The sequence below is a fragment of the Brachypodium distachyon genome, chromosome 1 (genome assembly GCF_000005505.3).
Source record: "Brachypodium distachyon strain Bd21 chromosome 1, Brachypodium_distachyon_v3.0, whole genome shotgun sequence".
Classification (NCBI taxonomy): Eukaryota; Viridiplantae; Streptophyta; class Magnoliopsida; order Poales; family Poaceae; genus Brachypodium; species Brachypodium distachyon.
Window position 1 is genome coordinate 21,943,310 of NC_016131.3, and position 70,034 is coordinate 22,013,343.

Sequence of the window (70,034 nt, forward strand, 5' to 3'; positions counted from 1 at the left end):
TGTCTGCCGCTGATAAAAACAACTCCGCTATCAACCGCCGCCTGCGGCGCTCCTTCCGCGATGCTGTAAACTTCTGTGAGCTCATGGATATTCCTCTTATGGATCGTAAATACACTTGGTCGAATGAACAGTCGCCTCCCACCTTGGTGCGCCTGGATCGTGCCTTGTGTAATCTGGGGTGGAATCTTTGCTTCGCGAGCTACCAGCTTATTCCCTTGGCCTCTTCCATGTCTGATCACTGCCCTCTGCTCCTTTGCCCGTCTGATGCCCCTAAACGCTCTCGCCTTTTTCGCTTTGAACAGCACTGGACTCTGCTCGAGGGCTTCCAGGAACAAGTGCTCGCTTCCTGGAACAGGCCGGTGCGGTCTAACCACCCGGCTATTGCTCTTAATTTCAAGTTGCGCCGTCTTGCCCGTGACCTCCGTGCCTGGTGCGTTCGCAATCTCGGTGATGTTGCCTTGCAGATGGAATTGGCGCTGAATTTCATCGCTAACCTGGACCTTGCCATGGACCACCGGGGCCTCTCTCCTGCCGAGTCTGCCTTGCGCAAGGATCTCAAACTGCGTGTTCTTGGTCTGGGTGCGATTGACCGTGTTCGTTGGCGGCAACGCTCAAGAATTTGCTGGCTGAAAGCAGGCGATGTCAACACTCGTTATTTCCACCGGCGCAAGAATTTCATCAGAATCCTTCACACCCCACGTGGTCTGTGCACTTCTCCGGAGGACAAAGCCGCTGCCCTGCGTGACCACTTTGTGTCTGTCCTGGGCACCCCTTCCGCCTTCACTGTCTCCCTGGACTGGGACCGCTTGGCGCTGCCGTGCTTGGATCTGCCTGTGACGCTGGAGGAGGTGCAGCGCGCTGTGAACGCCTTGCCGACTGACAAGGCTCCGGGGCCGGATGGACATCGTCAAAGTTTCAATCCTCGCGGCCATCCAAAGCTTCTTTCGTGCTGGGGCCTCCTGTTTCGATTGTCTCAACACGGCTTCCATCATTCTGCTGCCCAAAAAAGACTCAGCGTGCACAATCAGCGATTTTCGCCCCATTAGCCTCATTCACGGTATTGCTAAGATTGTGGCCAAGATCTTGTCCCTGCGGCTTGCTCCAAAAATGAATGAGCTCATCTCTAACTGCCAGAGCGCGTTTATCAAAACTAGGTTCTTACAAGATAACTTCATTCTTGTTCAGAACATGGTCAGGCGGTTTCACAAGACCAAAACTCCCATGCTGTTCATCAAAATTGATTTCGCCAAGGCTTTTGACTCTGTTTCATGGCCATACCTCATCCGAAACCTTCAAGCTAGAGGGTTTGGGCCTAGGTTTATTAGCTGGGTCTCTTCCCTTTTCCGTTCTGCTAGCCCGTGTGCTCTGTAATGGGGTTGCCGGTGCTAGCTTTCAGCACAGGCGCGGTCTTCGTCAAGGCGACTCGTTATCGCCATACCTTTTCAACATCGCCATTGAGCCGCTTGTGCGGATGCTGGAGCTGGCCACGGAGCAGGGGCTGATGCTCGGACTCCCCGGCGCTGTGCATCGGACCCGCGTGTCTCTCTACGCCGACAATGTCGCTGTCTTTGTTCACCCGCGGCAGGAAGACCTCCGTTGTCTTGTCGCCATTCTTGAGGTCTTCGGCAGAATCTCCTGTCTTTGCATTAATCCGGCCAAAAGCTCGATCTTCCTGATCCGTTGCAATGGGCTTGATCTTACATCTATCACCAACTGCTTCCGGGCGCCGGTCGACACTTTTCCGACTCGCTACCTGGGCCTGCCCCTCTCTCTTACTAATCCTCGGAAGCTTCTCTTCCAGCCTTTGTTGGAGAAGATTGAACACCGGCTGGCCAGCTACAAAACCAAGTTGCTTAGCAAGGGTGGTAGAATTGTTATCTTGAAGTCGGTGCTGTCCGCTTTGTCCACCTTTCATCTCACTGTTTTCGAGTTCCCCGTGTGGCTGCGCGAGCGTATCGAGAGATATCTCAGAGGGTGGCTCTGGCGTGGGGATCTCTGCTGCGGTGGCGGTAGCTGCCTGGTTCGGTGGACCACTATTTGCTCTCCGAAGGAATTTGGCGGCCTTGGGGTCCTCGATCTGGACAAATTTGGCCGAGCTCTCCGCTTGCGCTGGGAATGGCTACGCTGGGCTAGGCCGGACAAGCCTTGGGCGGCCGTCTCCTCCCCCCTTAATGACTACGACCTTTGCCTTTTTGCTGCTGTGACCACGATCACCGTCCGCGACGGCCGCTTCACCAATTTCTGGAACGACGCTTGGCTGTTCCGACAGCGGCCAAAGGACATCGCGCCTGATTTGTTCCGTGCCGCGCGCCGTAAGAATCGCAGCGTTCATGATGCTCGCTGGCAGTTCAAATGGGTCGCCGACATTGCTCATGGGGTGAACGCCGCCAACATCAATCAGTTCTTGCTCTTATTCTCCCTTGTGGCTGAGGCGCCGGCGCTTTCCGATGGGGAGGACTGCATCGTCTGGAACCTCACTGCAACTGGCTGCTACTCCTCGCATAGCGCCTACCTGGCCCAATTTCAAGGTATTATCAGAACATCTCTTGGTGGCTTGATTTGGAAAGTTTGCCCCCCTGAGAAGTGCAGATTTTTTGGTTGGTTACTCGCGCATAACAAAATCCCTATTGCCGACCTCCTTACTCGCAGAAACATCCCTAATGACAAATGGTGCCCCTTTTGCTACTACGTTGAGGAAACGGCGGTGCATCTTCTTGTGGATTGTCAGTTTGCAAGGTCCCTCTGGGCCTTGATCGCCGGCTGGATCTGACTCCGTTCGCTCCACCCGGATGTCTGGAATGGTACTTCTTCGGTTTGGTCCTGGTGGACTGAGCGTGCCGCTTCGGCTTCCCCTCTGGGCAAGCAGCCGGCGAAGGCAGTCGCCTCCTTGCTGCTGCTCACCATGTGGGAAACCTGAAAAGAGAGGAATCGTCGTATCTTTCAGCACAAGTTGTCGCCGGCGTCTACGGTGTTCATCATGATCAAGGAGGAAGCCGCCCTCTGGGACATTGCGAGCGCAAAGATTGGGGCCTTGTCCTCCGACGACGGCTGTTTCGTCAAAAAAAAATAAAATTGCTGCACACTGTGGTGTAAAGAAAACGACTTAGTGAGGTTCGACCCGAAGGAAAACGACTTAGTGAGGTTCCTAACGGTAGCAAGGAAAAGATGTCGGAAATAACAGAGGGAAGTAAGGTTGACGCATATGCTGCCTAGTGATGTCTTCGGCTTGAGACAAGCACATATCAGGTTTTTTGAAAGTATCATAGGTAATAGGTTTCTAAATAGAATATGCGACATCCTCACCAGTAAAGTTCACTCGTATATGGGAAAAAGGGCATCCACCAGAAACAAGATCAGCATTTTGATTAGATCAAGGTTTCCCTCTCGGTCGATACACATGACAGTTGCAAAAGAACATATTTACATTTTCTGGAAAAAAGGCTAGCTCGTATATTTTTAGTGGTTAAGAAAATGAAAGAAGCCTCATAAAAAATCAGGCTTCGCAAACTCCACATCTAAAGCTGGGAGTGTCAGCTCTTTCTTCCTTCCTAAATCCTAAAGCTCAAAAATTTGGGTGAGCCCGAACAACATCATCGATAGGAGATTGACAGATAGGGCAACTCCTGCTGCTCGATTTTAGCTGATCAGCGCAGTTGAAACATGTGCACATGTGACCACACCTGAATGAATGATGGGACGCAACTCAATAAGCAAGACTCCGCGGAGTAATTCTGGATCAAAGCGAGTCAAAACAAATAATTTGTCTCTGCAAATCGTTACCTGTAAAGTAGAGAGTCAACTTGCATCTCACGGCAGATGCAGCAGCTGCCCCTGTTTGCTGTTATGTCAGGTTGGCTTGGCATCAGCCCTATTCGCAAAATTGCATTAGGTTTAGAAGGAAAAAGATGTTGAAGTATTATGAAAGCACTCATCAGTCAGTAAAATGAAAATGACAATAAGGTACAGTGGGGCACTACCGCACTAGTAAAATCAAAGTTCACATGGTATTCAATAGGATGCATTACAAAATCAAAGATGCCATGATTTAAGCACCAAAGGTACCATGAAAAGAGAGTTGGTCCAGGCCAAGAAGCCAAGGATACATAGTTTTGCTTAGAAGACCAGACCAGAGTGGCTCTTTCCAAATAGTGCCAGTTTAGCTTAGAGGACCAGATCAGAGTGGCGGCCCTTCCTAATTAATGACGCTCGAAAGTAGCTCTCATCTTTTGTTTTAAGATTTCATCTAACAAGCTTCAATCCAACCTATCTCACATGACATCACAGCTCACATTGCCTTAAATTCAATTATTTTAATTTCAAAGCAGAGGACTTCAAGTCCATTCGATTTTATGCTGAACAGTCAACACGACCAAAATTTTCGTTCAAGTGACAGCAGGACTAGAATCTGTGTCGTAGTTTATACACTATAACATGAAAGTTTGGCCACTTACAGTATCAGGCATATTCATGATCAACTTTTTGTTAGTTCTAGAAATAGAGGAACCAGGCCTAGAAAACTTGTATCACAACTCACCTGCTTCACGAAGTGCACTGCACACCTCTTCTTTAATGGAGTGCTGAATCTTTACTTGGGATGCAATACAACTTTCTGCCAACTTTCGTAGTTCATATATTTCATGATGAATCTGGGCTATTTCACTTCTTACCCTGACCTCCATTTCCTGCAACAGATAATATAATAAGAATATGACTTTTCCACAGTTGACATTGAACAGTAGCTGACTTACAAGCAAATTTTGGTTTTCGTGATGTTGATGTTCAAATGAAGAGTGCTGCCAGTTCTCTTCGGGGTGGGCTGCGCATTGGGAGACAGGTGCCAGTGAACACGGTGCGGATGCCACCTGATCTTCATTCTGGCGTCCATCATTCCTTTGCCAGTATAAATGTTCCTGGTAGTATCCCCCAAAATCGTCAATCATGTGTTGTTGCCTTTGTTTCTGCAAGATTGCTAACAGGAGATGGTTCATTTTACTGCTAAAATCGCTCTCAAGGGACTTCGAGACCTTTTTGCTGCAGGGAAGAAAGAGATATCATGCCTTGGTGCGGTTGAATCAGTACTTACAATGTAAGACGAATCGCTAACAAAATAAAATAGGGCAATCTCATTATGGATTGGAATTGGCACATGCAAAGGAGGTATACGTGATAACCTTGCTCATCAAAATGAAAAAATCATAGTTGCAGCCAATGTTAAGATTTAGTGGATAGTTATCAGATACTAGCATAGTAATAAATGTTACCATGAAAATGATTGGTGGATTACTAGCCAAGCTTGATGGAACACTTGCATCTCAGTATTATCTACACGATAAGAAGTTATTCTGGGAGCGATCCGTGATTTAAGTGCATCTACTTGTGCAGGTGCAAATGTACAGAAACATCTACAAAGGAATTTAACTAATTACCTCTCAAGAAGATTACAAATATCAGCATTGCCAGACAAATCTCGGCAGTCTGCTTGTGTGGCAATATGCAATGATCTCCAAGAGTTAGGGGACTCTATCCAAGGACGATCAACAAATTCAATCTGATTGTGATTCTCAATATCCCCAATTGTATCCTGATGCCAGCTGTCCGGACTCATGGTATCTACTGGAGCTGGCCAACCAAGACCGCTCATCCATAATGCTCTCTCATCCCAAGAACCATTCAGGCTTTGGTTGTCCTCTTCTCGTAGAGTGTCACCTCTGGATGATGGGGTATCTTGAATTTCACCTCTTGATGATGGAGTATCTTGGAGTTCACGCAATGTGCTTGTGGTACTTGGAGAGATATCATCCACATATTGATTGTCATAGACAGAGCTTCGGTCATCATACCTCACAAAGTTTGATGTTTTTGGATATTCCTGATTGTGAACACATGAGTTTACCGAGCTTGCACATTCTTCTTGGCATTGATTTCCGTTGGCATTTATCTTCTCATCATACTGTTGATTTTCTGAACCGTCAGAATTAATAAGGTTCTCAATTGATAGCCCAGTAGACTTACCAACAACTGGATTTCTATCATCATTATGTTGTTCGTCAACCCTGCAATTCGTAAAAAAGTGACTCTTTAGGCATAGGCTGGGTAGAGGAAAAAACAGTAGTACATAATTAGGACTTACGAGAAAAGTGAAACCCTTTCTCAGCATAAGCTTTTAATACAGTACTTTACCTATTATTTTGTACACTGCATTCATTTGCTTCTTGTAAGTCAGTCTTCCTGGTATCGTCTCTGTCCATCAGAAAGTACGAAACTGGCACGTAAGTTCTCTTACTACCCATCGTATTACAAATTTAAGTACGGAGTAGCTAACTTTTATGATTCTCATCACAATCTATGAAAATACTAGGAAGGCCGACATTAAGATGGTAATGTGGTCAAAACAGAATTTTGTTTAGACATTATCTTTTGACCCACCAGAATTTTCTCAGGTAATGTTATAAAAAAAGGTGTTAATACCTCATGGCGGGGGCCTCAGGCCCACATTTTGGAGGGTATGGCCTAACCGGTCTTAGTAGATTCCACACTTCATCGTTTACTGTATCTCCCTGACGCAGCAGCCTCAGACGAAGCATGGACTGCAGCATATCAAAGAAAAATGCTATGAGCAGTGGTTATTGCGTAAACATGCTTAAATACAACTGGGGAAAAAGTAGAGTTAATGAAATAACAGAGAATAACAGATGCCATGCCCATAATCTTACAGGAACTAAGCAAATGCGTCCATGCTAGCTATAACACACTGGTGACTTGGAGCAAATGCTCTGGTGCTTACCACTCTTTGCAGCAAAGAATAATCTTGTCCTCAGAGGAAGGAATAATTAATTGTTAATGCCTAAAATATGCAGACCATTGTTAAGCAATCAAAATGCATGGTTAATATTGCCGCAAACAAGAACAGTTGCTTGCAAAAATGCCAATACTTCAGAAACACGCTGTCATTGTCCTGTCTGGTTAAAAGTGCATGTTCCCTAGGCACCACGTGCATCAATATTCACTGGAGTTAGAGTAAAGAAAAACCAAAAGTGTTTCAAGTAACTGCAGGTATGGTATCAGGAAAAAACAACCTAAAAGGCGTTGCCATTAACAACAATTGAAATTTGCATTGTACTTTTCATTAGTAAACTGCCAAGCCATTACTCATATTTATGTGCGAGGTACATGCTATAGCAAGTAAGCTGCGAAATCACGGTATGGTTTGCGTAGCTTCTTGGCCACAACTGTGTGGCATTTGCAAACCCTACAAGATCTTAGCTTCTGGACGTATCAGAAAATGAGACAAACGAGAGATGATATTCACTTGTGACATCTCATCCACTAAAGGTGCCAAGCCAGAGCCACACCCACAACAACAACCAATCTTTGAATGAAATACCCATCTGCTACTGTACTGAACGTTGCTCCAAGGTCACAAGCAACATTAGTTGCATATTACTGCCGCTAGAAAGTACTACGTCAATATTGCATCTTCTTATCTGCCCTGTCATTCATAATGACATACTAACAGATCTGCAAAAGGCGATGCATGGCTGTAGGGTGCTAGATTTTGCGCAAGATTTTTGATCTCTTGGTGGGCTTCACCACTGCTGTACTAAGCCTTGCACCAGAGTCCCAAACAAGATTAACAAATTAGCTAATTTCGTTATCACTTTACAACATGTAAATGCCAAGTGTGGAGCATTTCTACCTTATTTTGGTTTACACTGGCATATCATGCAAGAAGTGGAAACGAAGCATGATTACGGACTTTGCACATGCCATTGATCAGCAGCAATGCCAGTTGGGAAACCGATCTACCAAACAGTCATCCGGTCCCATCTATGCGGGTCTAAAAGAAATCAAACAACTCACACTTCTTGGCTCGTCTTGAATAGTTCTTTATAAACAATCAAGCAACAGAAGAATATCTCACTCACTGATTAATCGATATAAAACTAGCACCTCGATCCATAATTGATAGTGGTAACTTTATCTAATGCATTACTCAATGAGAAGATGAAGAAGAAAAAAAAACAAATAAATGAATTTACCTGGATCCTGCCTTTGTGGCCGAAGCGAGATACGGTGTGTCTTTCCGCGAGCGCGGCGAGCTCGCGCCTCCGGCGATGGGCCATCCGGGCGACGAGCTCCTCCATCGCGCGGCGCCCGCGCACGGTCCGGATTACCAGCTTCGGCGGCTTCGGGCCCATGTTACGAGCGGCGGACAACTCGGCTGCGTTGCGCACCATCGGCACGGGCGATGCGGGAGCGGACTGCGAGAGCGCGAATTCGCTGTTGGCCGCCTCCAGGTCCTCCTCGGGCAGCGATGCGGCCCCGCTGAGCTTCTTGACGATGCACCCGACGCGGCCGCGCGGCGAGCCGTCGGACTCGGAGGTGGCGTCCCCGGAGGCGCGGGGCGTGACGGGGCCCACCGCCTCGATCTCGCGCCAGCGCTGGATGAGCGAGGACGCGCGCGGGCCGGACGGCGGGAGCTCGGGCCCGCCCGCGGCGGACGAGGTTTCCGAGGGTGCGGGGGAGGGCTCCCGGAACACGGCGGCGCGGGCGGCCACGGGGCGCGTGGCGGACGTGAGCTCGGACAGCTCGCGCCGGCGCGCGTCGGCCGGTTCCGGAGGCGCGGCCGCCGTGGCTGCCGCGGCGGCGGCGGCCCAGCGCTCCAATATGATCCGGCGGCGCCTGGGCGTGGGCTCGGAGGGCGCGCAGGAGGAGGAGCCGCCGCCGGCGTCGGAGAAGGAAGGGCGCTGCGGCGGGATGAGGACGTTGAAGAAGCGGCCTCCTCGGGGCCTGGAGGGGTCCCTCCATTGGGCGGACTCGTGGGGCATAGCGGCCACCGAAGAGGCCATGCCCGTGGCAAATGAAGGGGGGAGGAAAGGGGTAGTAGCTTCGCAGCCCGGGCCAAAGCCAAGAATGGCCACTGGTCGCTGCAGGACGCGTGTGCGGTGGTAAATATAAGAGGCGCTCTCCGCCTCTCCGCCTCCACGGGAACGGAGGGGGAGTCTGCGCTGCGATCCTCCGTTTGCGCTGCTGCTGCTGCTATTTCCCGGCAGCAAGGAGGAAAGAGAGAGAGAGAGGGAGGAGGATCAAAAGGAAATGGAGGGAGGAGATGGCATTGAACCGTTGAGTGCCAATCTGGAGCTAAATTTAGGCGGAGGCGGGACGCAACGTAGCAGGTCTGCCGCTATACTTGTGCGGCGTTAGGGGACGCGCGCTGCGGGTGTTGGGATTTCGGCCCGATTTCACTCCCGCGTTTCGGTGCTCCATCGGCACGGCGAGCTCTTTCCCGTTTCCCGGCTTGGGGGCAACAACGAGATTACGGGTGGTTGGTTCTTCTGCCGCACCGGCGCGCCATGTGCCATGCGACGTGCAACGCGTTGGGGGCGCGCCCGGGTCGTCGTCTGCTCTGCCCTCCGGGCCGGGTGGAAAACGCGCCGTGGTGTCGTGTGGGTTCCTTTTATTTTTCGGTATTCCCAAGAGTATAAAGTCTGTCTTCCAACGGCGAGCTGCCTTCTGCGCTCGGTCTCACGCTTACCCATGCGTGTCAACCTGCGATGCCTTTACCGTACATGCGTGCCACGTTGGTACTTATCCACCCGTGCTTCTCACGAGTTCTTAACATACACACACTTGTCCTCTAGTATGTCCCTTGACGTGGTACTTTTAAACCGTCACGATGGCGTTTCTCCGTTTCCATCTCATAATAAACGCGAGATCCGGGTAACTATCGAAAGAGTTAACTCAGCCAGGTCAGGACCAAGAACTTGTCAAGCTCTCTCGAGTCAATCGCTGGCACGATTGATTGAATCAAGGAAACTGCCTGCGAGCGAATGGACTTCAAGGGAATGACACCCTAATTGCTGAAAATCTGGACCGGTTGACTAAACTGGAAGCTAAGGAACAAATGCATGCCCGGCTGCTCACGAGCCACGACGTCTTGAGCCCAACAACAACGACGATGTATATTCTAGTAACATGCTTTGATCACTTCTCTAGGAAAGGAACATTCGGTTAGATAGCTACTCTATTTAGTACACATCGGAAGAATTTATCTATTTATATCGGTTTTATAACTAGCTAGGACTTCCATAATACAAGCACACAAAAGCCTTCTACGAAAATAACACAAGTACTAAATACTTGTAGTACTAGTAAAAAATTTGGCGGCAACAATCAAAGCCTTCGGCTAACTCATCACCCGAAATTTTGAAATTGATTCCCACTTGTATGCACCAAAGATGGACACTACTCCATGCAACAACCAGCAGTACTTTCAATACTCCAAGTACACCATGCAACTACCAGCAGTACATTTCGTAGGAGCCAAAAAAATTTGAGACATGCACAGCTACTGGCTGCCCTTCAACTTCAACGACCAGGTGCGTACGATTTGATCCCCACAAGTGGTACCGGATAGGAATGGCTATTTGGAGCCAAGAAGATTTCGAAACTTGAAATTCTGGATGATGCTCCCGGCAAGGTTACGGAACGGGTAAATTTCGAGCAGCGATCGACGGAATCAAGGGGAGAGTTTATGCAGGCGCCATTTGTTTCGGTCGGCACCCACGCCTCTATTAATAACGTTGTCTTGCTCGGTTAGCTCGCACAATAAATTGCAGGTTGCCTTGTAATTACAGCTACCGGAGTACGTGTACGGGTTGTAGTACGATGATGTGCCTCTACGTACGTACATCCGCGTTCAACTTTGAACCCGTCTCGATCCTTTTGCCTTGCTAATGTGCCTGGATTACGAAATACTACTCCTACCACTACCACCAATCCGCCGTGTCACGGTCTACACGGAGGAGGAGCTGTGTTCTTTAGCGTCGAATAGGACCCAGGCAAAAAGTACAAGCATCCATATCTAAATAAAAAGGCTTTAGGGATAGTAGTTGTACTTAAAAAGCTGGACTAGGATCTACTAGCAGGTTTTGTGATTATTCTTTCCTCTGGAGTCTGGACAGGAACCCACGACACCACTCGAACCAATCGTGTTTCCGTAGGAGTCCACCGGCACTTTCTAGTCAAGATCGCGCGTCCAGGGGGCATTCCTCCGCTCGAGTCCTCAGATTAAATCGAGCTGCCCCAACTTTTGCGTGCAGCGTTGCGTTTGTCTGTTTCTTTTCATATACGAGATGGGCAAAGGCAAGCAAAGTTTGTATTCTAATGCAAAGCTATTTGCAGCTGATGTGATCATGAAGTTTATCGTTTCTTTGACATGATTTTCTTTGGGTTGTTTTCTAACGTGTCTGTCGTGTTCGTCCCCATTCAATTTCACCATAATATAAAAATAGAAAATAAACGCAAGCGATAGTTAATCTGTGCATTGAAGACTAAGTTTGTCTCACGGGAGACCAGTGATTTTTAATCCAAGATCAGTTTCACCATAAAAAGATCGGGGTTTTTGCTACGCGTAAGTTGTTGATTTTTAATCAGAGATAAGTAACGTGCTCCGCCCTCGCATCTTAATCTCACCGCAGCAGTGAGAGAGGAAAGGAGTAGGGAGGACACTCAAATTTTAATCCAACAGTTTTGATCAGTTGATTGAGATTTAAACATTGTACTTAAAAATCAGGTGTCACCTGGATAGGTCCGCTGTTGTTATTGGGTGCTCTACCAGCAATGTCTAATGGCGTGTTTAGTTTACCTCCGTGGAGGGCGTTGAGCAAGCATCTTAAGTTGCATATCTATGTTGGGGCTTGTGCGCTTTTTTGGTCTATATGGAATTTTGAACTTTTTGCAAGTTATTCGTCAGGCGTCGCATTGGTTCTGTACTTGGTACGTACTGCTTCCGACGGAGTAATAGGGGTTTATGAAATATGTGTGCAACCGTTTGAAGATTATAGCATGGTTTTTTTTCAGCCTGTTTGGATGGCGCATCGGTCTTCGACTTGAGGATCCGTGATGTTCTCTTGTTCGTCATTTTGTCATTTGTATCTTTGAGACTTTGAATGTATGATGATTTAATAATATGAGTGTTGTGTGCATCGATCGATGCACAACCGACTGTTTTTCCTCCTTTAAAAAAAAACTTATTCCGTAGAACAATTTTTTTCTTTGAGGAGAGTAAGTCTCGGCTTCTACATCAATCAATGCACAATTTTTTTTTCTTACAAAGACACGAATCAAATTAAAATTATAAAAGTTATGGTCCAAAACTCAACAAGCTGAAAAGATCAAACATAACTGGTTATGCATCTAGTGGTCTATTCTAGTGGTCTATTAATAGACCTCCAACTAGTCTGACAAAGGATAACCGACAGATCATCTCAAGACAACTGCATCCAGAAACCATGAGTTCCCACTTATCCACTGAGAGAGGAAAGACCACATGCTTATCCAGTAGGTAACCTTGTAAATGACTTAGAAAAAAAAGCAGTAAAAATATGTAATATCACTCCTACAATTTCGAATAGCTTAACAAAAAGCCGGAACTCCCACTTAATTATCAGTTTTAATCTTTTTATCAATTGCATTAAGCCAAATCTCAAACAAATTTGTGATATTGGCTAGATGAGACAGGTTTAAAGCAATGCTAATAATTCGCCAAGTAAGACAGGAAAAAGACATGAGAGAAAAAGATGTTTCATATTTTCATACAAGTTGCATAAAAACCATACCATTATTCCACACCAATTCCGCTTAGCCATATCAATAAAACTTTGCGATGAATACAACCATAATTAAAACTAGAAAGTCTATAGACCTCGGAAAACAGAGTGAAAGGGATGTTATAACAGCTATACCATACCCAAGCTTTACGGAGTAAAAGAAACATAGAAAGGAAAAATGGTTGGCTTTAGAAGCAACCAATACAGGAATGGACTATCCAGCTACATATCTCGATGTCATACGTTTTCGCGTGTCAAAGACTTGAGTAGCTGAACCCTGAACGTTAACGAACGTTGTAAATAAATTGGTAGGAGTACTACATCTGTACAAAGAAAATGTCCTCGATCACAACGGCCGGATGCTCGAAGAACCTGTTGCTTCCGTAGTAACGTAATTAAGACACGTGACTGTTTGGTGTCTTGTAATGATGCAGGCGCTCAGCTACCGACCTTCGAATACAAGAACGACGTGTGGCTCCCACGTGGCAGAGGCAGACACTTACAGCGAGGATCTGCCTGTACATGTCGTCGTTGCGTACGATGCCGTACGTACAGTGAATCGACATGCATGCCTCACACCAAGAGTATACCTGAATATAATACTCCCTCGTCATGAAGTAAATGACGTGTATTTTTATAAAATAAATATCACTTATTTCAGGATAAAGAGAGTATGTTTATTTAATATAAGTATAAACAACATGTAGGGAGAAGGTACTACAATTTTCTTGACAGACAATATTAATTTATGTGCAACAGGTTACGTAACTTGTGGTATTGTAGAAGCCATTTTTCAGTTTTTCACATACACGGCCTGCAAATTACCACAGTTTTTCTACGAATTCAAACAAATGGTACAAATGGTTTCCAACTATTCTCTACGAGTCTGCTTGAGTGCTTGCATTTTTGTAATTTTTAGAACTTTCAAGTCTGACTTATTTTTTAAAGTCTCCAAAATGTATTCTAAAAATTCACATACTAGTTGCCTGCCAGGACAATGCTTACATCTTTTGGGGTGTTTTGGGCACAATGCTGACCGTATCTATATCACCGTAATCGTACCGGCCGGCCCATCATGATTGGCACCGGCCCTCGTGAGGGTAAGACTTTCGCAAGAGTTGCCTAAAAAAACAGACTTCCGCAAGAGCGCTCATCCCTCCACCTGAGACCTGCAGCGGCAGCGGCGAGACTGTGCCAGGCCGGCCAGATCCGATGACACTACGCCGCGCCACCGCCTCACCACACCGCCCTGGACGCCTGCGAGATGCGGCCACTAAACACGCTCAAAAAGGGAACACGCTCAGCATTTAAAAAACTTGAACAATTATTAAACGCTAACTATGTATTCCCACCGATCCATAATAATTAAGTGTCGTGAATATATTATATATTATATACTAAAAGCAATATGAGGGGTACCGAGGGGAGCTTTCACGTTGATCCACATCATCCCAATTATTCTGGACATTGGATCTTGCATCTAACGGTCTATATTTAATGAGGGAGTATGTTTGATTGGCTATCTATAAGGTTTCAGGTCCAAGAAGGCCCAATTTGTAGAATTAGTGATAATTAGAGGTATATCTGATGGCATTAAAACAATTTTAGGCCTATTAGGCCCAATATGTTATAATCGATGGTAATTAAGTTAATTTGTTTTTATGGTGCCAAACGACTCTGTTATACGACGACATTTCAACATTATTATCATTGTTTTTCTTCACAGGTCATCAGAATATTAAATAATAAGCTAAATCTATTAGTCATAATATATATATATATATATATCTACATCTACTATATATTAAAAGAAAAATAAGGGGTACCGAAGAGAGGCTAAACGTTGATCCACATCATCCGAATTAATTTAACATGAAGCAACCAGATGACAGACGCATCTTTTTTTTAACCTAAACAAACTCTTACAGTTCAGGTTTATTTTCCATAAAGTCTGCTACACGTGCCTTCGTTGAAGCCGCCACCCTCAATGCTGGAGCGTGCGCCACATGTCTTCGCTGGTGACAAGGTAGGCCAAGCTTTGGAAGGGAATCGTAGAGCCCACGTCCATAATGAAAAATGTTTACGGATATGCGTGAACTAGGTTGCGTTGCAGCAATTCATCGAGATCAAACAAATTAATACTTCAGCAAAGTCCTACGCACATTTGGTGTCATGTCATTATTAACTGGAATTTTTACATTCGGTGGTAATTAGCGACTTAACACGGTGCCATCCAAGAGTTCAGTGGTAATTAGTGGTCTGATCTTCGTCTCCACGTGGGGTGGCCAATGCAAGTGCTTGCAACATCACAGCACGGCGGCTTTGCAGCTTGCACGCGCGGTGCTCTCCACACCTCCGCTGCTGTGATCAGCCGCCCCAGCGCCATTGGCCATTGCTGCCATGATCCGTCGTCGTCGAGACGCCATCAGGTCTCTATTGTCGTGATCCACGGCCGCCACAACGCTCTATCAGCTGCCACCGGATGCCACCTCGCTCACTCGCTGCACCGCGCGCCAGCTCGCAAGGAATGCTTGACGCATCATCGGTCCAAAATAATAATTAAATACTAAAAATATATAAGTTTGTGATCAATGTCTAAAAGGAAATTTAAAAATTATATAAAATAATATTGCATAAAGTAAAATGTAGCAAATGCATAAGTTCCTTATTCAAGCTCAACGCTTATATTGCAAATAATCTTAATAAAATACAAATCTGTTGCTAAAAAAATATAATGACAATCTAATCTACAATATAATGTGTTATTGAATCAATCTAATGATACATAATATTCCATCTTATCATTTCAAAAAATTTGTCTTCACGAAAAACAATAAAAAAAAAGCTATACATATTTTGGTTAAGTAAAATATATAAGAAATCAAATATTTCATTATACAAGTCTAGCCGCGCAATCTGCGCAGGTCGCCCCAATCATTTCTAGCCGTTAGGTATGAGATCTACCAGTCCTACAAGCAATATGAGATGTACCTGGGGAGCCTCCACATTGATTCACATCACCCCAATTATTTCCAGACGTTAGATGTCAGATATACGAATCCTACAAATCGTTCGTTTGATGTTACGTTCGGCTGAACCTCTAAAAAGAAACATCGTGTCCAAACTAACAACAGGAAGTAGTGGAGGGAGGCGCCAAGCAGAGCAACAATGAAGCGATAGACAAGGGTGGGAGTACTGTGGCGGCTGTGGCCTCGCCGCCTAGGGGAATTGGGTAATGAAAGGCTCAAGGGAGGGATTTCACACTTTAGGTAGGGAACTATATCCCTTAGAGCCTCCACAATGGCGCTGGACACGGGGGAGGCGGTGCAGGGGTGCGCGTGGAGGGGCGGAGGCGTTGTTGGGCGAGTGCGGCGTAGGGGCACGAGCGGAGGCAATGCAGGGCATGTGCAGGAGGGGCAGAGGTGGTGCAGAGGGCGCGCGGAGGAGGTGCAGGGCCGCGAGCGGAGGTGGTGCAGTGGGGCGCTGGAGGAGTTGGGGTCCGAGGATTTGATGGGAAAGTCAGGCTGGGGAAGGAGAAGATATAAGTGAAAGATCGGTATGGTCGACTAGGGGTGGGGGTGAATAGGAGACTAAAAAGTTATGGCTTTTCTTTTTCTTTTCTCGAGAGATACAAACACTTAATCCTAGGGTTTTCTAAATTCTCTAAAGTGAATGCAACCCTAGAATGAAATGTAATAGCGGAAGCAACACTATATAGTAAGAATATAAAGAGGAAATGATACCACACGTGGAGACGAAGATTTCACCGGAGTTCCACCTATTGCGATCGGTGTACGTCTCCGTTTTGAGTAGTGCTCTACCACAAATGTAGAGACGTCACGAAGGCTCACTCTATTCTCCAACTCACCACACCACAAAGGTGGGATGAGGTCTCACAACACCACAAAGGTGAGGTGAGTTCCACTAATGGCTTCCTTGAGGGCGAACGCCGAACCCCTACAAACTTGACCGAGGCAAACTCCACAATTCAATAGGAGGCTCCAATCCAAGCCTCAAGCTCCTCATACATCAAGGGAGAGCTTAAGGTGACCGCTTCTGTCTAGGGTTCCCAACAACCCAAGAGAAACGAAATCCACAAAGAAAACAAGGGGAATCAACTTTTTGACTTCGTGAAACCCTAGAGCAAGATCTTCTCCTCCAATCCTCAAAGAATCAAGAGTTGGGAGTAGCTAGGGAGGGAGATCTTGGAGATTTGAGCCTTTTGTGTTCTTGGGGTGAGAGGGGCTGTTCTTGGCTGTGAAACGGTCAGCTAGCTCGTTGGGGATGAAGGGGTATATATATGGGGTTCCTAAAATCGAGCCGTTATGCACTGCGCAAAGACAGGCCGGAACTTCCGGTCATAGCCGGAACTTCCGGTCAAACGGAAGTTCCGCATATTACCGGAAGGTTCGCATTTTCCGCCGATCCTAATAGAGAGCAACAGGAGGTTGGGGCGGAAGTTCCGGCCGGAACTTCCGCCACCAAGACTGCAGGCAGAACACAACATGTTGAGTTTCGTTCTTCTCTCTCACGTTTTGGGGTAGGCTTTTTAGTGGATGCAAATTGTGTAGTTGTGTACGTGAAATTGATTCACCCATTACCTTCACTTGTGGATTCCCTCTTAATAGTACGGATGTCCTGCGACTCAAATCAAAACAAAAAAGCCGCTGACACCACTACGCTTCACAGCATCTTGAGGGTCCACATCAACGTCTTGTGCCAATTTCTTTATGAAATCTGAAACACTTGACACACGATTAGATACACAACATGTTGTCATCACCACCAAAACCACTTAGGAGATAAATGCCCTTTCAATAAGGGAAATGAGTTTCTTAATTCATTCTTATGTGGGTCCCATTGAGCGCGCAAGTTTGGCATCATCTGCCCTGTAGGAAAACTAAAATTTAGCATCCATGCTAAATTGGACGACAAACTTGGCTTTTGGTACGCCGTGGAAGCCCTTAGGTATACAAATATCATGTCTTTGATTTGAGAAAATATGATGGATAGATACGTATCGGACAAAATCCAATATCAGTGAATTATACTCCCTCCATCCGGATTTATAAAAATTGCAGTGAATTTTGTGCCAAACTTTGACGAATAATTTTAAAAATGTAGGTATATAAAGGTTATACCATTGATTGGGTTTTTCAATACGAATACAACGATACATCTTTTGTGTCGTAATAACGTCGTATTACCAAGTAATGTTTCGCCAGCGTCCCTTATAAAATATTGTGCGGGCCTTATAAACCCGACCAGTGGGAGTGTAACAGGCAGGGAATCAAAAGAGGTGCAAATTGAAAAATTCATTAGCACATGTAAAAAAATAATACAATAACGATCATCAGGTCTAGCCCGCGCATTTCGCGCGGGCCACCATGCTAGTTTAATACAAAGTTAGTATAAAATTGTACTCCCTCCGATCCATAATAAGTGAGTTTGTACTAAGGGAATACTAATTTTGTACTAAATCGAAGACACTTATTATGAATCGGAGGGAGTAGGTTTTTCTAAAGTTTTCTAAATAACGCTAGCTAGTTGTGTCCCATGGCTGTGTGTATCGATTGATGCAGAGGCCGGGGTATTCCCTCCTTTTCGAAAAAAAAAGCTAGCTGTGTCCCAAAATAAAAAGAAAAACGCTAGCTAGCAGTGAAACATACTGATCATATACATAAAATCACTTTAAGACCTAGGCATTGTTGACAAGGGGGAGTTCACATGGAGATCTTTGCCCTTTTATTTTTGTTGGTTTTTGCTTAGATACACTAATTCCAAAGAGAGACGTTTCATATACTGATTAGGATAATTTGCAATCCCCTAATTACGTACCTATTACCCCACATGAAGTCATAAACCATACAATAAATCGAAACTTTTAGATAGAAGATGGATACGCATACGCATGTCATGGATATTTCTTCGCCCTCTTTTTCGGTCCTCCGGTGCATAGCGATACCAGTCAATCAGGCCGGGATCCACACACACTCGCAAAAGTTAAGTCACCTCTGTCCTCTGGCTACTAGCTAGTAGTACTAACTAGCTAATGTTGCTTGTTCAAAGTGTTCAACCACCGTGGCCCTCGGCCGGTTCAGCTCCCCTTTCCTAAGAAAGGTGCATTGCACAATGAATACCATGCCGTGTCATTATCAGAAGCCCAAAGTACAATAGCTAATTAGTTGGTTGTCAGGATATTCCAGGTAAAACTGACTCAGTGGCACTTGTTGGAAATGATTATATCAATGGTACTATGTAGGAGTATGATCATATCACTCTTCACTCCTTCATCGCTCTTTTTTCCGATCCCTCGGTTAACGGTCACCTTCCAATGGGGAATTTGTGAAATGTTCCCATGCGTGATGGCAGGGTCGAGCTGGAGCCTTTTCCTGTCCTTGTGTATTATCCACAATTCTCACAAGATTCTATCTTCTTTCCAGTAACGAGTACTTAAAGACACGATGGTGTGCCCACTGAATGGTGAACTGGTGATAGTTTGTGGTTCTCTATAGCTGGCGGTTTCGCTCTCTACAATCATTTACCTCTTCTGGGATCTTTTGGAGTACCTATGGACTTTTAGATTGAAACACTATGATGAATGTTATTCGTCGACGTGACTATCTATCTATCTTATTGTAAAATTCTTGCTCTTTGAAATAATATATTCAGGTGGGTATTCTCTCCCCCTTCGGTGATTGTCTTAAAAAAAGAAAAAATGTCAGCACTTAAGTGGTGAGGGTCGTCCCGCACCTCTTTAGGGGGCAACTAGAGGGCATTTGGAAACCTAGCCAGCACCACTCCTCCTAATGTAATTTTTGTTAGGTTTGGATATAGAAACATCATTTATCAAAGCTAAATTTAGATCACGGAAATGAAATTGCTCCTGGAGACGAATCGAGATCATCTCGCACACATCAGTCTCAGTCGTCAAGCAACTGTAGAGAGGTTGCGCTTTTCAAGATCTCACCCACCAGGTAGAAATCACTTTCCTAACTGGAGTACTATGATTTTACACATGATGGGAAGGCCAACCAGCTTGCTAATTAACGAGAAGCAAAACGCATCTAGTTGTAAGATAGCATCCGTTCCTATGCGTAAAGGTTCTTGTCGCTCGCCGGCAGGGTCCCTTTCTGCCGCGAAGTTGGCCAACATCTCCGGCTCGGGGGCCCCGGCCCCTCGCGCGCGGCACGCGGCGTGCCTCCCCGTGCCCGGCACATGCAATAGCTGCTTTGGAGGAGCCGATCGAGCACAGACCATTCTCGTCGTCCATCCCATCCGTCACATATGCCTCTGATCTGTATCCAACTAACAAAGCTTAGGTGGTTGCTGCCTAAATTGCATGGCTAAACAGTGGAGCTATGAATATTAGTACTAGCTCAACAGGCAGAATATTTATAGGAAATGCTTGTGTTGAGTACTTGAGTGAATATCTGTAATTCATGGAATATGTCACTTTTTTCTTGCAGTCTAGCTAGATCTTACGACCCCACTACACCTACTAATTAACTAGTCCTCCCAATTAGTGGGGAGAGAAGGACGATGGAAAAACAAAGATGACGTGGGGTCCGAGTGTGCAAAACTACGGTGGCGTGGCAGCCATGTGGATAAAACCACAGTCCACATTATCAATACTGCTTTTGATAACCAGTTTTTTTTTAAGAAACACGGTACAAACGTAAACGCTCACAACAGGCGCGTACACTCACCCCCATGAACGCACACACTCACACCCTATCTCTATGAGCACCTCCAAAAGACTGAGCCGGCAAATCTTGAGAGATTGACCAAGTCACCGCATGCGCCTCGCTGTTGACGGGTACGTCACCTACCACTAAAAGAATAGCACCTGTTAAATTCTGAAATAATCCAGAAAAATGTGACATCCATGTCAAGTAACTTAAACCTGGGTAGGGCTGGTTCCACCACAAGGAACCAGACCACCTGAGTTAGACTCAGTTCACTTGATAACCAGTTTTTGAAGGTAAAGTGCTTTGGACAAAGTAGTTTATGAGAGAAAGTGAACCGACTGATAATTTAGGGGCAAAGTGGACTCTTCTGTTTTAACACTGACAAGGTGTCACGTCGATAATCTGCTTCTATGCAAATATTTTGACCCACACATAAAAAATAAGTACACATCTAGTATGTTTTATGATGAATCTAGAAATGTCTTTTCTCTAAAAAGAGAATCTGGAAATGTCAATTTGGTTTGCGGATCCGGATTATGAGATGTTTGGCTGGTAGCCCGGTACAAATTCTAAAAGGACTTGTATAATGAATTAGGAGAATAACCAGGAGGGATTTGCATATATACCATTCAGAATTTTCTAAATGTTCAAATACCACTCAAAAATTTCCCTTTTAGATATTGCGCCACGTCCAAATTTCCGCTTTCCAAATCTATAACTTACTGTCGTCCCTCATTTATCGCTCGAGCATGATCATCGTCAACCATGCCCTCAAACTGAACCGTTTTCTTAATTGATTATCATGAATGAAACAATAATGTGTCGGGTCAAAAAAAAAACAATAATGTGTAAAGCTCAACTGTTGAATACATTTTTCTATACGGAACTTCTCATCTCTTTATCTATATCCTATTCCAGTTGTCGTTTCTCTTTGTATAATTCCTGGTGATCTCCACCCCTGATCAAGAACGTGCAGGGAGGGTTATACCGGGGCCCGGCCTTATGCTTCTCGTCCCTGGAATCCGTGATGGAACGTCCCTTTTTCTGTACCAATAGCTCGATCCCTTGTCTCTCCAGTCCACATGCATGTTATCTCATTTCTCGCCCCATCAAGCCATCAGCCCATCTGTTTGTTCCTCTCCTTTTGTTGTGAGAATTATTGCAAAGCTTGACTCCAGACCAGGACTAGATCTCTCCCAATAAATCGCCGTGCATGTCCTATGCCGGTGTAACCGAGTGCAACACTGTCCTGCTTGACTGTTCATCGACGTCGAGGTGGTATATATATGCATGTCCTTTTCGGTTTGACAACCCGTGTGAGATCTTGAGCGAGGGTGTCAGGATCGGCATCCTAGGTAGATCTCGTACGTGCCCTGTTTGTACCGGGCTCACCCGTAAGCATCTTCAACAGTGGTACATCTCCATTTTTCGACGGTGACATGTCATTTTGTTTGACATGCATGAACTCTCTGGAAGAGAGAATAGGAGGAAACCCAAGCGAGTTTGTTCTTAAACGAGAGATGATCTCGTTGCTAATAACTACTCCCTCCTATTCATAAAAAGTACCGCCCACTTAGTACAAAATGGGTGACATTTTTTATGTATCGGACGGAGTAGGAGTTAGAAACAAACAAGTTTTTTTCATCGGTCGACTTGAGAGATCTCAATAATGAGGAGAGGAAACTATGTGAGAGCATTTTCAACATCATGCTCATATTTTGGATACCCAAAACTATTATGATCGGAGAAAGAAAAAAATTGAATACTCAAACTTGCCTAGCTTTTGCAGCGTACCCAAAACTAAGTATGCATAATTAACCATATTCTTTTGTTTCTTTCGTTTTTTCAAAAATCTCTCATCTTCCCCAAATCACTCAAATCGAATTTCAAGTCGATTCCAAATGTATGTATGTTGTTGAAGATACTATTAGTAACGAAGGTGGCGAAAGTCATTCCTAATTGGTGCCTTCTGTCACCGGAATATGTCACTGGAAGATGGGGCTGTAGCAGGTGGGTTAGCAACGACCCCCGAATCTAGTTGCTTGAAAAGGTTGATAGATTGATCTGTTCATCTGGACTAAGTGTTGTCTCGGCAGCGTCCGTCTTTGTTGCAGAATAATATACTGCCATGTCAATTGTATACATCGTAGCATTCGACGTGGAAAAATCTAAGATAAAAGCACGTCATGAGTAGTCAAACCAATCAAATTTAAGAGAGGGGACAAAAGTATCGGATTATATCAATTAAAGGACTAAACGTATACAATTTATAGTTCATCTAAACTTTGCTGTCAATTAAAAGACCAAAAATATGCAGAGTACTTTTCCCTCGGGAATAATCTAGACGTAACCATCGAGGTTTAAGAGTCGTGTCCTTGGATTTCACTCGTGTCTCATACGTTTCCACTCACGTTTGGACGTTGGGTTCGGGGTCTGGGTAAACCACTTATATCGCTTATCCTTGTAGAGGCTTGTGCAATTTGTTGGTCGATTTGAAATTGCAAAAATGATTATGTTTTAACAAGAAAATTTTTTCCAACCGGTCAATGTTGTTCTGCATGTGGCTCACTGGCTCCGTATTTGATCCCTCGTGTTTTCAATGGTGGTTAAAGAATTTATGAAATTTAGATGCAACCGATTGGAGACGGTGAGACGAAAATTCTTCGGCCGGTTTAGACCACCGACCTTAGGCTAGAAGGCTGATGATTCATTCTAGCCTATTTCTCCTTTTGGTCTTTAAAATTCAAGATATGTACAATGGCTGAACTTTGATGATATAATGGTTATGTGCATCGGCTGGGACGTTCCTTCTTGATCGAAAAAACTCACGAACCGGAGACATTCACTTCACCACCACAAAACGAACAGAACCTGCATTAGATTGCATTTCTCATGGGCCAACCCCACATGGGCTTATTTCTTTCTTTTCTGAAAAGGAGGGCCTCTTTTGATCTTTCTTTTTTTATTTAGGAAAAAAGGCAGGAGTTCTGTCGTTTTTGATCTTTTTTAAAAAAAATGTTCAACACTTTTCCTGATCGTGGATCCAAAGGTACGCGTGGAAATCTGATAGACACTTTACACCACAAATACAGCTGAAAGATTAACCGAAACAAAAGTGATTTAAACCCCAAAACACAAAAATATCATTTCCCTCTTCCTGGAACCAAGAAATCAACCGAAACGGTATACACGATCGAGAACCGATGGAGCGAAGTAGCACGCAGTACACAATGGGTCGTTCTTTGCTCAACTGTTCAATTGTATACTGTAGGTACGAGATCAGTAGTTGACGGCGGAGCACTTGTAGCGGACCTCGCCCTCGTCCCCAGTAAGCACGTTGACCTCGCCGAGCTGGCGCATGGAGTGCGCGAACTGGCGCTTGAACACCTCGGGCTCCCTGGCCATCTCCTTGACGAACCTCGTCGTCCGGGAGTCCTCGAGCATCCCCTGGTCCGTCTCCAGGAGCCCCATCCTGCGCTCCAGGTTCTGGTAGTACCTGTTGTCGAACGTCGTCGGCGACTCGCCGTCCAGCTCCACGCGCTCCGCATCGTCTCCGCGGTGGCACTTGCGGAGCAGGAAGTCGCCGTACTTCCGGTCCAGCGTCTCCGGCTTGCTGGTCAACACCCGCCGCTTCACCGCCCCGCAGCTCGCCTTCCCGATCGTGTGCGCCCCTGCATAATCAAGCGTTCGCGCATTGTCTCAAACACCTCCCGTGCATTGTCAAAACAAAGGCCCTGCTGCTCGAATCGAATTCGTACCGGAGAGGATGACGAGGTCGAGGACGTTGAGGCCCCTGGTCTCGAAGAACTGGACGAGGTCGGTGACTCTCTCGCGGCCCATGGGAACCTGCGCGTCGGCCTCCTCGGCGTGGGAGTCGCGGCCGTCCTTCCGGCCGTACTTGAGCGACCAGTAGGGCACGCCCACCTTCATGCTGGCGTCGCGGGTGGCGGCCGTGAGGATGTCGGCGCAGGACACGGTGTTGTTGCAGCGCGCGTTGAGCTTGGCCTTGATCTCCTCGATCAGCTCGAAGCCCCGGAGCGTCTTGCTCGCCGCCGCGTGCCTCTCGCTGCCCGGCGCGTCGATCAGGATCGACCCGTCGCACCCCTAGATCATACAACAAAAGCAAAATCAATCAAGTTTGTATACAGAGAGGAATCGTGTAATGTAATGTAATGTGCGTTGATTTGCGTACTCGGACGGCGAAGTCGTGGAAGAATAGGCGGATGAGGCCGGCGGCGACGGTGTAGTCGTTGGCGATGGCCCGGTTCACGGCGGCCTGGACGATGCGCTCCATGTCCGGGCACGACTTGCCGTAGTACTCGGACACGAGGCCGGCCGCGGGCTTGTGGTAGGCACGGTCGTACTGATCATCGCAGGCTTCCTTGTTCTGCTGCTGCTGGCCGCCCTTGTCGTAGTTGTCCGCGGTCACCGACGCAGCGAGAACGAACGCCGAGACGGCGAGGAAGGAGAGAACCGAAGACCGGGGCATCCTCATCCTCATCGTGCTAGCTAAGCTCGATCGATCGTCGGAGAAATGGATTCGCGATCGAGATGGGTGGGATTGAACTGTGATTTGTTTCGATGCTGGGTTATATAGTTACAGCAAAGCTGGTTTCATCCATCTCGTCGTGCATGCGAGCACGTAGGTGGATGCTTGCTTGAGCTTGCAACGAGAGTCAACGACGTCACGACGTGAGGAGCAATAGACGATGGGATTCTAAATGGGTTGCACGTTGGAGGGTCGAGATGACCAATGGATGTAGGTCAGCGTATGCGTGCACCAGCTGCAAAGAAAATAAGAAATACTGATCGAAAAACAAAAGGGAACAAAATAGATAGGCTTGTGTTTTTTGTGAGCTGAATATGTCGGCGGATCATGCGACCATATCTCAATCTCATCATCTACATATACCAAAAGTCAAAGTATTTTTATAGGAAAAGGAACAGTTTTCATGTTTTCCCTTCAAAATACAATTGCACAAAATAATGCAGAAGTGCGTTCTGCTGTCGGCATGTCCTGGGAAGGAAGAAGGAGAAATTAAGAGAAGTTTGTGTAGAAGAAATCAAGGTTGGGGATGACTAGTTGGCGGAGAGCACGGCAGGGTAAACTCCCAGGTAGGTAAGCACCTCCGGACATGCTTCTCAACTTCACGTGCAAACGGGAGAAGTGCTTTTTAGAGGGTTAGAAACATCAAAAGCTGAAACAGAAACCTAAACGAACAGGGCCAAAGTGTTCATCCTCTCTACTTTCACTTTTCTCGACTTTTGATTTCCTCGACTTTCAAAAAAATTAAATTAAACTTTTAGTTTTCGTAAAGAACTTTCGAAATTAGAATTGAGTAAGGTGGGCTACTTTTGTGGACCAAAAAACCACTTTGTGGGTTGCTAGTTGCTTTGTGGACTCACACGTTTCAACTTGTTAGAGTTTGAAGATATTCGGTTCAATGAGAAGATCCTAGATAGAGATAGAATTAGTTTTTGTTGTTCTTATCTCTCTCTTTAACCTTGCCGTGTATGTCAAGTTCTCTATCTCTCCCGTTGCTAACGGTTTGTAAACAAACTCTGTAATCTCCTTTCCGGTGGATACCCCGGCATATAAATAAACACCACGCGGCCCTGAGAAGGGTAACACGCTTACACCAAAGTTTATATGGTATCAGAGCCTTCCTCTTCCACCTACATCTGATTCCAATCTCGTCACTTCCATGGCTTCATCAAGCTCGGCGATTCCTTCTCTCGGTCAGGTGTCCGAGAAACTCACGAGGGAGAATTATCTCATGTGGAAGGCACAGATCCTTCCATCAATCCGCGGTGCTCAGATCTATGGCTACCTTGCTGGCACGATTTCTGCACCAGCGCAAGAACTCACGATTGAGAAGGGGGACAAGACCGTCGACAAGCAACCGAACCCAGCCTATGCGGCATGGGTTACTCAAGACCAGCTGCTCCTGTCCCATCTGCTCAACAATCTCACCAAAGAGGTGTTGACACAGGTGATCTCCCTGCAGACCTCCCGTGAAGTCTGGCCGGCGCTCGAGAACATGTTCTCGTCCCAATCCAGATCGCGGGTGAACAATCTCCGCATCATGCTCGCCAACGCCACCAAACGTAATATGACAGTGGCAAATTACTTTTCCAGGATGACGAGCCTTGGAGATGAACTTTCAGTAGCCGGCAAACCACTCTCGGAAGACGAGATGGTGTCTTACATACTGGCGGGGCTCGATGTCGAGTACAACCCACTGGTGTCCGCACTGGAGGCCAAGACCGACGCCATCACGCTCGGCGACCTCTACTCCCAGATGTCGAACTTCGACACAAGGATGGAGCTGCTTCAAGGTGGCTCTGGCAGTGGCTTCAAGTCATCTGCAAACACTGCTGCAAAAGGACGCGACGGCTACCGGGGGCGAGGAGGACCGTGAGGCCGCGGCAATGGAGACCGCGGCAGACGCACCAACAACTCCAGCAACACCAAAAAAGGACCACGACAGGGTGGTCCAAGCGGCAGCAACGGGTGCAACAACGACTCTCGATCCGTCTGCCAAATCTGCTCCAAGACAGGTCACACCGCCATAGAGTGTTGGTGGCGTTTTGATGAAGACTACCAAGCTGAAGAGAGGGTTGCTGGATCAGCAAACACCTCGTCCTATGGAGGCAATACCAGTTGGTACACCGATAGCGGTGCCACTGATTCACATCACGGGGGAGCTAGAGAAGCTCACCATCCGTGACAAGTACAGGGGGCAAGACCAAGTGCATACCGCAAGCGGAGCAGGTATGAGAATTAATCACATTGGTCAATCATCTATTCGCACCCCTAATCGTGATCTTAAAGTTAAAAACATACTCCATGTTCCACACACATCAAAAAATCTGCTTTCTGTTCATCGCCTTACCAATGATAATAATATCTTTATTGAGTTTTGGCCTTGGTACTTTTTGATTAAGGATCAGGCAACGAGGAGAACAATCTACAGAGGTAGATGTAGAGGAGGTCTCTACCCCTGACCCCTTAGTTCCCCAGCATCGGCAGTTCAATAAGCAAGTGTTTGGTGTCACCAAGTTATCTTCGTCGAGGTGACACAGTCGTTTATGCCATCCTTCTTTTTCCATAGTTCAGCAAGTGCTTAGGAATAATGATCTCCCTTATGTTGGAGAATTATCTAGTGAGTCAGTGTGTGATTCTTGTCAGTGTGCCAAAAGTCATCAACTACCATACCCCATCTCCAGTAGTATATCTATAGTTCCATTAGAGTTGATTTTCTCTGATATTTGGGGACCAACTCCTACCTCTGTTGGGAGATTTTCTTATTATGTGAGTTTTATTGATGATTTTAGTAAATTCATCTGGATCTATCTCATTAAAAGGAATTCTGATGTCTTTGAGGTGTCGAAAATTTGGTTGAAAGATAATTGCTATGCAATCTGATTGGGAAGGAGAGTATGAGAAATTAAACTCCTTTTTTCTAGAAAATAGGCATATCTCACCATGTTTCCTGTCTACATGCCCATCAACAAAATGGGTCGGCAGAAAGAAAGCATCAACATTGTCAAAGTAGGTCTAGCTTTGCTAGCCAACGCCTCAATGCCCTTAAAGTGTTGGGATGAGGCCTTCTTACCGGCCACATATCTCATCAACATGCTTCCAAGCAAAGTTATAAACTTTCAAACCCCTCTTGAGCGTCTATTCGACACAAAACCAGATTATACCTTCCTTCGTATTTTCGATTGGGCTTGCTGGCCGAATCTTCGGCCATACAATACAAGAAAACTTTCCTTCCGCTCTAAGCAGTGCATGTTCCTTGGTAACAGTGCCTTACACAAAGGGGTCAAGTGTCTTGATGTTCAAACCGGTCGCATTTATATTTCTCGGGATGTTGTTTTGATGAGACTGTTTTCCCTTTCAAATCCCTTCATCCCAATGCCGGCCAACTTCTTAGGAAAGAAATCCTACTTCTTCCTGAACATCTTCACTCCTTTGATCATGGGGGCAAAAATAATAATGATGATCAAGTTGTGATTAATAATCATGCTACTAACCCTGCTACTAATCCTGTTTGTGAGCCTATGGAGCCTACAGGAAATCCAATAGAAAATCATGGCGCAGAAAATATTGGGTATAATCTTCGCGTAACCCAAGCAGCAACCGGCAGATCCCAGGAGGATTCAGGTGGCAGTGGCGACAGCAGCAACTCCATATCCGATGCATATTCTCCTATGTCAGGCGGCAGCAGCGGCATTACTTCTCCCGCGTCGCCTGCACCCGCTTCGCCCGTATCATCGCACGCCACGCCAGCACTCTCCACTGACAGCAGCAGTAGCTCGTCAATGGGATCTTCTGCGGCTCAATCCAGCACGGCTGGATCATCTGCATCACCATTTCCGGTGCAGCCGCAACCTGCAGCAGTTCCAGCAGGAAATCAAGCAGTACCAGATCGCCGTGTGACACGTTCCCAGCATGGTATTGTGAAGCCTGCTAAGATACCTAAAGATATGGTTCGGTATGGTTGCTTAGCATCTACAAGAGAACCAGAAACATTGATACAAGCTCTTGAAGATCCAAAGTGGAAAAGTGCGATGGATGATGAGTTTAATGCTCTCATGAAAAATAGGACATGGCATCTTGTACCACCACAGGCAGGGAAAAATCTTATAGACTGCTAGTGGGTATATAGAATTAAAAAGAAAGCAGATGGCTCTATTGACAGATACAAAGCAAGATTGGTTGCGAAAGGCTTCAAACAGGGATATGGTATAGATTATGAACATACCTTTAGCCCTGTGGTGAAGTCAGCTACTATCAGACTTGTTCTGTCGATTGCCGTATCTAGAGGATGGAGCTTGAGACAGTTAGATGTACAGAATGCGTTCCTTCACGGTGTTCTGGAAGAGGAGGTGCATATGTGGCAACCACCAGGTTTTGAAGATAAAAATGCTCCAAATCATATTTGCAAACTTGACAAAGCATTATATGGCTTGAAACAAGCTCCAAGGGCATGGTATTCTCGGTTAAGTTCCAAGCTACAAAATCTGAGATTTGCTCCTTCCAAATCTGACACATCCTTATTTATTTACAACAAGAGTGGTGTTACAATCTTTGTTCTTATATATGTAGATGACATAATTGTCACTAGCTCATCAAGGGAGGCAATTAATTCCAGCATTGCTGAAGGATTTGAGCAAAGACTTTGCTCTCAAGGATCCAGGAGATCTTCACTTTTTCCTTGGTATTGAGGTAAAGAAAAATAAGAATGGACTAATACTCTCACAAGAGAAATATGCTTCAGATTTGCTGACAAGAGTGGGAATGCAAGGATGCAAATCAGCTCCAACTCCACTTTCAAGTACAGAGAAACTCTCGACATATGAAGGAGAAGCTCTTGGAGATGAAGACAGTACGAGGTACAGAAGCATAGTAGGAGCATTACAGTATCTAACTTTGAAGCGACCTGATCTTGCCTTTTCGGTGAATAAAGTATGTCAATATTTACACAAGCCAACTACAGTACATTGGACAGCTGTGAAACGTATCCTGAGATATATCAAGCACACCTTAAGCATTGGTATCACTTTCGTAAAATCATCATCGACTCAATTGAGTGCCTTCTCCGATTCAGATTGGGCAGGATGTTTGGATGATAGAAAGTCAACAAGAGGCTATGCTATCTTCTTGGGTTCAAACCTGATATCTTGGTGTGCAAAGAAACAAGCTACAGTTTCAAGATCCAGTACTGAGGCTGAATACAAAGCACTTGCAAATGCAACGGCATAAATAATTTGGGTTCAGTCCATGCTTAAGGAACTTGGCATCTCTCAGAATCAAGTTCCCTGTCTTTGGTGTGATAATCTAGGAGCAACATATCTCTCAGCAAATCCAGTATTTCATGTCAGGACCAAACACATTGAGATTGATTATTACTTTGTGAGAGAAAGAGTTGCTAACAAGCAGCTTGACATACGGTTCATACACTCAGGAGATCAGGTGGCCGACGGCTTTACAAAAGCTCTACCAGTGAAGAATCTTGAAGAATTCAAACGTAATCTCAACTTATCAAAGTTGTGATTAAGGGAGGCTGTTAGAGTTTGAAGATATTCGGTTCAACGAAAAGATCCTAGATAGAGATAGAATTAGTTTTTGTTGTTCTTATCTCTCTCTTTAACCTTGCCGTGTATCTCAAGTTCTCTATCTCTCCCGTTGCTAACGGTTTGTAAACAAACTCTGTAATCTCCTTTCCGGTGGATACCCCGGCATATAAATAAAACACCATGCGGCCCCGAGAAGGGTAACACGCTTACACCAAAATTTATACAACTACGCGACACGGTGCTCCCGCTGCTGGTCTTTTCAGAAAGAGGGTTCAAGCAAACATGAGTGAATACCCTTTTTTAGCACAAGTTTTTAAATTTATGAAAATGTTTCAAGCAAACAGGAAGTATTTGTGTCTACCCCTAATTTGTCACATTGTGTCAGGATTTATCCAATTTAACAATGTCCTCGGTTATGACTAGATGGGCCCATATGTCAGCTGACATGACTAGCGACTGCAATGCTAGTTTCTCCTTCCCTGCCCGACCTCCAATCCGCCAGAATCACTTGCCTCTTTGTCTCGCTCTGGTCAAAATATGTGACTAATCCAACGCTCACCCGCCTAGTTAAAAATATGTGAAGAATTTGCCAATCGTTGGCGACGAGCCTTGCCTTTTGCCTCTTGCCCGGCTCTCGTGGCCGCATGAAAGGGGCAAGTGGTGTCCGGCCTAACAAACCCACCAAAATGGTTAATGGTGTAGCTAAATATGCTAGAGCAGTTGCGGGTCAGGTCAAGAGGGCAAGGAGAAAACGTCCGGTGGGTTCACCCTTCCGAGTTGACATCCCAGTCATCAGCCACGTCGGACCAATGGATGGATAAGTTAAAACTGAAAAAATATATTAAATAAGGTAAATCTTGACATTGTTACAAATTCAGAGTAAAATGTAGCACAAAATTTAAGACTAAAAAGCTGCAATAGCAAAAAAAAGAAAAAGAAGTTCGACAGTCGGCCGTACATAAGGAAGGATCTGGTGAAGAATTTCCAACTGCTAGCTAGGCGGGCTGTGCTGATCGAGAAGCCTGAGATCCACAAATGGATCCGACAAAATTCGTGGACAAGCTTCACCCTTGAGAGATAAGATCCATTCAGGAAATACATGTCAAATTTTTTCTTTTGTAAAAAAAAAAAACAAGCCAGAGCCCAGAGGGCCAGAGGCAGACATGCATGTGTGGGACTGACGCGATGACTCGGGCACTGGCTTCTTCTTCATCTTCCATTCTTGCCGCCGCGGCTCCTTCCTCCTTCACAACCAGGTCCAGGAGGAGTACCTTGGTTCTCTTGTCCTCATCACCACTCGCGCTCGCCTTCTCCGCTGCCGCCGCTGCTGCCACGACTCCCTACTCGCAGTCCAGGACCCTGCAGCTTGGGCTCGACAACAACGGGTATACATACATACTCCAAGATTAATGATCTGTCTGGAATTCTGGATGTATGCTCGATCTGCTGCTTAATAGGAGTAATTACTTGTTCCTATGCCATGTACTGTATCTGTATGGATGCAGCAAAATACGGACATGCCCGTCCAGCAATCCCGGGTGCGTGTGCACCAACCCCACTGTCGGCGCCTCTTCCTCGGTCGCCTCCCCGCTCATCATCCCGGACTCCACCAGCGCCCAGGCGGCAGCTCAAGTAGGAGTACTAGCACATTCGAGCATTCACCTTCCTGCATACTCATCCACAACACTAACATAACTTTGAATTACTCGCACACCTTAATTTGACCACGCAAACAATATGGGAGCATAACTTAAGGTATAGAAATGACCGTGTGGTCCATGGCATTCATGTAGTCGTTGCGGCAAGCGATCCTCAAGACGCAGAAGAACGTGAGCTTCAAGGCTGACCAACAAACTCCTCACGGTACTCACAACACAAACTCTAGCTCAGTGCCAGCTGCACATGCAACCTTTGCACACAAAGTACTGAAACGTGGACAACATGTACTGCAGGTCAGTACATCGAGGCGGAGGTGGACGGCGGTCGTTTTGGGCGCGACGTGATGGAGTTCCTGGTGAACAAGGAGGCCGGCGTGGTGGCGTACCGCTGCGTGGCCACCAAGGTCACCTTCATCTACCCGTTCACCACAGCAATCGGCGACTCGCGAGGCCAGGAGCAGAGGATCGCCGCCATCGCCCAGGATCTCGGATGGTATGCCCCGGACGTATCGTCATCCATCGACTTCGACGACGTCGACGTTAATTGATCCTGCTTAGTGCCTGCCTACATGTATGATGCCTAGCGCCAGAGTGCTGGACCTGCTGGTGCATCAATTGGGTCCAAATGTAAATTCATCCCGTCATACACTTTACTATTTTAGGTGCATGCTCCTTCTTTGTTGTGACAAACACCATGGTTTGAATTGAAATGTTGAAGTAGATCTTCACGAATCACCGCATGCGTCGGTTCTGCAAGGCTCGTCGCGCTAGATCTCATTGTCATGGAGCCACTTCGAGCTCTCGCTGGTGAGCTGCTGGTGACCTGCAATGGCCGATTGTGCTGCAATCCTCCAAAGTTGCTCCTAGCACAACCTAAGCCAATCGCAAAACTCTTCCATCAGATTCGTCACCCGAACTTCCCCCACATCCCTTCTGCAATTCACTCCGACATCACCCCTCGAAGCAGGAATGCGTGGCAACATGCAGGGACGAGCTGAGGGTATAGGGGAGGGAGGTTGGGATAGGGAAAGCAGAGGTGGGAGACGACAGAGCTCATCCGAAGAACTCCAGTTGAATTTTTTCTCCAAGAAAACCGAATAATCATCATCCACTGCATTTGCACCTTGGTCGGCAAGAAAATACAGATTTTGGAGCTGTAATTTTGTACAACAGAGTGCAACAGACTTATCGTGTCATGCCTGTTCATACTTCATAGTGGACCAGTAATTCTCTTGTTTAATTTGGCCATAGTCCACCGAACCAGCCCAAAAGATCAGAAAAACTAGTGCTACCAATTAATGCTCTATCGTATTCATACCCCAGGAAAAAATTGGGGGGGAAATCTCACAGGAACTCCACTTTTCTCAGGCTAGCTCTCAATTGCCGCAAGATTTGTTGCTAGCAAATCATTCCATGTATCGGTTGGTCCCGGCAAACACCAATGCATGCAATCATCGTGCTTTTTCCCTCCAGTTGTCGACGGATGAGCATCAGCTCTGAATTCGCTCATGTGAGTGACGTTCAAAACTCTGAAAGTAGATTGCTCGAGAGCCTTCAATAAGTGCTGGTTTACCAAGCGTACTTCTGCGTTTGTGCCGTTGTTTTCCAGGGAGAAAAGTTCTTCGACCTGGACCAAGCACCAAAGGATCACCAAGCTTGTAAATCCCTAAATTTGGTACTTGGACCCAGAAAAAAAACTACAAAATATTTTCTTTTTGAAAAGTGGCTGACAAGATATGAACTACTTCATGAAAAGGTTCCGAGTTCAAGGAAGGTTCCAAGTTCTGAGTTCAACCCGAGGAACTGCTTCTTCATTATGGGATGAAACAGGGGTACGAGCCTCTTTTTCAGATATACTTTTCTTTGGACTAAACATGTGCAGGATGGGTCTATCCAACTAGCTACAGGGTTTGAATTATAACTAGCAATTAACTTATTGACCTTAAAGCTAATTTAATAATCTAACATATAAACTGCACGCATATGCTTTTGGCAAACAAGACTGCGGTGCAGTCATGGTATACCCATGCTAGTCTTTCTTTCACTCTGTATTACAACTGCGAGTTCTTAATTAAACAACTTTTTATTCACCTGATACCTAGCAACACTTGAACATATTAAGAGAGATGGACCTGATATAATAACATGCATGATTTTGAAAAGAAAAAACGAAAGTATGCAACAGAGATGAAAAGGTGCTATCCAAATATTCAATGCACTGTAGTTTCAGACTTTTAGTACCTCTTCTGAGGACATGGGTTGGTCACGTTGACAAGAACCACCATCATCCCAATCACCACCTTCAAAATGTCTAGGAGACTGAGTGCGGAAGAATTTCACTCCATTGGGTCTCATTGCTTTGTTCACAAATGTTATCTGATGAAAATTGTTTATTCATAGTATGAGAATGTTAAGTCAGACAGCATGATGATAGTTCACATCTAGGTTAGCCATTCAGATAAAATGCACCATACGAAAATATTTGAGTCAAAAGTGGCTCAAAGTAGTCAGCTATCTTAAGTATATCCAACTCTCATTGACTAACATCTACAGATGGGGTAACGACCCACTGAATAATATGCATTGTATTAGAGGAAAAGATAGTATTTTCATCGCAAAAGAATAACTTGAAGATTTAATTACATAAAATACAAGGCTCAGGCATGGCTAAAATACTTACTGGCCCAACGTTATCATGCAATGAACAGTAAACAGGACTTTTCAGATAGACTTACAAACAACTACAAGCATACCATGTGTTTAAGAGCCAAATCCAGTCCTGCAGGTGGCAGTAAAGGAGGTATAATCGGCGTCCCTTTCTCGAAGAATAGCATTGGTGACTGTATTGGATCAAACTTTGAAGGGGCCAACCACCTATATAAAGCAAAGTGGGGTGAGGTGAGCCCAGTAATATGAAATACAATTGCACACAAAACAAGTTTCATGAAATAAGGAATAGCTTAGTAATTGACGCTTATTATGTGTTCAAATGGTAAACAGATTCATCTAGTCAGCCCACAGAAATAGTTAACAACGCAGCTTGGAAATAACATGTTTAATAGCACCAGTCAGATAACAGTGCATTGTCTAATAACATATCTAACACTGTTTGATGTTATTATGTGCTTAGGTAAAGCAAGAAAGAATGTGAATGATAACTAGTTGAGTGCACTGAGGTTCAGGAAGAAGGCACATTGCAAAACAACAGTAAATGGTATGACCGGATTATTTAGAAGGTTTAAATCATAGGATCCTGGAGTTGCATTGATGAATGGGGAGCAACAATTGAACAAATGATAAAATTGTTGATAATGACGACAATGTTTATCTGCGTTATGAGTTGTGATGTCCACATACCAGTGTCCTGTGTTGAAAATAAGAACGTCATGGAAACTTGGTGCCTCCGCCCATGTTTGGTCGGGAATATCCACATCAACCCTGTAGCCTTGTTTGAAACCAAGAGATTCTAGGGGACCTCCATTTGAACTGGCTGACCACCTATAGAACCAACAATAAGGTTCTGATTAGTGATGACCGAATAAATGGGCAAGAGAATCAAGGATTACATAAATATATAAATCACTCCCTAATACACAGCTAAAAGGTTAGATAAACAGTAGTGTCTAACAGAATAAGTCAATAAAGTAACAAAGCAAAATTATGAGTCGACAAGATTATTATTTTTAATAATCCAGCATTGTGTAAATCAGGTAGCAAGGATGGTTACTGGAAGCATTTCAAATTTCAATACTCTTAAGTGATGCCTAAAGTCAAAAACTGAAAGAAATGACCCAAGTTGCAGAGAAATAATTCACACAACCCGTACAATAGAAGTTAAGCCACCTCCAAGGAACTATATTTTGTTACGACAAATGACACTACTTACCTACCATAGCGTACCAAAAGATTAGTCCTGTGGTATGAGAGGGTGAGGTTATAGCGTAGAAATGTGAAACCTCGATCTGCCCCTGCTGGACGCCACTTGCGAACCTCTCCAGTCACTCCCCTAAGCATGCAGACCAATGAAACAAACATGTTTCGATTCAACGAATCACCCACAAATCCTACAGCAAAGCATTGAACAATGAACATAAGCAAATTCAGGGGGATCTCTTAATACAACACACCTAGCCAAATAGACAGATTTGGACCAACAAGCTGCAGCACTTAAACTTTGCATGAACCCATTTTCCTATTATACCTTTATGTTCACAATAACGTACCAAGAATCAACGTTAATGATGCCCTGACATTGCCACACCACAAGATGGCATCCACAAAGTCACGTATGTAAGTTTGGATGCAATAAACAATTCAGGACACGAATCACAAACCTATCCAAACCTTGTACATTAAAAAAGCAAAGCACTGCAACATTTATTGATTGACGGTCTTGGACAACTAGGCAGTAAGCAGAGTGGATATGTTCTACACAGCAGATTTCGTCAAAGGCAACCAAAGTTCCGAATGTAACTTCATATAAGAAATCCACACCGAAAGGCTTGACTTTGCACATGAGTTACATCTCAAGTAGTGGCTACAAAACACAGCGAAAATGGGAACGCGTACGAACCAATGTTGGTGTTCCTGTGGCGTTGTAAGAACAGGAGCGGGTCGAGCCTGGGGAGTAGCTCACACCCCGCGGGCTTCCAACGCCAGCGGAGCAGGGCGCGACCGTTGCGCTTGCCATTGCCGACGCAGTTCCACCCCTTAAAAATCTCCTTGCACGTGTGGTCGTACCGGAGGTGGGACTCGGCAGAGGCGTCGGGTACCCACTCGCCGGAGGAGTAGTCGCAGGTCTGGAGGCCTGGGACTACATTGACGAGAGCGGGAACGGAGTGAGGTGGGAAGATCAGGATTAGGATCAGAAGAACCAGGGGGAGGAGCAGCACGAGAGGTAAGAGAGCTCTGCGCCGCCGCAGGACGGCGACCGGGCTCCTCCCCGGCGGCATGGGAGACCCGGCGAGGCAAACCAGATCGAGAATTCCTCGGGCCTAAACACTTTTTCTAGGATGGGCCTAAACAACTGACCTAAGACCACGCGACCTTGGAGTGGGCTAGGCTACCACCCAACATTACTTTAGCCCGCGAAGGCAGTGAGGCCCAGCATGCAATCGGCTTACACGACTTTGCCGTGAAGGACCTAAAGTTGGGCTAACTTTGTTGAGCCATTCAGGAGAAACTGATAAAAAGGAAAAAAGCTACAGGTTCTCATGGCCTCCAACGTCCGACCGATTGTAAGGTATGTGTCGTGACGGTGGAGGCGGCGGCGCACCGAATAAATGTTTCATGGCACTATCCATGTTTAAGTATGGTTACCATGGTATACTTTTTGTTGATATCACGGTTAATAATTTCATGGTTTTGATCATTTTTTTCATTAGTTGGGTGATGATGCAACGGTTTGGCAACCTGTGTCCCTAACCACAATGTGTTCAATGATATTAGGTTTTCACTCGCTTGGGGAGGGGCGGCTAACTCATGCGGCTCATAAACTTATAAAGTTAGTCTAAATTATGCAGGTTTGATCATCTATGATTTTTTCCACCAGATATTTGAAAAAATATCAAAATGTGAATGATGCACTTAGAGAAATTGGCTTCAAATATTTTTTTGTTGAAAGTGTTTAAATTCGGTAATTTTCTATGTGCAGATGTTCTCGACTACCAATTTTTTTTATCTATCTACAACCTTCTTACATTTGTTAGCTTGGTTGGAAATAGGTATCTTCTGAATTCGATTATATCAATATTTTTAAAAAAAATTAGGATTTCAAAACGCCGCTGCTCTCAAACAGAGCTTCTGGACCAAATATGTTGTCAATCTTATGTTTATTTCAACCGATATCGAAACTAGGTCCTAATTGGATATGTTTTGATTTTTTTTCTCTAATGTACTTTTACACTAGTATGTATCATTGTTTTCTATTGTATTTCTAAACCAAAAGATATATTTGTGATCCTTCAGTTGGCAACAAAGTTTTGAAATGGTCACATACTCAACTCAAAGTCGTATATTTTTGTTTTCTCGATTGGCAAAACCGATACCTTTAATTTAGTCTCTCTTTCGCGGGATTTGAATGGTATTGACTCCATGTAATGTAGGCTTCATAGTAAATTTCTCATGTTTTACGTGAATTTTCACATGAACCTAACTTCACACTTTGTAGCAACGAGAATGTTCTTTTGGAACATTTTTAGAAGTTAGTGCAAGCATACAAACTCACTCAAGGATGCAGTAACAAGTTTTCCAGAGATAATTTTGAGACGTGAATGCAAGTGCGTGCAAACTCTCGAAAGGATGCAGTAACAAGGTTCCTTGGGAATTCTCCTAAGAGCAACTTCAGCCACGCCCCCTAAAGGCCCCCTAAACGGGCTTGGGGGGCGCCGGCGCGAAAATTCAGACCCAGCCGGCCTTCCGAATTTGTTTTTTCATCCGGCGCGGGCTAAAAAGTTAGCCGGCGCCCCCAGGCCGAACCCAGCCCACGGCGGCGAGCGGGGGCGCTGGCGCAGCCCGTTATTGCAGCGGGCCCACGATGTCAGCGACCAATTAATCGTCCCGCCGGTTTGTCACCACCCCCTCCTCGGCTCCTGAGTGGATTTTAATGGCAAGGTGCGATCACCGGCGGTACTCGGCATTCCTCCTCTCCTCCCTCTCGCCCTAAACCCTGCCGACCGCCATGGCTTCCGGCGACGAGACATGGCGTCGGGCGACGCTCACACTCGAGGAGGCCGAGGCCCTCACTGAGCTCGAGTACCCGGCGCCGCCCGACTGCCGGCGCACTGGACCCTCAGCATCGGCGGCATCCCGACGCCGCCGGTGCCAATGGGCCGAGCCCGGACAGCCACCGTCAATGCCCACCGGTGGCACGGGCTGACGGCGGAGGAGCGCGAGGACCCCGGGTGGAACTGCGCCACCGGGGCGAACTGGGCGCCCTTCTTCGCCGACGGACACACCATCGACATCGCCCGCTACGAGGGCCAAGGTGAGCGCCAGCCGCCGGGCCGCTTCAACATCGACGGCTGACAACGGTTCTGGCGCGGGCGTTCCGTAGCGGTGGTGCTCGCCCTCATCGCCACCGGCGATCACCCCCACCTAGAGACACCCCCGCCAGCACCGGCGGGCCGGCACCGGTACGGCGGGCCAACCCACTCCCCCGGCTCCTGCTCGTCCCGCAGCGCCTCCTCGCCAGTGCTGCGCATCAAGGAGGAACCGGGGTCGTCTTCTCGCTGACGGGGGGCCGGAGCCGCCTCGCTGACATCCCCGCCTCGTGTGGCCGGAGCCAGAGTGCGGAGCGCGCTAGCCAGCGCGAGGCTGAGGAGGCAAAACACCTGGGCCTCGCCATGACGGACGCCGAGGCCGAGGTGTGGAGCGCCAAGGAGGCGGCGAGGGAGGAGTCCCAGAAGAAGAAGGCGAGGAAGAGGCCGATGCCGGAGGTGAAGGTGGAGCCGATCGACATCGACTCTGACAACTCCGACGAGGCCTACCTCGCCTACTTCAGCGACCTCGACGACTAGGCGGCCGTTTTTTTATTTTAGAATTATTAATGAAAAAACTTTATGTTTAATTAAATTTCACGTACTTCAGTTAAATTTCACGTACTTCATTTAAATTTCGCCGAATTTAGCTAAATTTTTCCGAAATTCAATTTTTGGGGGAGTCGGTGTTGGGGGGCACGGCTGGATCACGGCGGAACCCTAAAAAAAATTCCACCGTCGCACCCCCCCCCCACCACCAAACGGCTTAAAAAACGGCTGCATCGGACGCCAAATGGGGGGCGCGGCTGGAGATGCTCTAACAAAGTTTCCTTCACAATGTGTTTTTAGAAGAAAAGGGATAGGAGGTTACCCTAGCGCCCCGCAAGCCGCTCCTGCGACTCCTGGGGCGACACCCCCATCGCCGACCCTAGGTCCCTTCTTCTCCGCGCCTCTCTCTCCCTGCCGTTGTCGCCGGCGGCGGCAGGGCCTTCCAGCCGCCCCTCCATCTACTCCCCTCCCCCCATCCTCTCCCCTTGCATCTCCCTCTGGCTCGCGCGATGCAATTACGGCGGCGGACGCAAGCCCCCCGACGACGTGTCTCCGGCGGTGGTGGCTTGTCCTGCGGCTGCGCAGGCATGCGGTGGCTCGCGTGCGGCGGCGCTGGCGTGCGGTGGGGCGTGCGGATCTGCGGAGCCGTGATTCCGGCGGCGGTGGCCCAATCCGTGGCGGCACAGGCGCGAAGACGTGCAGCGCTGAGACACGCGGTGGGCTTGCTGCTCCCCGGTGAGCCTGTACGGCGAACGCCGCTGCTTGCAGGTGTTGCGGTGTTGGTTGGACAGTGCACTCTGCGGCAGGGCACTACGGTTCTTCGGCCGGCCGGCGGGCGTTTCTGTGTTGCTGCTGTGATGTTGCTTGCGCCCTAGGGGCTGCGGTGGATGGGGTGGCCTCGAGGGTGCTCGGCCACCAGTGTGTTGGGTGGTTCAGGAGGTGGCTTAGGAGGCGTGCTTGGTGCGTGTTGGCCAGCTTAGCGGGCCTCACGCGGGTGGCCGTCGCTTGAAGGAAGGCGGGCATTGGCGTGTGCCCTGTTGGGGTCATCGGTCCTGTGCAGCAGGTTTTGCGGCATGCTCGTTTGCATCCCTCTGGTGGCACCCTGTGGCTTGCAGCTGGCGCTTGTCGGGCTCTAGCACGGGGGGTTGTTGTGTGCACTGGTGCCTGACCGCAGATCAGGACGTCCTCGCTGTTGGTCTGGGTTTGCCGGTGCACAGGCCGGTTGGGCCACGTGCCAATGCATCATGAGGTTGGTACTGTGGCCGCCATGTGCGCCTTGATGCGCTGCGAGTGGTGGCCTCTGATGGCAGTGTGGCGGGCTATCTAGATTCTCGGACTAGTACAGTTGTCGGCGGTGCTAGGACTTGGCTGCTGTTTCTTTGCCAGGTTGTTGCGGTTGCATGAGTGTTGATCGTGGCGCTCTGGGCGAAAGCCTTGCACCAACAGGTGCCGGCGACGGCGACGCTCTCGGGCGTCGTTTTCTCCTTGGTGGCGTCGGCGTGGAGCTTTGATCCACCTCCGTGCCTTGTGTTCTATTTCTCCGGGTGAAAACCCAGATTTGGCTTGCTAGATCGGATGGCGGCAGCATCGTTGATGTCGCTCCCTTGTTGGAGGCGTTGTTTTTGGAGGGTAAACCCTTGGCCGGAGCGTGTTCCTGCGACATACGACTTGGCTTTAGTGGCCGGGTCTTGGGCACGCTAACACCGTGATAGTGTGTGACCTTCGGTGGTAAGGGTAGTGGCTAGCGGAGGATCCCGTGCCGCGGCATCTTGGTCTCGTGGTTGAACTCGATGGGTATCGACCGGTGGTGGTGGATGTTCGTTGCAACCAGCAGGGGAGTGGTAAGCTATGGTGGCGCAATGTTCGAGACGAGCGCGGCGATCGGCGGCCCGAGGCTTCTGCAGTTGACGAGACACTTCATGTGCTTGTCTTTGAGTTCTGCGAGGCCAGCGGGCCGTGGCGCCTTTTTCGTTATCTTGTACTTTTGTGTTTTTGACATTTAGGCCTGCGGTTGATTGGTGGCGTTGGTTGTAATGATATTTGTGACCGTTGGTCGTGTTCTTGTTTTGAGTGTTCGGTTGGGTTGGCCTGTTCTTGGCTTGTAAAAAAAATGCATCGAGACGCAAACTTTGCGTTTTCTCGGGATTTTTTTTTGTTTTTAGAAGTCTCTGAATCTCAGATCGTGCATGCGAACTCTCGAAAGGATCGAGATAACGTCCGTCGTTCGGACCTCACGAGCTGCGTTTGGAATAATCGACGCGAGTTTTCTCCACGGTGTTATTTCGAGATGATTTGCTGACAGATTTTCGGAGCGACCTACGAACCCCAGTGAGCCAGTAGTGACCAGTGTGAACGGGTATAAGAGAAATTAAAGGTGCGCACAGACACAGCGCATGAGGGTATGCATATCTGTCATCCATCTCATTCAATCCACAAGACTACAATTAAGCTGTCTGCCGTGGGCTGTCTGCGCCCACATCATCAGACCTCATGCTGTCGTCGTGTACAACAAGTACGTATGGCGGTAAAACACAACACAACCGATCAGCCGTACGTCCAACAACTCTCAGATCATCATCGCGGTGGACTGTTTCAGTTTCAGGGCAGAGAGAGAGAGGGAATCGAGGAAATAATGACTGGTTCACATGCGTGCATAGCAAATGGGTGAGTCAGTTTAACTGACCGAGCGCGTGCGTGCTGCGTACTGTCGATCCCGTGATCCATCAGCGCGATCGGGTCCGGGACGTACGGATGCGTCTCGTCACCTTCCGTCGGTGAGTCAAAAAGGCAAGATGAGCTGATGTCGATCTATCTGCTCACCAAGTCACATCGCGTAGGCCGGCTCGCGCGCCTCCTGCCTGCCTCCCCTCGCATTGCCTCCGGCGCCTGTCTGCTCGGTGAATAACGGTGATTGCTGCAAGACGTTTAATTTATGGGTGGTCTCGGCGAATCGGCGCGCGATCTGGTCTCGGTCATCGGCCGTTTCCGTTGGCCTCATCTCACGATCCCAAGTGTGCATGTGCATGTGACCCGATCACCTCCGGAGTCCGGATCGATGGACCACCTCCACACGCGCGGCGCCCTGCGCCCACCTCGTCATCACGCTACACAACCGGACGAGTCAGGGCAGAGGGCATTGACATTTGCCGCGGCCGCCACAACTTCCCCGGCCGCGTGCTTGCCTGGTGCGATCTACACGGGCGGAGAAGGAAGGAGTTCTCTTCTCCGTTTCCCCAAGGTAGCGGCTAGCTTAGCTAGGCTATTACGTATTTACGTAGAGTTACTACCCTGTTTCTGGCCAAGGCTGTCAAGTCAAGGATCGAATCGGACAGGAGATCTCAGGCTATACGTACCCTCCAACACACGGGGGATTGATCGATTGATTTCAGTGCGGCGTGATCGACTTGCGATGGCGCCGCCGGGGTCGATGTCCCGAAAGGGATAGCACGTTTTTTCTTCTTCTTTGAGATGAAGTGGGTCGCAATTGTAACTCCTAAGTTCCCTTGCCAGTTGCCACGACCCGCCCCGGAGGACACCCATAATTTCAGCGCTGATGACTCGAACTTAAAAAAAGAGAAAATTCCGTTTTCAACCTGTACTTGTAGACGATGTTCAAGATGAAACCCTGGCTTTTTAATCTCTGAAATCGGAACCCTGAGCTCGTTAATCCCGGTCAATTATGAACTTAAAGTTGTTTGGCATGCTAGGAAAAGGATGATGCCGGTCGGGATTTCTACTTTAAATCCTGATCTTTTATGCAAAGTCTGAATTGAACCCTAACATCTTAATTCTTGGATTTCCAATCCTAACCTTACAAATCCTGATTAATTAGGGCATTTATTCCTAGAAAATCCATTTGGTGGAGGACTGTCGGCACCTGGAGGAGCAGCGTCGCACGTAGGGCCCCGAGGGGTGGCGGCGGAGCTTTGGCAAGCCGGCGAATTTTTTGTGATTTTTTTTTTCTCCTAAACCTTATCGTGTCGGGTGTGTGGCGTGACCGCCACTGATGAGGCGCCCCATCAGTAACGGGTGGCCTGCCCGCCACTGATTTGCACCTCATCACTGGCATGCAGGTTGCGGTGGGTGAGACGCGCTACTGATGTCATTTTACGCCCGTTACTCATGATTCATTATGTAGTAGTGACATAGACTTAAATCACGAGAATTTGTAAACCTACTCATCAATCCCAGAACCATGTTAGCGAAAACGATCAACCAAATATGATTTCTAGGATTAAGGGTTTTAATTAACCGAGATTAGTAAGGTCGGGGTTCGAAATTCAAGTATTAGAAGGTTAAGGTCCAATTCAGACTTTGTCTACGAAGTCAGGGTTTAAAATAGACTTTTCTCTTACAAAAACGAGCCAGGGTTTCTGAGTAGGTGGTACTAGTACCAACGTAGTAGCAGTTGTACCAACGTTCCAGCGTGGCAGGGAGGTGGAAAGTGGGTTTGGCCACGTTGGCGCTGACTAGTGTGGGACCAACAGGTCATAAACTCCGTTAAGTGGCCAAACAGCCCGTTAGAAGATTAGACCAACAACCCGTAAAAAATGCAAAAATTCCGTCCAGCTAGTGTTTTGCGCAACAACGTCCCAAAAACCGGTGGAATGTGCAATTTACTCGAGTTCTCCTCTCTATTTCCTCAAGGCAGCGGCTAGCTACTCCCTTCGTTCTTAATTAATTGGCGCCGGTCTTTTTTCAAAGAAACCCATGTAAATTTCCGAAATGAACCTGCAATCCACATCTTCAATTAAACATGGATTGCGCGTTAATTTCGATAATCTACAGGGTTTTTTCGCAGAAGTTTCAATATAACGTGCGCTGGTTTATTTCGGAAATTTATCACGTTTTTAAAAAAAAAACGACGGAGAGAGTAGCTGCCTACGCTATATACCATACGTACAGTAGCAGAGCGGCAGGCAGAGTTACGTCAAGTCAAGGATCATACCCTCCAACACACGGGGGATTGATTGATTTCACTGCGCCGTGATCGATGGCGTCGCCGGGATCGATGTCCCGAAAGGGATAGTACTTTTTTCTTCTTTGAGATGAAGACGATTGCAAGTTTGCAACTAACAGGTTTCCTTGCCACGACCTGGCCGGGAGGAAACCCCATAATTTCAGCGCTTGCGTTGCATGTTTGACTCCAACGTAATAAAAACGAGCCAGGGTTTCTGAGTACGTCGTACTACTACGGTAGCAGCAGTTGTACCAATGCATGCCCGTGAACGCGAGTGGCTCACAGGCAGCGGCTACTTTACGAGTCAGTTTTGTTTTTTGAACTCTGTACGTACGAGTCAGTGGCATTTGTTACAGAGGTTGGCAGGTTGCTGGTTAAAAATCACGGACAGGATCATCTGCTAGTACTCATTTTACTTGTGCTGGGCTTACTGTTTGGTGGTTTTGATCGAACTGGAGGAGATGCATCGGCTGTGCGGTCATACTGTGAACAGTCTTGCACACAAGAACTCATGCGTGAAAACAGGCCACAACAATATAGCGTCTGCTGCAGCGGTACGTGCGACCACGTACATATAAGTGTGCAAATTTTCAGACTCTTGAGCAAATCTCCTAGAGTTTCTGTTGAAATTGCAACTTTTCAAACCATCAAGATCCTGATTGCATGTCTCTGAGACGATGTTAAAATAAGGGGTATGGTGGTGGTTTGGGGTGAGGCAGAAGATGACGACGACGATGAAGACTTTTGAGCACGGCAATGGTCCATGAAACTGATCTTGTCCCTCAAAGCCATGTATTTAAGGTGCATCAGTGTCTTATTAGGGCGACTTTTCGAGGTCACAGGATGATAATGAGACGAGTCACCTGCCCCATACCATATCCCCTCTGCTGTCTTTGTCTCTTGCTGCGCACTTCATGGCTGCATGCATGCAACGAGCCGACGCTGCATTTCTTTCTGTGGCGTCGTCCCATCTGATGGTTCTTCAATGCTATAGAAATGCTTGTGTTGCAGTGCGTACATATATATCTAATCCGTAACTTCGCTGACACCCACATTATCAGGAGAGTATAGAAATATTGCTTGTGTTGCAGTGTGTACAAATCAAATCTAATCAGATGCTGCAGAATACTACAGGTGTCCAGGTTGAATTCTTGGCTACATAAGCCAGTGCAAAGGACAAGATCCAGCGAAAAAGTGCATTTCCATGTGTGTTTCGTCTGTAGTTTTGCCGTCGGTTCTCAAATCAAATCGGACTTCCCCTCGTGAACATATATAGGTGTGCGCCTTCAGCTGCCAAACCTAAGCATTATCACACTGGTCAACTCATTGTTGCTGCTGGCAGTTGGCACGCTTCCGTTTATGCTTTCAAAGGTGACAAGACAAGTGTATAACAATCTGACAAACAAAATTGTGAAAAAAGTGTAATTTTATTGAGAGCGTGGATTTGTACATCAGAAGAAAAAATGGCATCGAAAACGTGAGAAGAAATATGTTCGGTAGTTTTCAGACACAACTTCTTTGACTGACTTTCCATGGTTTATTCCTCTGCAAGAATTTGAAGGTGGTATTATCTGCAGAACACGGAGTGCAGCTTCCGTTCATACTGATGGATGCAATGTGATCGTGGCACCTGAATCATTCGGCGATAAGTTGAGAACTCATTTGATGGATCCGCTGTCGATGTTGTGAACGGGGTGTGAACGGGAATTTTGGTTTTCACCGCGTGAAAGTTAGTGCAGCAAAAAACAAACTCTAACCGGGCAAACCAGAAGAGATTCCATTTGTTCAACTGCGAAATCTTAAAGTGAGATAGCATTGGCGTTACCCGACTCATCTCTGAATCCGGCAGTTCATACATGCGAAGTGCCAATTATAAGTTTCTTTCATTTGTAAGACCGGACACGATTAGGCTTCATTTTGACTTTGTTCTCCCCATCTGAATCATGCAAAAGAAAATGATGTTGCCACTTCTGTTCTGTATCGTACATACCTTGCACCCTTTTTGTTGAGTGCACACTTGACGTTCCTTTTCCATCTGACCAAGAACGGGATATACATGAAGATTTCGTTCTTGGAGAACTCTGTCGATTATTCATCGTTTACGTTAATGAAGACTCGTCCCTATCGAATTCTTCCGTGGAAGATTATTTGAGATGGAATCTGTTCACAACCAATAATGAATGCAGATTCTTTAGGATGTCAGCATGAATTGCTTGTTGTATGTACGTGGCACTGTATTTGGCACCTGCAAATACGAATTCTTCAGAAGTCACCAAGGGTGTCGTTGTTCAGTATCCCCTTGTCGATCCAGCGTGACATGCTTGTTGGATCACGTAGCTAGGCAAGTTACGATTTAGGCTCTTCTTTCTCCATCGTGCACAGGGTAGCAATTAAAAGGAGCCACATCAGAGGAATCGATTTTCGATGATTATCATATATACTCCCTCCAATTCAAATTAAGTGACGTGGATTTCTATAAGAGTGTACACAATTCCACGTCACTTATTTTAGGAGGGAGAGAGCACATAAATTTTTGTGCAGTCAAAGGAAAACACATACTCCGGTATATAAAACTTGTTCGATGTGACGATCATTCAGAGAAGAGTCCAAGGCACATCCGCACATGGTAACCTTTATGTACTGTTTCTCTTCACTTTTTGTCGCCTGAACGCAACAGCTTAAATAGTGCAAAAAGTTGTAGAATCAGGGGTATATTTCTTATTAATTTGTTAAGTCATGCGCTGGATCTAGTTAAGAGCCTCCATGATTTGCAGCATTGCAATGTCATGACCACTTGAAATTTGCACCAATTTTTGTTCGATTATCATGGAAACAAATGAATATGTCAGATACATTTGAGTCAATGAATAGGTGTAAAGAAATCCTGCAGTAAAATTTGTACTCCGTATACAACTTCAATCTTGCAAAACAAACAACTCTCCTACGGAATCAAATCCTCCAAAATTGAAAACCTTTGAATCAAAAAGTCCTTAAGGCATCATAATTCCTGAGACCTTTTTGTTAGATCTGGCATTGTTCCAAGAGTCCCTAGATCGATGCACCAAACTCTGCTCATAATTCTATTATCCAGCAATGTGCAGTCGCTGTTGTACAGTACCACCAAAGCGTGGACACATGCGCACACACGCTTCTTCTCTAACTGTAGCCATCCATATGAAAAGGAAACATTGAGTCATGGACACTTCTGAATCCCCATAAATACCCAGAACACACAGTGTAATTTAAGCGTGATTCCTCGTCTTATAATTCAGAGAAGCAATATCCGTACGCACAGAGAAAGTGCAGAAAAATATTGCCATATCGACGCTAATTTTGTTTTCACAGGGGAACAAATTAACGTCCTTGCAGAACGAGAGACGGACGGATCCTGGAATCCTGATGGCGCAGTTAGCACGTCGCCATCAAGGCCATGCAACGACACACAGATGATCCAAAATTGCAAAGCATGCATGCACCCAGTGTCCCAGCTGTGTAAGTAAACACGGTCAAATCACAACAGTAGATTCCTGTGGATCCTAGCTTCCTGACCATGAGAAGCTTGGGCGTAAAACCGTGGTTGGTTTCAGGAGGGGAGGTGATGGCCTGTCGGGCACGTTTTGGAGTGAAAAGAAATCACCTGATAGATACCCTACCGATTCTTAATTATGAGCTTATCAGCTGAGGTTGGGGGCTGGGGCTAGGTAGCGGTAGCAGTTAGGCTCGGTTAGCCCGCGGGTTGGTGCCTAGTCGTAGCACACGCATGGGCCTAATTCATGCGCATTGTTATCCGTGGATCAGACCGAGCTCACGCATCTTTCGGTTGCCAATCAAGTTAGTAACAACGAAATCACAAATGCATAGGAAACATTTATTCTGGGACTGCATACTTTTTCTTTCCGAGTGAAAAGGGATTATATTAAGAAACTAGACCATTACAATCTTGGAGGCGCTCCAGAACCCGGCCAAACCATCGTGCAAAACTCAGGACGAGCCTGATTCGCAAGAATATGACTAACACGATTTTTTAATCTATCCCCTTTCACGAAAGACACATGCCTACCACAAACAGCCAGCAGCCTAATCCCGGCAACAATACTGGCAAAGCAAGATCTATCAGCGACACTACTAGAACCAGCTGTGGCAACAACAAGGCAGTCAGACTCCACAACGACAAGAAGTTGAGACCACTCTAGCGCATCGCCAGACCTTCCATACACGACACAGCTCAACCTCCATCGGTTCAGAGCAATAATAAAGGACACGGCATGAGGTAAAAATAGCAGTACCGTTCTCACCACGAAGGACCATACCTGCACCCGCAACTCGGGAATCCTGGTGAAACGACCCATCAATATTCAGCTTGACCCATCTAGACAGGGGTTTCACCCATTGCTTCAGGATCACCGGCCCTTTCGGCGCCCGAGGGATATGAGCAGTGAGGTCAAGAACCCGCTGCTTCCCTTTCATAATTCATTAAGTTAGCAACAATTTGTTGTAGCCTCGTTTTTACAAGTAAAACATACCAATACTAACCTGTTTCTAAACACGAAGTATAAGATGTTCTACTTTTGTTACTCCCTCCGTTTCATAATTCTTGTTTCAAATTTGCAAAAAAAAGATGTACCTATTCCTAAAAAGTGTCTAGATACATGTAATATTTCGACAAGATTTATGAAACGGAGGGAGTATAAGAGATAAAGTCAAATTTTGACTCAGAAAAAATTTACTAGAGCATTTTATATTTCAAAATGAAAAGAGGAACAGCATTCGGTCAACTTCGAAAACGGAAGCTGCAGTCATGATTTTAGCTCAGATGACGTTTGAGTTGACCGACACCTAAAACATTCAAGAAAATAAAATCAAAATGTCAAACGGACTTTTACATACGCGACTTTACACAAAAATGGGAAGTCATGCAACTTTTGTCACAGAGCTCAAAGTGTTACAGGTGACAACTAACCAGTCCAACGGCTACGTCCATGCACGTATCGTACGGGCACGTACCTTTTCTTTCCTGCAATCCATTTTGCCTCTAGAAAGCTACATATATACATACACATAGTAGTATATAATTTTTGTTCGTGTCGGGTTGACCTAGTATGTCCCAAAAGTGCTTCATCCACATTCAGGGTGCTATATTCATACATACGCATCCCAATTGTAGTTGTGGTGTCCTCCGTGATGGATTTTTTTTTGTGATGTTAGGTTTGACTAAAGTGTCAAGCAGTGCATCACATCAAAGCTGTGTATTAAAGCAAGGTATCATCAACGAGGCAATTAGTTAGGATGCACTTTTGGAATGGAACAAGTTATAGGCACATAAAAGCAGAAGATCGAACAGAGCAGATGCTACTAGCTCAATTATTAGCAAGTACACATAGCACTATGGTCTAGATGGATATTATAGCAAGGGAGAGAAGCAAGAGGATTAGCTTACCAAACTACAAAAAATGGTGGAGGACATCAAATTTGGGGAAAATGTTGAGTGGTAAACCAATCTCCGCCACCCAATCGGTCGATATGGAGCTAAATCCGCCGTGAGAGATAATGGAAATAATGGAAGAGTGTGGGCAGGTACTGAGGTACACAAGCACTATTTCTTCGGAGCAAATTGAATAACATCATTCTGGTCAATGGACAAGTGACTTTTTTTTAAGACCCGTCAATGGACTAGTGGCTGGGGAGTAATTGGCAAAATTAACAAACTAGAAGGAAATCAATATTTGACACAGTTCTAGTAACGTATGGAGCTTCACGAATTTGTTCCTTGTATCCCCTAACTCTACCCTGTGATTACTTGCGTGACTATATGCATGTGTAATCATCTTCTGCTTGAGAGACCTTGTGCTTCGTAAAGTTGAAGATTTAGATTACAATGTGCAAATCCAAGAAGCCTTGAAAAAACATATTGTGCGTTGAGTTTGTGTGATCATTTTCAATTAATTGGGACACGAAACGAACAAATATGATCATCCTGATTAATCAACGAGTACACGGATCATATAGGACTTTGCTTTGACACGTTGCAGTCGTACAAAGACTTTGTCACAAAACAACAAATCACCTAGGTATAGCTAGTTGGGTTGCTGTCCATGCATGTCACCCCCGCAATTCCCATCCATCCAAACTTCCAATTTTTGGTAAGAGGTCGACATAGCTAAGAGAGGATCAGAGGACACAATCGCATTTTTTTTCTTCAAAAATGGAAGCTTTTATTGATTTCAAAGTTATATCGAGCGATACAACCAAAGAGTATCACACCCCCGACCTCTGCGCCGAAGCACACACAGCCACACGAGTACGGAACAAAACTCAATTATTACAATGAAAGAAAAATAAAAACTCTAAGCGGGCCCAATCCGTAAACTAGACCGCCACCTATAGTGGTTAAAAAAGTCCCTGACCATTTGTTCCAAACTGTTGCACGCCATCAAAGCCAGCTGGTGATCCATAGGCTTGAGGAGAGTAGACCAAGTACGGAGCCAATGAGTGCACGAATATAAGACCTGCATAGGAGTTAAGTTCTTTCTATTAAAAACAATATCATTTCTGCATAGCCAAATTGCCCAACATAAAACAGCAGCCCCAACCATTAGGAGCGCTCTCAATCTTTTATGAACCCCTCGTAACCAGGACCCAAACATGTGAGTAGCATCACGAGGGGGAAAAAGATTGGATGCTATTTGGACCATTGACCGCACAGAGCGAGAGACACGACAACGGAAAAAAAGATGTGCAATAGTCTCATCTTCAAGACAAAAAAACGCATTTTGAACTGCCCTTCCAATTCCGCTTTAACAGGTTGTCTTTAGTTAAAGTGACCCCCGCAGTAAGAACCAAAGGAAAATTTTAATCTTGAGAGGAACTTTTAGTTTCCACAAGTTGTTGCTGTCAATCGGAACATCAAAATGAACCAAAGCCTGGTACATGGATTTGACCAAAAACACGCCACTAGCATGGAGATTCCATCAAAACTCGTCATGCCCAGGGGATAGGTTCACATTAATAAGGCGACCCCCGAACCCAGCACTAGTTTAGAGAAAATAATGGCTAAAAACATTTTGGAAATCTTTCCTTCAGGTCAGCCAAAAGAACAAAGTGGAGAGAAGATATGAAAACAAAAACAAAATTTACTTCCGCAAAGGGATCAATGACGTTTTCCGGTGGAAACAATTTTTTTCTGTATCTTTATGTGAGGAATTTCTGTTTATATTGTTATGCAACCAAGTCTATTTGGCCTAACCCAAACCCTTCTACATTGACCCCACGATAAGTCTATTTGGCCCAAACCCAAAATTTTGTAAATCATTTTTTGCCAACCATCGACTAGCCACATACTTGGTTAAGAATTTGTTAGCCAAAAATTGATGAATTTTGCGAAGAAAAATGTAGGATGGTTGGCGAGATTTCTTTAGCAATCAAATTTTTTGCTCTCAACTAGATTTGGGCACAGGCAAGCGGGCCCGGGCCTGAGTATACTGCCCGAAAGCCCAGAATGTATTAAATTAAATATTTTTAATGGAAAATAGGTATAAAAAGTCATTTATTGGTTTCAAAAATAATTATGTTAATGCTAGAAAGACATTTTTTTTGGGCTTGAGGTCTTCCCGTTGGGTTTTATGAAGCCCGCCGACAACCAGATAAACATCAGTTGGGTTTTATGAAGCCCGCTAACAACCAAATAAACATCAGAATAGTATGAATTGTCAAAATTTTGGTATGACAAATTTGACAAGAACCGTAGTGCATCTCTATAATCTCCTTAAGAACCCTTTGCGGCCTCACATTTTACATGGCGCTGAGTGTCGCCTCTATCCTCCAGGACGTTGCTACATGGCTTAAGCGCATGAGCATGGTAGCGCTAGCTTTCTTCGTCTGCCAGGTCCTCCACTTCTGATGCCCTACACCTCTTTACTTTTGTGTTCTGAGAAACACTCGATTTGATAGCCTTATCTACGTTGTATTTGTTTTGTTTATTCGTTTTGCATTATTTACTTCGCTACAAAATACGAAAAGAACAATAACATTCATTTTTCTTCATTTTCCATCGTAAGTGGAAGCCCTCTCGGGACGGAAATACGCCATGCGGTCTAAAAATATGCCATGTGCAAGCTAAATATCAATCCCAAGTGAGCCTTGATTCATCGCACCTTCTTGCCAGTTTTTACTATTTCAGATATGCTTGGAACAAATGAACTTTTTCAAAGTACTGATGCAGATGAACTAGTATTCTCTAGAAAAATCAGGTGAAATCCCTGATACTTGATCTATTGCATCAGTGAGCTCTTAATCAAAGCATGAGACTCCTCCCAGGAAAAAAAATAAACCTCCACGAGACGTCCAGTCGTATGTTTAGGTGAGCAGCGAAGGGAATATTTAACAGCAAGGGGTGCTTAACATATGATAACAGCTGGGGAATAATCGGTGTTACGTGCACTTCTAATCTCCTGGATCAAGCTGGGTCGATCCAAATTTCCAATACCTGCCTCCGTGACAAGCTACCCAAAATGATGGGTCTTAGACCTCTGTTAGGAAGTGACGTCGGGTGGATCCATGCAGGAAAATGGGTTGGCAATCAGATGCCCATGAAAAAGAGCGGCTTGCTAAGCAATTGAGGCATGGTTATGTGCAAAATGCTTAGATCGAGATCGGGCTCTATAGTGCGGAATGAGGTAAAGCATTTTGCTGTTTTTATCGTGCTTCAACATTTTTCCATGCTATTTGACCTCCGATCGTCGATTTGAAGGCTACCACCCACCCGTTGGTTGTTTTTGACGCAGCCGACCGACGTGAAAAAGGGAGGTGCACGGGACGGCCGGGCGCCGGGCCGGCTCGATCGGGACCATGGCGTCAGCGACGGGTCGGGACCTGACAATATTCTTGCTGCACCGGACCACGTTTTGACCGCCTGCCACGCTTTGCCCCCACGGCCACCTTGCGACCCGCGCACGTCGTGTCACCTTTTTTTTAATGTTATTTATCCCCGCTGTCCATTGGGCCCGACTAAGGTACAGTTTCCCGGACCGTGACGTGAACACCGCCGCTTCCCGCTTGGGTCCAGACTTCACACGCGTGTATGTTCCTGCATCAACTGTTCCGTGCGTGCAGAATAGACCGACCGGCCGATTGTCGAAGGTTTTTGTATGGAGAACATCGTTTCTTCGTACCAACAGTATACAACATCTTTACAACCTTTTTCTTCCAGGATCCCACCGTATTATAAAATTAATGCAGCACCTTCAAACTCGGTCACGCGACAATCTCTATTTATTATAAAAAAATACCGGGAAAAATCATAAGGAGATAGGAGTATGAAAATAGCATACACAACAACTCAAAAACACATTACCGTCATGGAACAACCATTTACAAAACATCATATTCATGAAACACAAACTCATGTGTACATAACAAATAACATACACTCTTGCAGCATGTCGACACAAGCTAGGCAACATAAAAAAAAAGGTTTAGTGGCCTCTGTCTATCAACACCGAAGGCACCCACTTGAGCTCAGTAGGTGAATCCGACTCGCTGTGACAGGATCCGACGATCCTGGATCCATTCCACACAATATCAATTTCTTTTGGAGCTCAGTAGCACGAGCTTGATCTCCACCCCTTGGCTATCCATGGTCCTCGGGAGGGAGGGCGCTCGAGGAGCTAGAGGCGTTGGATCAGAAGAGGAATCCCTCGGGAAGAAAAGGAAAGAGGGTAGGCGCTCAAAGGGGAGGGGTATAGCAGGCCAAGATGTTGCCGAGGAGAGTTGATGAACGATGCGTTGATGGCATTGAAATGATATTCCATTGGTTATTTTGGTCAATCATGTAGGATCATTTTCTGTAGAAAAATGTAATACAACAGTGTTATGCCATTAAACACCATGGCATTGAAATGATATTACATTGTTGAAATCCCTTTTTATTAGTGAAAATTATCAAAAACAATTTTGAAAAAATAGAACCCCGGTATATTTGCACTATCCAATATTGAAAACCTAGTGTTTTTGCCTAACCCAGTATTAAAACTTGGGTCCGCCACTGTTCCATCGCACACAGAATAAACATAGGAAACTTTTCAAGAAGTTGGAGCCGACAAATGTTTTCTTTATAAAACATAGCAAAATTAAACCGTAAGAAAAAGATATAATTTGCAATCATATAATTCTAAGAACTAGCATGAAAAAAAAACTTAGGATTTAAATCTCCTACTCCCTTCGTCCTCCTTTACTAGGCGTTTTAATTGAACGACACAGTCCATCAATACCAAGCGTAAATGGCTTTTTGGGCTGGAAATACCGGTGTTACCCTTATTTTGACGATCGAACATGGAGCACGTACGCGACACACGAGAGGTGGGACGCGGATGAACCAATCAACGCTATATTCTTCTCAACCGATTGGGCATGAAAATCCGTAAATTAAAAGCATGTACTCCCTCCGGTTCGGTTTGCACGGCGTAACTTGAGGTTGTTTGCGATCTAGGCAGAAACTGATTCGTCGTTAATTACTCCCGTACGAGAAAATCCTTTGTTGGGCCCATTAAAGCCTGCGCCTAATTAACCTTAATTCGGCCCATTAAACGAGCAGTTTCCGCGCATGCATTGGTGGAGACCGAAACAACCGTATCGATGAAATCTTCCTCTTCTCCCGTACGAGAAAATCCTTCCTGGTTTACGTCAAAACTTTTCCTGCCGCTCCTGCGATTCTCCCCGTCAATCTTTCGCTCCAAAACTACCATCCAAAACCCAAAAATTTGGCTTGAAAAGCTCCCGCGATTCTGCCAGTCCCAAAATCCAAAATTTTCGCTGGAAAATTCTCGCGGCAATTCTCCTCTTTTTGTAGGCATGGAGATCGGCGGAGGAACACACCCGCGACGTCCTACCTCCTCCCTCTCGATTCCATGGCGCCGCCGGATGGAGAAGAAGATCGCCGGCCTCGTCCTCTTGGCCTGCGAGGGCTTTCACGGGTAGCCTTCCAACCAAGATCTCTGGCCACCGGAGTACTTCCACCCCTTGGTCTTGTTGGACGCGGCGCCCTGCCCTCCTTCTCCATCGGCACGGCCGGAAACGAGCGGATGGCCTACCAACCAAGATCGCTGGCCACCGGAGGTCTTCCTCGCCTTGGTCTTGCTGGCCGCGGCGCCCTGCCCTACTTCTCCATCGGCACAGCTAGAAGCGAGTGGGTGGCCTTCCAACCCAGATCGGCGGCCACCGGAGGTCTTCCTCCCCTTGGTCTTGCTGGCCGCGGCGCCCTGCCCTCCTTCTCCATCGGCACGTCTGGAAGCGAGTGGGTTGTGCCGCCATCCGTATTGCCGCAGCGGCGCGGCGGCCTGTCACACCCGGCGTGCCCTCCGGCACCAAATGAGGCCGGTTCGTCGAACTGGGCTACGGCCGTCCGGGGCGGGACGGATAGTGGCGGGTCAGCTTTTGTGGGCTTCTGTCTCGGAGATGGCGGTATCTCCTTCGGCGGCGAGTCCATGGCCTTCAACAATTCCAGCGGCTCCAGTGGCATAGGGACAGGAGGTAGATCATCTAGCGAGAGGAGTACTTCTTGCGTTAGTTGATCATGCACAGGAGAGCACTTGAGTACTTCTTGCGTTAGATGATTTACTTTTTTTGTTGGATTGCAGATCATGCACAGGAGAGCAATGGTGAGATCCATGGTGGTAACACCACAGGTGAGCGTTGGAGTCTTACTACAACTTCTGAAAATTCCAGTGTATATTTTGGTGAGATCATATTCTTGTTTGCTATTTCAATCAAAGGTATTGGTGGCAACGTTATTGGAGAGAGCATTGGCTATAGAGGCAGGGGATACAACCCCAATTTCGATCACGCGGACGAGTACCCTCCTAGCCAGGAGCATGTACAGATCCAACAACCACAAATCGATTTGAGTAAGCACACCTTGACCATATTTTGGTTTGAGTAGTATTCATGTAATTTGTTTTGTACTTTTCTAATTTATTTTCAATGCATTTAGATGTTGAGGCTAACAAGAACCGAAGAAGGCACTACAATACCAATGACAAGCGTCATATATATGCAATGCTTTTGGAGCGCAATGGCACACACGCTAGATTGAAGCATGGAGTTTCAAGTGCGGTTGCAGCAGCAGCTGACTGTGCTAGGAGGGTAGTGCAAAGGATATGGAAGGAGGCTAAAGAAGGTGGTGGCATTACTTCCGTGAAGAACAATCGGAAGATGAAATCAGGAAGAAAGAAGATTAAGTTGAACATAGAGGCGTTGGAGGCTATCCCATCGGGTGAGAGAACAACACTGGAACAAGTTGCTGGACATTTGAACATGTCAAAAACCACTGTTTGGTGAAGGTGCGTTGTTCTATATGATACTTACATATATTCGCTATGATATTGTTCTATACGAACTATTATCTATGACAGTATTGCATAAAACATTCTCTATTATATTATGTAGGTTGAAGGAGAAAGAAATTTGACGAATAACAAGCGATTTGAAGCCTTCGTTGACGGAAGCAAACCAGAAGGCACGTGTGGATTATTGCCTAAGGCATCTTGAGCCATGTACCTTAGAGGATGATCCCACCTTCAAGGCTGATATGAATATGGTTCATATCGATGAGAAGTGGTTCTACCATACGCGGAAGAACCAGAAGATGTATTTGAGTTATAGAGAGAAAGCACCACAACGTGAATGTAAGCATAAAAGTCACATTCAGAAGATCATGTTCTTGTCGGCAATGGCAAGGCCAAGGTATGATGCGGAAGGCAATTGTGTGTTCGATGGTAAGATCGGGGTTTGGGCTTATGTTGATTGGGTTCAAGCTCAGAAGACGAGTCATAATAGGTTTGTTCTTTTTCATGTCAATAGTTTTAGTGAACTCTTTTCCATATTCATTTTTATTTACTATTTGTGTTTCTGCTTGGGAGTGTATGCATAGGTTAAGGGGGGCATGGGAGCTGAAGCCATCCAGATCTGTTGACAGGGCCAAAAGTCAGGAGTACTTAGTAAAATATGTACTCCCGGCTATTAAGGAAAAGTGGCCTGAGAGGGATAGGTGGAACACCATCTACGTACAAGGACAATGCTAAAACTCATATTGTGCCGAATGATCCTATTTTTTTTGAAGGAAGCAGCAAGGGGTGGTTGGGACATTAGGATGGTATTTCAGCCACCTAATTCACCCGAAACAAACATATTAGATCTTGGATGGTTTGCGTCCATTCAAGCAATGTTCCATAGGAAGATGCCAAAGACCCTCCCTGAGATTGTCCAAAAGGTATTGTAAACTTTTTCTCACTAATTTTTGTCCAGCTAGCTAATTTGTGATGTATTGATTTGATTACTTGTCTAATAGGTTCAGGAATCCCTTGTCCAGTATCCCCATCAAAAGCTCAATAGGATCTGGTTGAGTCACTAAGCGTGCATGAGGGAGATAATCAAGCACAAGGGCTCTATCCACTTCGCTTTGCCTCATATGAAGAAAGAAGCACCAGAGAGACAAGGTCTTCTTCTAGTTCGTTTGACGATCGACAAAGAATATGTTGAGGCTGCAATTGAGTATTTGAACTCAACTTGAATTGTAACCATGTATTCTAAGGACTCGTATCGAACTGATATTCGATTATGTTATTCTGTTTTTATGTTTGAGCGTTTGATTTACTGTTATGATTATGAATATCCTCTTATACTCTCCGTCATCTTCCTGTCGCGAGGCTGCCGCGGCAGAAATCCTTCCTAGGTGGGCCATGCGCAGGGGGCATTCCATCCAAAAAGCAAACGCACACAATGCCTAGGTACATGTGAAAAAACTAAGACGCCTCCTGAATGCGGGGAGTAAAATTCCTTCGAGAATACTTTGAAACAAAGAGGTCCATAGAGAACATGCACATAGAAAGGTCTAAAGTATATATGTTCAGAAACTTTTTAATCCCTCCGACTCATATTACTTGTCTCAAATTTGCTCAAATATCAATGTATCTATGTTTAAAAAACGTGTAGGTACATGCAATATTTCGACTAGTAATATGGGTCGGAGGGAGCAGTAACAATGCACAGAATGAATTCAGTCACGCTTGATCTACTACACTAGAGTACACAGAAAAACATTTCACGTATTTTAAGGAGAATTCAAACATTTTACGTGTGCTGATTCGGCATCCGTGTGCCTGTCGTCTGTTTCCATAAAAATTTCAAGCTAGTGTTTGTGCCAGATGTGCGCCTACAGTGGGCAAGAAAATTCTTCCGTGCTCTGGGCCACGCGGGCCATGGACGCAGGCTGCAGACGTTTGCTAGTACTTGGCTCGCCCGGGCGTGCACAGTGCCGGGCCAGGCGGCCAGGCGGGGGCGCAGCTGGGCAGCGCAACCAAGATGGTGGTTCCTCCTGTCCTGCTACGCGAGCTTGCACGGCCTGACGGCCATCGCATCGCGTCTGCATGCGTCAGCCTTCTGAATCTTCGGACGGTGCCAGAGAGACATATAGAGTGCGCGAACTGAAATATCCTGCCGCTCCAACGAAAAGGCAGCCAACGGACTGCACAGTTCGGATGTAAAAAGTAACCTTTTGGTAGATTCTGTCACTTTTTACGAAAAGAAACGACATCGGTCCGGAGTTGGCACTTTTTTACAGTCCCACATCGTAATATCCATCTATAGTTGCAATTTTTCAATTTGAGAGATGCTAGTGTAGGCCTGACTCGATCGGCATGAGCGTGCAGGAGCAGGACTGCAGGCACGCACGTAGCTAAGCTAGCCTGCTTGCAGTAGTTCCATCGGCTGCACGTCAACCTTAACCATCCCATTGAAGCCCCGACACCAACAAAACCTCTCGATGGACCGGAGCAAGGCGTTCCATCAAAATCAAATCCCGAAAGCCAAACCAAAGGTCGTCACTCCGCTTTCGTGCCAAGCCAAAAGCCATGGCGGATCCCGAACCCATCGCCCATAAAAGGGACGCCAACCACTCTCTTTCTACGAACTCCATCCATCCCCCTCCTTCTTCCCTTGGCGGCCCCAATCTACTCCTCTACTCTACTCACTCCTCCGTCTCCGGTCCCCAACTGCCGAATCCCATCCCCCATCTCTCTCTCTCTCTCTCGCTCCCGGAGCAAAAACAAAAACAAATTTCAGTTGAGCAAGCTGAGCTCCTCCATTGTCAATTCTCCGGGCGAGCGAGCGAGCTAGCGCACCAACAACTCCTTCCAGAGCCAGAGGTCGGCGCCATTCAATTCAACGCCATTGCACTGACTGACACGGCCGACACCTCATTTAACTCCCCCCCTTCTTCTTCCTCCGCTTCCCGACGCAGAGGCCGCGCGGGAACCCGTGCGCCCATGCACACACACATCCACACCCCCCGCTCCCTCATACGCGATGAAACGCGGCTCCTCTGCTTTTACTACGCTTCCCGACTCCCGAGAAGCTGACACCTACTAGCTCGTAGCAGAAGCGCCGAGAGAGGGTCCCGGAGTAATGGCGCGCGCGGCTCCGCGGTTCTCCTCGGTGATGCCGGCCGCGTGGCTGCTGCTGGTGGTTCTAGTTTCCTGCACGGCGGCGGCCGCCGGCGATGACGGCGACGTGCTGTTGGATGTGAAGGCCGCGTTCTCGCAGGACCCCGAGGGTGTCCTGGATGGCTGGTCCGCGGACGCCGCCGGCTCCCTGGGATTCTGCTCCTGGTCCGGCGTGACGTGCGACGCGGCGGGGCTCAGGGTGTCCGGCCTGAACCTCTCCGGCGCGGGCCTAGCCGGGCCGGTGCCCAGCGCGCTTTCGCGGCTCGACGCGCTCCAGACGATCGACCTGTCCTCGAACCGGCTCACGGGCTCCATCCCGCCGGCGCTGGGGCGTCTGGGAAGAAGCCTCGAGGTCCTGATGCTCTACTCCAACGACCTCGCCAGCGAGATCCCCGCCTCGATCGGCAGGCTCGCGGCGCTCCAGGTGCTCCGCCTCGGCGACAACCCGCGCCTTTCGGGCCCCATCCCGGACTCGCTCGGGGAACTCTCCAACCTCACCGTGCTGGGCCTCGCGTCCTGCAACCTCACCGGCGCGATCCCGAGGCGCCTCTTCGCGCGGCTGTCGGGGCTCACGGCGCTCAACCTGCAGGAGAACTCGCTCTCCGGGCCGATCCCGGCCGGCATCGGCGCCATCGCCGGGCTCCAGGTGATCTCTCTCGCCAACAACAATCTCACGGGCGTCATACCGCCGGAGCTCGGGAGCCTGGCCGAGCTCCAGAAGCTCAACCTGGGGAATAACACGCTTGAGGGCCCCATACCGCCGGAGCTCGGCGCGCTCGGGGAGCTCCTGTACCTCAACCTCATGAACAACAGCCTCACGGGACGCATCCCGCGGACGCTCGGCGCGCTCTCGCGCGTGCGCACGCTGGACCTTTCCTGGAACATGCTCACCGGAGGGATCCCCGCCGAGCTCGGCCGGCTCACGGAGCTCAACTTCCTCGTGCTCTCCAACAACAACTTGACCGGCCGCATCCCGGGCGAGCTTTGTGGAGACGAAGAAGCAGAGTCCATGATGAGCCTTGAGCACCTGATGCTCTCGACCAACAACCTCACGGGGGAGATACCGGGCACGCTGTCGCGGTGCCGTGCGCTCACGCAGCTCGATTTGGCCAACAACAGCCTCTCCGGGAACATCCCGCCCGCGCTCGGCGAGCTCGGGAACCTCACGGACCTGCTGCTCAACAACAACAGCCTCTCGGGCGAGCTGCCGCCGGAGCTCTTCAACCTCACCGAGCTCGGCACTCTCGCATTGTACCACAACGAGCTCACGGGCCGGCTGCCGGGCTCCATCGGCAACCTCAGGAGCCTCCGCATTCTCTACGCGTACGAGAACCAGTTCACGGGCGAGATACCGGAGTCCATCGGAGAGTGCTCGACGCTGCAGATGATGGACTTCTTCGGGAACCAGCTGAACGGGAGCATACCGGCGTCCATTGGGAACTTGTCCAGGCTCACGTTCCTTCACCTCCGGCAGAACGAGCTGTCCGGGGAAATTCCCCCGGAGCTCGGCGACTGCCGTCGGCTCGAAGTCCTTGACTTGGCCGACAACGCTCTGTCCGGGGAAATCCCGGGCACGTTCGACAAGCTCCAGTCGCTGGAGCAGTTCATGCTGTACAACAACTCGCTGTCGGGCGCCATCCCGGACGGCATGTTCGAGTGCCGGAACATCACCCGTGTCAACATCGCGCACAACCGGCTCTCCGGCAGCCTCGTGCCGCTCTGCGGCTCCGCGAGGCTGCTGTCGTTCGACGCCACCAACAACTCGTTCCAGGGCGGCATCCCGGCGCAGCTCGGCCGGTCGGCTTCGCTGCAGCGGGTGCGGCTCGGGAGCAACGCGCTCTCCGGGCCGATCCCGCCGTCGCTCGGCCGCATCGCGGCCCTGACTCTGCTCGACGTGTCCTGCAACGCGCTCACGGGCGGCATTCCGGACGCGCTCTCGCGGTGCGCGCAGCTCAGCCACGTCGTCCTTAACAACAACCGGCTGTCTGGCCCCGTGCCGGCATGGCTCGGCACGCTGCCGCAGCTCGGCGAGCTGACGCTCTCCACCAACGAGTTCTCCGGCGCGATGCCCGTGGAGCTAAGCAACTGCTCCAAGCTACTGAAGCTCTCGCTCGATGGCAACCTGATCAATGGAACAGTGCCGCATGAAATCGGCAGGTTGGCTTCCCTCAACGTGCTGAACCTCGCGCGGAACCAGCTCTCCGGCCCGATTCCAGCCACCGTCGCGAGGCTCGGCAACCTGTACGAGCTGAATTTGTCGCAGAATCACCTGTCGGGCCGGATCCCACCTGACATGGGCAAGCTGCAGGAGTTGCAGAGCCTGCTGGATTTGAGCAGCAACGATCTCATCGGCAAAATCCCTGCATCACTTGGGTCTCTGTCCAAGCTGGAGGATTTGAACCTTTCGCACAATGCTCTGGTTGGCACAGTGCCGTCGCAGCTCGCAGGAATGAGCAGCTTGGTGCAGCTGGACCTTTCGAGCAATCAGCTGGAAGGGAGGCTAGGCGATGAGTTCTCCCGGTGGCCCGAGGATGCCTTCTCCGACAATGCAGCGCTCTGCGGCAACCATTTAAGAGGCTGCGGCGACGGTGTGCGACGTGGCCGGTCTGCGCTGCACTCGGCGTCGATCGCTCTGGTGTCAACGGCGGTCACGCTGACTGTTGTTCTCCTGGTGATCGTGCTCGTGCTGATGGCGCGGCGCCGCGGGCGGATGTCCGGGGAAGTGAACTGCACGGGGTTCTCGTCAAGCCTGGGCAACACAAACCGGCAGCTCGTGATCAAGGGCTCGGCGCGGCGGGAGTTCCGGTGGGAGGCGATCATGGAGGCCACGGCCAACCTAAGCGACCAGTTCGCCATCGGCTCCGGGGGCTCCGGGACAGTGTACAGGGCGGAGCTGTCAACGGGCGAGACGGTGGCCGTGAAGAGGATCGCGAGCATGGACAGCGACATGCTTCTGCACGACAAGAGCTTCGCGAGGGAGATCAAGATCCTGGGCCGGGTCAGGCACCGGCACCTGGTGAAGCTCCTCGGGTTCCTCGCCCACGGTGCCGACCGTGGCGGCAGCATGCTCATCTACGAGTATATGGAGAACGGGAGCCTGTACGACTGGCTGCACGGCGGCGGCGGCGAAGGAGGCAAGAAGAAGCGTGCGCTGAGCTGGGACGCCCGGCTCAAGGTCGCGGCGGGGCTGGTGCAGGGCGTGGAGTACCTCCACCACGACTGCGTGCCCCGGGTGGTGCACCGGGACATCAAGTCCAGCAACTTGCTCCTCGACGCCGACATGGAGGCGCACCTCGGCGACTTCGGCCTCGCCAAGGCCGTCGCCGAGAACCGCCAGGGCGCCAAGGAGTGCACCGAGTCGGCATCCTTCTTCGCCGGATCATACGGGTACATGGCCCCAGGTAAGTTCCACCACCTGAAATTCTACGATACAAATTCAGACATTGCGCTGACCATTTTACATGTCACACGGCTTCTGTGCAGAGTGTGCTTACAGCTTGAAGGCGACGGAGAAGAGCGACGTGTACAGTACTGGCATCGTGCTCATGGAGCTCGTCACCGGGCTCCTGCCGACCGACAAGACCTTCGGCGGCGACGTGGACATGGTGAGGTGGGTGCAGTCCCGGGTGGAGGCGCCGTCGCAGGCCAGAGACCAGGTGTTCGACCCGGCGCTCAAGCCGCTGGCGCCGCGAGAGGAGTCGTCCATGGCGGAGGCCCTTGAGGTGGCCCTCCGGTGCACGAGGCCGGCGCCGGGGGAGAGGCCCACGGCGCGGCAGATCTCTGATCTGCTGCTTCACATTTCGATGGATTACTATCGAACCGGCGAGCACAAGCGCTAGGATCGCAACGTGTCCTAGGTGCTTTGAAATCTACGCGTTTCTTGTTTCAGCTAATTTGGTCTCTCTTTCTTGCGTGGAATTGGTAGGTAACGAAAGTTGTGGTTTTTTTAGGGCAAGTCTGTGCACTGAAATCAAGCAAAGAATGTCCTTCAATTGGTTTCTTTAGCTGTCGATTTTTACTGGGTTAGAGATTGTTTGTACACGCATCTGGAGATTTCAAAGAAATAAAAAAACTGAAAAATAAAAATGTCAATGATGATTGAGATTTTTGCAATGAGATTCTACTATAGATACAGCACTGAAGTCTTCATAGATTGAAAGAATAGTTTTATGAGACTTCTAGAGCGCATGTGACTAAAGCACTATGTAAAATTCAGTCACCTTTTATGTCCCACCACTAAAGTGCAATTGCACCAGAAATAGATACAATTGCAGAAAATAAAAAAAATCTAGAAATTGCACAAATTGAGTGCGACTCGAACAACAAATACAAAAAAAAATGTGACTAAAACTTTATGATATGATTGAAACTTCACAAAAGTGGCAGAAACACTGCTGACAAAAAAGACTAAAACTTTAAAAAAAAATCAGATACTTGCGCCTTAGCAATTCCATGGTTCTATTCCTAGCTGATAATGGGAATGCTTGTCGATTACAATTTACAAGTCTAGGCAATTCACTTCCTTTGCACAAAAAGAGCAAGAAATATCCACTCACAGGGATATAGGAATGATGTTTACCTGTGAGATGATGCATGTAGACAAAAAGTGGTGTTTCATAGCATCATCGTTTGATATGAATAACTATGCATCGCAGAAGGTAATCAATCAGATTCAAGTACCATAAAATGGTGTCATACAAACAACAGTTTATTACAGTGCCGCATGTGAAATGCGGAACCAGTTTTCATACAGAAACTACAGATGTATGGTCCAGACCATGTTCTCTGGCCAAAGCAAACTGCAAAAAGCCTGGTTGCTGCAAACAAATTTGAATAGCTAATCGTCGTCTTCATCTGCAAAAAAGTAGAATAGAAGTTAGTGAGACAATAATATCAACTAGAGTATCATACCAGTACCTATCAATGTTAGTTCACAAACACATACTGAACTGAATTTTGAAGTTATTTAACTTCTCAACAGAATACTTGTGTATGCAAGCATGGTACAAACATTGCTGGGCACTAAAACTGTTGGATATCGGATTCATTCTGATATCTAGCCATTTCTGCACAAAGGGTTCATACAGTTAGGCAGTTCCTAACCTCTTCATATTCCGTTTCATTTTAGTTGTATACTTGTACATTTAGACTCCCAGAGCCTAATTAATCCTTGTGCTCTTACTTTTCCTAGGCAAACAATTTTAATGCTATCATCTTATTGGATGAAGGAGGTGGTTCTAAGTGGAGATTGGAGGAAGATCGAATACATGATGCAATTAATTGCATGGGAATATGAAAAGGAGACCAAGTGATATTTTGTGCCTTCGCCTTAGGGCAGTCACAGCGCTCCACGCTGGACTGTATCTAAATATGCCACCTCAGATTTTGGCCTATGTAGAACAGTAATTAAGAAGACAGAGAAGGAGATCGTATCTTGTTGGAGATACGTTTCTTATCTTCAAACCCGAGGCAAGTCATTAATTGACTTCTCTCCCGGTGCGCTCGACGCCTCGAGCACTATGGTCTCAGCACTGTCCTCGCCGCCATCGCTTCGTCAAATCCAACCAGGTAATACCATGCCTCAACGCGCCGCCGGCAGACTGCTACACTGGCGGGCTTGGCGACCACCGTGGCCAAGTGGTTCAGGAATTAGACCCTGGTCTCTGATCAAGCTACTTGTTCTCCCCAGATCTGAGCAAAAGGTGCTCCAAATCCTCAAAAATTATCAATTTATAGTGACCCTCTTCAAGAACTGAGTACAACATCTTGCTCCTTACCTCTCCGCTGCCCCTATCTTGCCTTCAATTTGTTGCTAATAGAGGAGGTGCAGGAAGCATGGTGGAGCGCTGGAGAGAGAAGACGTGACGAGCTGGTCATTTTGTTTGGCTTGAGGTAGAAGAAGCTGTCAGTGGAGAGAAATTAATGCCTAGGCGAGAGAAGAAACGATCGACTGGGGACGTCGTATCTTTTTGCTTGGATGAATGACTTGGAAGGCCTTAAGATACGGTAAGACCGTTCCACATTGGGACTGGCCTTATTTTATCTCTAAAAGGCTGCATTTACAACTAATCTGAAACGGAGGAAGTATTAATTATCCAGGCCCGAGCCAGATATCAGGGTTATAACCTATACTTCGTGTTTTATTCCCACCTTATTCCTACTAGAAGAATTATCAAGACGGCAAGAAAGAAAAACAAATGGAAAGGTCCTACATCTGCATTTGTAGTTGATTAGATTTACAACCAAAGATTAGTACATCATGTTGTAGATTAATCATGCCGTTTGTAGCCCTTTTCTTCCTTCTGTTTGCTTTATCACTGAAACAGTGTAACCTGATAAACATGCTGTCATCAAATCAATCGAATTGCAACCTTTGATCCAGTTTGTTGAGATTAACAGAAATTTGTGTCAATTTTTGCGCCAACCTATCCAACAGTCTTTTACAGCGTAATCTCCATTTCTTGATAAAAAATTCCTGTTAGTCAACTACTAGTATTTGTTTGTTCGACTGACAATAAACGTAAAGGAAGACTGAACTATATTACCATATTCACTTGTTGGTTATAATGTGTTGTGATCCTCCTTTCAGAGTGACAGAGGCAGATAGCATAGGAGAATTGGCATTAAAAAGTGGCATAACAAATGTGATAGCCATTAGTTCTTCGGTCATCACAAGGACTCCGAACAAATTATCCAATAGGAATTAAAATGCATAAAAGAAATTTAAATATTATGCTAGAAGTAGAGACTATCGGCCATCACAAGTAATGGTGGCAAATGCTCTTGATGTGCCTGTAGCTCATGAACTATAGTAGCACAGTTAATAATTTATTATAAATAAGTTTGTGGCCATTGTGCACATCAGATAAAGATAACACTGAAGATAAAATCAATAATGCCGACGAAGCAAAAGCTTGGCAGAATGACAAGTAGAAGGTACAGAAAATAAGATACATTGACCCAAGCATGGTAAAATAGCAATCCAAGAATCGAACTACTGGATCAGAGTGGTATAGGGAAAAAAGGTAGCAGAAAACTAAATCCCCACACCTGGAAGGTACAGATCAAATATAGCGGGGTTTGTAATAAGGATTGGGGATCCCCATAGGCATGAACACTTAGCACATTACTCCGGAACTAAGATCAAATTGTAAAGACATAACCATCGAATTTTAAACAAGCAATGAAGTGAACAGTATAGATCTCTGAACACAAACAATATAAGATCTAATCTATTTATTTGCAAGACATTTCTTGGGTGAATTGATGACTATGTAAAACACAATAATACAAATAAATACACGGCCAGGACGAATGTACGTATGTCCTGGTAAAAAATATTGAATTTTGGAGTTCAGAGTAAAAGTGCACTATTCTCCATCTGGAAAAATTTCCAAAGATCCTCACTCGTTGCTGTTCACTACTATCTACTAAATTCTGGTGAAACAGTGTAGCAGCTTGGAACAAATTGGATTTCCACAGAGCACATCTATGTTTTCAGGAAAAGTGAACAAATCTGGATGTTTCGAAAGGTTTTAGGCTCGTCCTACATACCTGATATGATGTGAAAAATAATCCAGAGTTTTGACAGCTCTGAAATTCAGGAACTATTCCTTTGTTCTAAACAAGGGTGCGAATGGATAAATCTACCTCTTAAACTGTCAATTCAATTCAAAACATGAAGCACAACACTCAAGAAAATATTTTCTTGTTCAAGCAATATCTGGTACATCAACTGTGTATCCAACTCAGAAGGTAGATATTGTATCTTTTCTGTCTGAATGGCTAGGTGAATCAAGCTAAACACGGCTTACCAAGATGATTAGGAAAGAGATAATTGGTTAACCGTATTAAGAGTTCGTGAAGGAATTTTAATAACATTATTATGATAAACTAGTCAATCATCTAACAGCATAGCATATAATAAAAATTCCAAATTGTAGGAGGAAGTAAGCACAAACCAAAGTAGCGCCGCTCGTTGGCCTGCTTTGCACGCTCAAGCATCTTGTCCAGATCCTGCTTGAGCTTCTCATCCCACTTCACCAGTTGGTGAACAAACACTACACCCAGACCCATTCCCAATACATGCTCCCAAGGGTCTAAAGATAAAAAGGGGAACCACATAAGAAGGAATCAAATCTGAATTACACTGATACAAAACAACATATATAATGTATGAGTCATTTAAATGCTGGTGTCCTCATATTTTCAATTTTGTGCTGCATAACAATTATTTAAAAATATACTTCAAATCAACTATACTAAAAGGTGTATACCACATAAAATGGATGGCCATCACAGGGATTTGCTATCAATCTAGGGAGTAGTCCTCAGTGGAGTGAATGGACAACCACCAACTAAGTTTTTTTATAAGATATATAAGAGCAAAGATAAAGATGTGTTCAAAAATTAAGTTAAATGGTAAATATGCGGTCTGTACCTAAATCGAAATTACAGTGCCATGTACGGAGAAACCTAACATCCGATCTCACCAAGGCGAAGCCAATGACTGAATCGCAATCTACAGCCCACGAAACCTAAATCGAGAACCGCATCCTACATCTAGCGCTCCAAAGACTAACAAAGGCACCCAAACCGGCGAAGAAACTTCATGGCAGGCACCAAACTGGTACAGATCAAACGAAATGGTGAGCCGGGAACGGCGGATGGACGGCAAGATGAACCGTGAAGACAGATCAAGAAATCAAGAAAGGTGAAGACAGACAGTAAGGGAGGGGCGGGAAGGGGGACTATACGGCGCATGTAGGGGAGCTTGCGCAGGGCGTTGGAGTACATCTGGGTGCCCAGCCCCAGCAGGGCACCGATGATGGTCGGCGTCGCCGGCATGTCGCTGTGGCCTGTGGCTGCGCTCGCAACTACTCTTGGGAGTGGACCGGACGGCGTGGTGGGCGATGGTGGAAGCAGAGGTACCTATGGCTATGGGCGGCTATTGGTCTTGGGTGTTGCGGGCCGCAGAGTGGCCGAGGCGAAGAAAGTGTGGTGGCCGAAAGAGAAACCCATGGGCCGTATTGAGTGTACTCAATCCAGAGTAGGTTGGGCACGCCGTGTTCGGCTCGGATGCCACGTCATCTCCAAGGTGGGCCGCGATGGCCAGATCAGGCAGGTTAAATTGAACCGAAAAGAGTTTGAACGGAGGTTTCACGAAGAGCATTTAGTTCATGTTCATGCATCACATCCGCCAGTTAGGTTTTCCACCGGAGACTGCCCTGACCGCCGTCTTTGAAGATTTGGTGTTCCTCCGGCTGCCGTCTTGACGCTGCGAGGTGAGAGGAACCTCAGTTCCTGTTAAGAGTATCCTGAAGTGTTTGCTTATATCAATTGTTTGATTTTCAACGCAATGTCGGAGGTTGCGATGCCGTCGCGAATAAATAAAGATATTCTGGTTCTTCCTTTGCCGTGGTGGTGCCTCAACGTACGTTGCTGCAATGTTTGTGTACTGCTGCGTTTTTTTTCCAGACGCTCACAACTCGCGCCCTATGAGCACCTCCGAAAGATTGAGCCGGCAGATCTTGAGAGATTGACGAAGTCACCGCAGGCGCCTCGCTATTGACGGGTATGTCACCTTCCACTGAAAGAATAGTGCCGTTTAAATTCTGGAATAATCCAAGGAAATGTGACACCCTCGTCAAGTCTGTGACTTGAACTTGGGTGGGCTGGTTCCACCACAAGAAATCAGACCACCTGAGTTAGGCTTAGTTCACAGTATATGCTGAGTTTTTGTTAATGTGTCATCGTGTTTTTGTTATCTATACCAATATATTAAATTGAAGTTGGTGGTGATGATATTCGCGTCGCGGTACGTCACTTCACCGAAATTACGAATCTGCCACCGCTGTCCCCACGTGTCTATTAATCCTGGCTCCCGCAGTCCTCAAGCGTAAAAAAACACGTATCGCCCAAAAAAAGAAAAAAAACAAACAACAGAGCCCTCCTTGCTCCTCCTCTCCTATGAATCTCACCCCCACCGCCTCCTCGATCCGGATCTCGCCA

General features: G+C 46.9%; 6 protein-coding genes across 7 annotated transcripts; 2 read left to right on the forward strand and 4 right to left on the reverse strand.

Annotated features, from left to right (window-relative positions):
* Positions 1-3,343: 3,343 nt before the first annotated feature.
* LOC100846253 lies at positions 3,344-9,363 on the reverse strand. Of its 2 annotated transcripts, none has more exons than XM_010239729.3 (8): positions 8,040-9,363; positions 6,469-6,587; positions 6,181-6,240; positions 5,427-6,053; positions 4,749-5,031; positions 4,535-4,688; positions 3,781-3,868; positions 3,344-3,680 (listed from the first exon to the last, which is right to left on the reverse strand). In XM_010239729.3, exons 1-8 carry the CDS (start codon positions 8,847-8,849, stop codon positions 3,563-3,565), a joined length of 2,259 nt encoding a protein of 752 aa, XP_010238031.1. In that variant the 5' UTR covers positions 8,850-9,363; the 3' UTR covers positions 3,344-3,562. The 2 variants fall into 2 exon arrangements, with proteins under 2 accessions (XP_010238031.1, XP_010238034.1); XM_010239732.3 differs by having other exon boundaries at positions 4,535-4,682; positions 8,040-9,345.
* Positions 9,364-23,352: 13,989 nt separating this feature from the next.
* LOC100846556 (peroxidase 7) lies at positions 23,353-24,922 on the reverse strand. The gene is made up of 3 exons (XM_024461473.1): positions 24,495-24,922; positions 24,061-24,406; positions 23,353-23,973 (listed from the first exon to the last, which is right to left on the reverse strand). The coding sequence occupies exons 1-3, from the start codon at positions 24,801-24,803 to the stop codon at positions 23,582-23,584; spliced, it is 1,047 nt and encodes a 348-aa protein (XP_024317241.1). The 5' UTR covers positions 24,804-24,922; the 3' UTR covers positions 23,353-23,581.
* Positions 24,923-31,504: 6,582 nt separating this feature from the next.
* Positions 31,505-32,781, forward strand: LOC100835505 (thylakoid lumenal 17.9 kDa protein, chloroplastic). Its single transcript, XM_003563017.4, has 4 exons — positions 31,505-31,773; positions 31,894-32,020; positions 32,182-32,251; positions 32,341-32,781. The coding sequence occupies exons 1-4, from the start codon at positions 31,556-31,558 to the stop codon at positions 32,592-32,594; spliced, it is 669 nt and encodes a 222-aa protein (XP_003563065.1). The 5' UTR covers positions 31,505-31,555; the 3' UTR covers positions 32,595-32,781.
* A 354-nt stretch (positions 32,782-33,135) lies between these two features.
* On the reverse strand, positions 33,136-37,057 carry LOC100835814 (protein trichome birefringence-like 13). Its single transcript, XM_003563018.4, has 6 exons — positions 36,620-37,057; positions 35,933-36,110; positions 35,404-35,544; positions 34,800-34,920; positions 34,288-34,422; positions 33,136-33,673 (listed from the first exon to the last, which is right to left on the reverse strand). The coding sequence occupies exons 1-6, from the start codon at positions 36,996-36,998 to the stop codon at positions 33,416-33,418; spliced, it is 1,212 nt and encodes a 403-aa protein (XP_003563066.1). The 5' UTR covers positions 36,999-37,057; the 3' UTR covers positions 33,136-33,415.
* A 22,312-nt stretch (positions 37,058-59,369) lies between these two features.
* On the forward strand, positions 59,370-64,136 carry LOC100836120 (LRR receptor-like serine/threonine-protein kinase GSO1). The gene is made up of 2 exons (XM_003563019.4): positions 59,370-63,424; positions 63,507-64,136. Exons 1-2 carry the CDS (start codon positions 59,986-59,988, stop codon positions 63,860-63,862), a joined length of 3,795 nt encoding a protein of 1,264 aa, XP_003563067.1. The 5' UTR covers positions 59,370-59,985; the 3' UTR covers positions 63,863-64,136.
* A 483-nt stretch (positions 64,137-64,619) lies between these two features.
* LOC100836427 lies at positions 64,620-68,986 on the reverse strand. The gene is made up of 3 exons (XM_003563020.4): positions 68,780-68,986; positions 67,985-68,122; positions 64,620-64,877 (listed from the first exon to the last, which is right to left on the reverse strand). Exons 1-3 carry the CDS (start codon positions 68,868-68,870, stop codon positions 64,861-64,863), a joined length of 246 nt encoding a protein of 81 aa, XP_003563068.1. The 5' UTR covers positions 68,871-68,986; the 3' UTR covers positions 64,620-64,860.
* Between the last annotated feature and the right edge of the window lie 1,048 nt (positions 68,987-70,034).

Coding starts and splice junctions, on each gene's coding strand:
- LOC100846253 (XM_010239729.3), bottom strand. CDS start 8,849: ATGGCCTCTTCGGTGGCCGCTATGCCCCACGAGTCCGCCCAATGGAGG. Junction 6,588..8,039: donor GCCACAAAGGCAGGATCCAG/GTAAATTCATTT, acceptor GATATGCTGCAG/TCCATGCTTCGTCTGAGGCT. Junction 5,032..5,426: donor ATTTGTAATCTTCTTGAGAG/GTAATTAGTTAA, acceptor TCTTCCCTGCAG/CAAAAAGGTCTCGAAGTCCC.
- LOC100846556 (XM_024461473.1), bottom strand. CDS start 24,803: ATGAGGATGAGGATGCCCCGGTCTTCGGTTCTCTCCTTCCTCGCCGTC. Junction 24,407..24,494: donor TCCACGACTTCGCCGTCCGA/GTACGCAAATCA, acceptor TGTATGATCTAG/GGGTGCGACGGGTCGATCCT. Junction 23,974..24,060: donor CGACCTCGTCATCCTCTCCG/GTACGAATTCGA, acceptor TTGATTATGCAG/GGGCGCACACGATCGGGAAG.
- LOC100835505 (XM_003563017.4), top strand. CDS start 31,556: ATGTGTGGGACTGACGCGATGACTCGGGCACTGGCTTCTTCTTCATCT. Junction 32,021..32,181: donor GCGCCCAGGCGGCAGCTCAA/GTAGGAGTACTA, acceptor GCATTCATGTAG/TCGTTGCGGCAAGCGATCCT. Junction 32,252..32,340: donor TGACCAACAAACTCCTCACG/GTACTCACAACA, acceptor CATGTACTGCAG/GTCAGTACATCGAGGCGGAG.
- LOC100835814 (XM_003563018.4), bottom strand. CDS start 36,998: ATGCCGCCGGGGAGGAGCCCGGTCGCCGTCCTGCGGCGGCGCAGAGCT. Junction 36,111..36,619: donor CCACAGGAACACCAACATTG/GTTCGTACGCGT, acceptor GCTTTGCTGTAG/GATTTGTGGGTGATTCGTTG. Junction 35,545..35,932: donor CTTTTGGTACGCTATGGTAG/GTAAGTAGTGTC, acceptor TTGGTTCTATAG/GTGGTCAGCCAGTTCAAATG.
- LOC100836120 (XM_003563019.4), top strand. CDS start 59,986: ATGGCGCGCGCGGCTCCGCGGTTCTCCTCGGTGATGCCGGCCGCGTGG. Junction 63,425..63,506: donor ATACGGGTACATGGCCCCAG/GTAAGTTCCACC, acceptor GCTTCTGTGCAG/AGTGTGCTTACAGCTTGAAG.
- LOC100836427 (XM_003563020.4), bottom strand. CDS start 68,870: ATGCCGGCGACGCCGACCATCATCGGTGCCCTGCTGGGGCTGGGCACC. Junction 68,123..68,779: donor CAAGCTCCCCTACATGCGCC/GTATAGTCCCCC, acceptor TTTTATCTTTAG/ACCCTTGGGAGCATGTATTG.